This window comes from Elephas maximus, chromosome 10 (genome assembly GCF_024166365.1).
Source record: "Elephas maximus indicus isolate mEleMax1 chromosome 10, mEleMax1 primary haplotype, whole genome shotgun sequence".
In the NCBI taxonomy this organism is placed as follows: Eukaryota; Metazoa; Chordata; class Mammalia; order Proboscidea; family Elephantidae; genus Elephas; species Elephas maximus.
This window is the reverse complement of record NC_064828.1, coordinates 26,584,348-26,656,436: the sequence shown is the minus strand read 5'-3', so window position 1 is coordinate 26,656,436 and position 72,089 is coordinate 26,584,348. Positions and strand designations below refer to the sequence as shown.

The 72,089-nt window shown below is 39.8% G+C and overlaps 3 protein-coding genes and 1 non-coding gene across 4 annotated transcripts; 2 read left to right on the top strand and 2 right to left on the bottom strand.

The window, feature by feature from the left end:
* The first annotated feature begins 503 nt into the window (after window positions 1-503).
* LOC126083921 (olfactory receptor 11H6-like) lies at window positions 504-1,481 on the top strand. Its single transcript, XM_049898016.1, has one exon. It carries the CDS (start codon window positions 504-506, stop codon window positions 1,479-1,481), a length of 978 nt encoding a protein of 325 aa, XP_049753973.1.
* Window positions 1,482-7,291: 5,810 nt separating this feature from the next.
* On the top strand, window positions 7,292-7,417 carry LOC126084871 (U6atac minor spliceosomal RNA). The gene has a single exon (XR_007519105.1). It is a non-coding gene; the product is annotated as a U6atac minor spliceosomal RNA (small nuclear RNA).
* A 6,312-nt stretch (window positions 7,418-13,729) lies between these two features.
* On the bottom strand, window positions 13,730-14,674 carry LOC126083925 (olfactory receptor 11H6-like). The gene has a single exon (XM_049898019.1). The coding sequence runs from the start codon at window positions 14,672-14,674 to the stop codon at window positions 13,730-13,732; it is 945 nt and encodes a 314-aa protein (XP_049753976.1).
* Window positions 14,675-27,702: 13,028 nt separating this feature from the next.
* Window positions 27,703-51,155, bottom strand: LOC126084574 (olfactory receptor 11G2-like). The gene is made up of 3 exons (XM_049899174.1): window positions 51,072-51,155; window positions 43,142-43,590; window positions 27,703-28,612 (listed from the first exon to the last, which is right to left on the bottom strand). The coding sequence occupies exons 1-3, from the start codon at window positions 51,153-51,155 to the stop codon at window positions 27,703-27,705; spliced, it is 1,443 nt and encodes a 480-aa protein (XP_049755131.1).
* Window positions 51,156-72,089: the final 20,934 nt, after the last annotated feature.

Below are 72,089 nucleotides of genomic sequence, written 5' to 3'. Positions count from 1 at the left end.
GGGAGCAGTGAAGGCAAGGGAGCTCAAGGTCACCACCTAGCTCCATTCTCATGTGCTTATATTAGACGTCTACATATGGTACTCTGAGCAAGAAGGCAAATTAACAGCTGTTTTTGTTTCAGATTTATACTCGGTTTTGGTTCAAAGTAAAAGCATGGATCCAAAATTTATACTTGTATGTAGAATATCCAAGAGGCCCTGATTCTATCATTAAAGTTGAAATTGAGACTTAGGGTTACGGGACTATTTGAAATGTAGTGGTGTTTATTTCAAACCAACCTCCAAATGGACCAGTGTATCTAGGAATTATTAACTTTGCACATTCAAGTAAACTCCTTAAATCTCTCTGAGCTTCAGTTTTCTTATTCGTAAAAAAAAAAAAAAAAAAGAAGACAATAAAGCACACTTCCCCATAGCTCAAGGGGCCATGAGGAAGACCAAGTGAGATAAAGTATGTGAAAATGCTTAGTACATTTTCAAGCAATTGTTAGCTTACCCTACTAATGTTCGTTATTACTCACTCCTTGGTCTCTTCTGTTTCTTGTACAGCTTTGAAAGCCCAGAACAGAACGATGCATGTTGTGACTGAGTTTGTCCTCCTGGGTTTCCCCGGTCAAAGGGAGACACAGAACTTCCTGTTTGCATTAATCCTGGTGGTCTATCTCCTGACCCTGCTCGGTAATGGAGTTATTGCCTGTGCAGTGAAATGGGACAGGAGGCTCCACACACCCATGTACATCCTCTTGGGGAACTTTGCCTTCCTAGAGATCTGGTATGTTTCCTCCACTGTCCCAAACATGCTGGTCAACATCCTCTCTGAGACTAAGACCATCTCTTTCTCTGGCTGCTTCCTCCAATTCTACTTCTTTTTTTCACTGGGTACGACTGAGTTTTTCTTCTTATCAGTTATGGCCTATGATCGGTACCTGGCCATCTGCCGCCCACTGTACTACCCCTCTATTATGACTGGAAAGTTCTGTGTGATCCTGGTCTGTGTTTGCTGGGTGAGTGGATTCCTCTGCTATTCAGTCCCCGTTGTCCTTATCTTACAGCTTCCCTTCTGTGGACCCAATATCATTGACCACATCGTGTGTGATCCAGGCCCATTGTTGGCAGTGGCCTGTACCCCTGCACCTTCTACTGAGCTTATCTGTTACACCTTCAACTCAGTGATTATCTTCGGACCTTTCCTCTTCATTTTGGCATCTTACACCCTAGTACTCAGAGCTGTTCTTTGTGTTCCCTCTGGAGCTGGTCGAACTAAAGCTTTCTCCACATGTGGGTCCCACCTGATGGTGGTGTCTCTATTCTATGGAACTATTATGGTAATGCATGTGAGCCCAACATCAGAGAAACCAGCAGGGATGCAGAAGATCGTCACTTTGGTGTACTCAGCAGTGACTCCACTCCTAAATCCCTTTATCTGTAGTCTCCGAAACAAGGACATGAAAGATGCCCTAAAGAAAGTCCTGGGATTATGAATTAGCCAAAAGTGAGACATCTTGAAAGAGAAGCTGAATTTGTCACTTCTGGCCTGTGTTATTTATAATAACAATAGAGAATGGCATCAGTAAATCATGTTCTGGCTCACACTTAGGAAGAGAATTATTTTTCCCTCTTCTTTAACCCTGATAGCACAGTGGTTAAAGCATTTGGCTGCTAACTGAAACGTTGGCAGTTCAGACCCACCATCTGCTCTGTTGGAGAAAGATGTAGCAGTCTGCTTCCCTAAACGTTTACAGCCTTGGGACGCCTGTGGAGCAGTTCTGTTCTGTCCTACAGGGTTTCTATGAGTCGGAATCAACTCTAAGGCAGTGGGTTTCATTCAGTTTTTAACAGTTCAAGTTCAGTTCATTGGTGATAAATTCGATAAAATATTTTATATATGCATAGCTCACTGAGTATTTATATGGGGTTGTTATATATCTGTACTTTTTTCTGTGCTATGTCTTTGCTGGTTTTAATCTTAAACAAAATTTTTTATTTATGTAACTCTTTTTTTCTTGTACTTTAGATGAAGGTTTACAGAGCAAATTAGTTTCTCATTAAACAATTAACACACATATTGTTTTGTGACATTAGTTGCCAATCCCACGACATGTCAATACTCTTCCATTTTTTACCTCGGGTTCCCCATTACCAGCTTTCCTGTCCCCTCCTGCCTTCTCACCCTTGCCCCTAGGCTTTTAGTGTGCCCATCTAGTCTCCATTTTTTATTTTTATGGGCCTGTCTAATCTTTGGCTGAAGGGTAAACCACAGGAGTGACTTTAGTACTGGATGAAAAGGTATCTGTGGACCATACTCTCAGGGTTTCTCTAGTCCTAGTCCTAGTCAGACCAGTAAGTCTGATCCTTTTTTGTGGATTTGAATTTTGTTCTACACATTTTTCTCCAGCTCTGTCTGGGACCCTTTATTGTGATCCCTGTCAGAGCAGTTGGTGGTGGTAACTGGGTATCATCTAGTTGTGTTGTTTTCAGTCTGACGGAGGCACTGGTTTAATCTTGACTGGCAGAAGAAATTAATTGTATGAGTTCCTGAAGCCTTTCAAGAGAGGGAGGAATCTTTTAAAGTTAGAACATAAATATTCTTAAAGACAATGAGTCAAGGAGCCTTAAAAACAAACAATCAAAAACGAAAAACAAAAAATCAAACATGCACATCTTTCTTTGAGGTTATCTTTCACACAAAAACCAGTATGCTTCATATCTCTATCAGTTATGAAGTACAAACTCTCCATTTGTCGTTCAAAGTCCATTCAATAGGCTGCTAGACTGGTCTTTTTTCCTACTGATCCACTGTATAAACCTGCACTTCATGATGATCAGCCTTTTTACTTCTCTTAAACACGCTTATTCCCAAATGAGTCTTGGTGTGTAGTGGTTAAGAGCTCAGCTGCTAACCAAAAGGTCTGCAGTTTGAATCTACCAGCTGCTCCTTGGAAATCCTATGGGATAGTTTTACTCCATCCTATAGGATTTCTATGAGTTGGAAATGGCTTGAGGGCAGTGGATTTATTTTGGGTTTCGGTGTTTTAATCATAGTGCTTCCCCTGACCATGAGCACTTGCCCCTGCCTATCTACTGAAGCAAACCTTAATCAACCCTTTCTTTTCCATGAGATAATAGATAATGCCTGATGTCTCCTTGACCTCCCTTTTCCCTGAAATTTACCTTTATCTGTAATTTGGCCATTTAATGGCATACTATTTTGTAGGGATGCTTAGCTGTACCTTTATGAGCAAGACTAAAACCTAAATATCTTTTGCCTCCCCCTCAATGCCCAAATCAGGGCAATGAACACAATAGACACAAACCAAATTCCTATAGATAAATTAATAAATATCTAGGGTACTGATTCTATCATCAAGACTAGCCAAATGTATATCTAAATTCTTCGATTTGATTTCTAATCCTGCAAGTTATTTTTTTAAGTTATTCATGCAGAGTACAGTCATATAAATAAACCTTAATTTATTCTTCACATATACTTAACTGAGTCCCAACTATATTGGAATAATTTTACATGGCCTTATCACCTCCAGGAGAAAAGTTGATAAGTCATACTATAATGTGTCAGTGGGAAAGAGGACTCTAAAGCAGGATTCGAGGGCAGGCTGTTCAGCAGTGAGAAGAATACCAGAAAATCTAGCAGTCAGCTCTACTAGATTTGATCTTACATTGCCTACTAATTGTTTTATGTCCGTACGGCTTGGATTGTGAACTGCGCAAGGAAATAATCCATACCTTCTATCTCTGTAATAGCCTCCTAGTTGCTCGGCTAATACTAGTTCTTCAAAAGGAGTTTAATTATTAATGTGATACATGTAGCAAAGTTCTGCCTAGACTGTTGGATTAATATGACAATTGGAGCAGCAGTCACTTTGAAACTTCCTTTGATGATAACCTGTGATAATAATTGTAATGTCAATCCATATCATTCATACAGACTGAAGGCACCTGAACTCTTAACAACTGTAGCACCAGGGCTCCATATATATATATATATATATATATATATATATAATGTTGTTAGGTGCCGTTGAGTCCGTTCTGACTCACAGAGACCCTATGCACAACAGAATAAAACACTGCCCAGTCCTGAGCCATCCTTACAATTCTTGTTATGCTTGAGCTCATTGTTGTAGCTGCTGTGTCAATCCACCTCGTTGAAGGTCTTCCTCTTTTCTGCTGACCCTGTACTCTGCCAAGCTTGATGTCTTTCTCCAGGGACTAATCCCTCCTGACAATATGTCCAAGGTATGTAAGACACAGTCTCGCCATATTGCTTCTAAGGAGCATTCTGGTTGTACTTCTTCTAAGACAGATTTGTTCTTTTGGAAGTCCATGGTATATTCAATATTCTTCGCCAACACCACAATTCAAAGGCGTCAATTCTTCTTCAGCCTTCATTATTCATTGTCCAGCTTTCACATGCATATGATGTGATTGAAAATACCACGGCTTGAGTCAGGTGCACCTTAGTCTTCAAGGTGACATCTTTGCTCTTCAACACTTTGAAGAGGTCCTTTGCAGCAGATTTGCCCAAAGCAATGCATCTTTTGATTTCTTGACTGCTGCTTCCATGGCTGTTGATTGTGGATCCAAGTAAAATGAAATCCTTGACAACTTCCATCTTTTCTCCTTTTATCATGATGTTGCTCATTGGTCCGGTTGTGAGGATTTTTGTTTTCTTTATGTTGAGGTGCAATCGAAACTGAAGGCTGTGGTCTTTGATCTTCATTATTAAGTGCTTCAAGTGCTCTTCACTTTCAGCAAGCAAGGTTGTGTCATCTGCATAATGCAGGTTGTTAATGAGTCTTCCTCCAATCCTGATGCCCTGTTCTTCATCATATAGTCCAGCTTCTCATATTATTTGCTCAGCATACAGATTGAATAGGTATGGTGAAAGAGTACAACCCTGATGCACACCTTTCCTGACTTTAAACCAATCAGTATCCCCTTGTTCTGTCCGAACAACTGCCTCTGGATCTATGTAAAGGTTCCTCAATTGCACAATTATGTGTTCTGGAATTCTCATTCTTTGCAATGTTATTCATAGTTTGTTATGATCCACACAGTCCAATGCCTTTGCATAGTCAATAAAACACAGGTAAACATTCTTCTGGTATTCTCTGCTTTCAGCCAGGATCCATCTGACATCAGCAATGATATCCCTGGTTCCACATCCTCTTCTGAAACCAGCCTGAATTTCTGGCAGTTCCCTGTCGATATACTGCTGCAGCCATTTCTGAATGATCTTCAGCAAAATTTCGCTTGTGTGTGATATTAATGATATTGTTCTATAATTTCCACATTTGGTTGGATCACCTTTCTTGGATATAGGCATAAATATGGATCTCTTCCACTCAGTTGGCCAGGAAGCTGTTTTCCATATTTCTTGGCATAGACAAGTGAGCACCTTCAGTGCTGCAACTGTTTGTTGGAACATCTCAATTGATATCCCATCAATTCCGAGAGCCTTGTTTTTCTCCAATGCCTTCAGAGCAGCTTGGACTTCTTCCTTTAGTGCCATCGGTTCCTGATCATATGCTACCTCTTGAAATGTTTGAACAATGACTAATTCTTTTTGGTATAATGACTCTTTGTATTCCTTCCATCTTCTTTTGATACTCCCTGCGTCGTTTAATATTTTCCCCATGGAATCCTTCACTATTGCAACTCGAGGCTTGAATTTTTTCTTCAGTTCTTTAAGCTTGAGAAATGCCGAGCGTGTTCTTCCCTTTTGGTTTTCCATCGCCAGCTCTTTGCACATGTCATTATAATACTTTACTTTGTCTTCTCAAGCTGCCTTTTGAAATCTTCTGTTCGGTTCTTTTACTTCAACAATTCTTCCTTTTGCTTTGGGTGCTCGAAGCTCAAGAGCAAGTTTTAGAGCCTCCTCTGACATCCATCTTGGTCTTTTCTTTCTTTCCTGTCTTTTCAGTGACCTCTTGCTTTCTTCATGGATGATGTCCTTGATGTCATTCCACAACTCCTCTGGTCTTCGGTCACTAGTGTTCAATGTGTCAAATCTATTCTTGAGATGGTCTCTAAATTCAGGTGGGATATACTCAAGGTCATATTTTGGCTCTCGTGGACTTGCTCTGATTTTCTTCAGTTTCAGCTTGAACTTGCATATGAGCAATTGATGGTCTGTTCCACAGTTTGCCCTTGGCCTTGTTCTGACTGATGATATTGAGCTTTTCATCATCTCTTTCCACAGATGTAGTCAATTTGGTTTCTGTGCGTTCCATCTGGTGAGGTCTATGTGTATAGTCACCGTTTACGTTGGTGAAAGAAGGTATTTGCAATGAAGACATCGGTCTTGCAAAATTCTATCATTCGATCTCCGGCATCATTTCTATCACGAAGGCCATATTTCCAACTACCGATCCTTCTTCTTTGTTTCCAGGTTTCGCATTCCAATTGCCAGTAATTATCAATGCATCTTGATTGCATGTTTGATCAATTTCAGACTGCAGCAGCAGATGAAAATCTTCTATTTCGTCGTTATCTTTGGCCCTAGCGGTTGGTGCGTAAATTTGAATAATAGTCGTATTGACTGGTCTTCTTTGTAGGTGTTTGGATATTATCCTATCACTGACAGCATTGTACTCAGGATAGATCTTGAAATGTTCTTTTTGATGATGAATGCAACACTATTCCTCCTTGAGTTGTCATTCTCAGCATAGTAGACTGTATGATTGTCCGATTCAAAATGGCCAATACCAGTCCATTTCAGCTCATTAATGCCTAGGATATCGATGTTTATGCATTCCATTTCATTTTTGATGATTTCCAATTTTCCTAGATTTATACTTCGCACATTCCAGGTTCCGATTATTAATGGATGTTTGCAGCTGTTTCTTCTCATTTTGAGTCATGCCACATCAGCAGATGAAGGTCCCGAAAGCTTTACTCCATCCACAGCATTAAGGTTGACTCTACTTTGAGGAAGCAGCTCTCCCCTAGTCATCTTTTGAGTGTCTTCCAACCTGGGGGGCTCATCTTCCAGCAGTATATCTATCAGTCAATGTTCCACTGCTATTCATAACATTTTCACTGGCTAATGCTTTTCAGAAGTAGACTGCCAGGTCCTTCCTCCTAGTCTGTCTTAGTCTGGAAGCTCAGCTGAAACCTGTCCTCCATGGGTGACCCTGCTGGTATCTGAATTCCAGTGGCATAGCTTCCAGCTTCAAAGCAACACGCAAGCCCTCACAGCATGACAAACTGTCATGACAGACACGTGGGGGATATATATATATACACACACACACATATATATGTGTGTGTTTTGTATGAAACGAGAGAAGGTTGGTACTCCCCTCGACAAGGATAGAAGAGGCCCTCAGGCCTTACAACACACATAGGGTTAAGGCATTGCCACTGACTTTGTGGCTTCTAAGCACAGTTTTTTGTAGCCCTGATGGCACAGTGGTTAAAAGGCTTGTCTGCTAACCAGAAGTTTGGCAGTTCAAACCCACCAGACACTCCTTGGAAACCCTATGGGGTAGTTCTACTCTGTGCTTTCGGGTCCCTATGAGTCAAACTGACTTGAGAGCAATGGCTTATACATACATACACAACACACACACACATATATACATACAGGGATACACACACACATATGTATGCACATATGTATGGAACCCTAGTGGCACAGTGGTTAAGAGTTCAGCTAGTAACCAGAAGGTTGTCAGTTTGAATCCACCAGCTGCTCCTTGGAAACCTTATGGAGCATTTCTACTCTGGGGTCTCTATGATTTGGAATTGACCCTATGGCAATGGGTTTGGTTTGGTTTCTCCTCCCCACTTTGTTCCCAGTCTCCAGGAAACCATTAATCTCACCTTCACTGTATTTTCTACGGTTTTATGCAGATGAAATCATACAGTGTGCACTTTTTTTTATCTGGCTTTTTTCATTTAGCATAATTATTTAGAAGTTCATGCATGTTGTTGCATGTATGAATAACTTATTCTTTTTATGAATATTTTTGTTAATTGAATTTTGATATTCAATTGTATGGATATATCAAAGTGTGTTTATGCATTCAGTTGTTAAGGGATATTTGGGTTGTTTCCAGTCTTTGATTATTATATATAAACCTGCCGTTAATATTTGTGTATAAGTTTTTGTATGGTGTATATTTTTTTTTACCCCTGGGTTAACACCTAGGAGCCAAATGGCTGTATCATATGGTAGGTGTATTATTAACTTTTTAAGAAACTGCCAAATTGTTTTGCAGAGTGCTTGTATCATTTCAGAGCCCTGGTGGCACAGTGGTTAAGAGCTCAGATGTTAACCAGAAGGTGGGCAGTTCAAATCTACCAGTTGCTTCTTGGAACCTCTATGGGGCATTTCTACTCTGTCCTATAGGGTTGCTATGAGTCGGAGTTGACTGGACAGCAACGAGTTTTTGTACCATTTCACATTCCCATTAGCAGTGTATGAGAGCATCAGTTCCTTTATATCTTCTTCAACACTTGGTATGGTCAATCTTTCAAATTTTAGTCATTCTAGTATGTGTCTATCTTGTGTTTTAAATTTATACTTCCCTGATGGCTAATGAGGTTGAACTTTTTTTCTTTTTTATTGTGCTTTAGGTGAAAGTTTACAGCTCAAGTTAGTTTCTCATTCAAAAATTTATAAATAGCATTTTGTGACATTGGTTGCAATCTTCCCCTGTCCACCCAGGGTTCTCCATGTCCATTTGTCCAGTTTTCCTGACTTCTTGTCTTGCTTTTGGGCAGGAGTTGCCCATTTGGTCTCTTATATTCGATTGAACTAAGAAGCATATTCCTCACATGTTTTATTGTTTGTTTTATGTTGTTGTCATTGTTGTTAGGTACTGTTGAGTCAGTTCCAACTCATAGTGATCCATTGCACAACAGAACAAAATACTGCCCAGTCCTGTGCCATCCTCACAGTTGTTGCCATGCTTGAGCCCATTGTTGTAGCCACTGTGTCAATCCATATCGTTGAGGGTCTTCCTCTTTTTTGCTGACTCTCTACTTTATCAAGCATCATGTCCCTGTCCAGTGACTGATCCCTCGTGATAGCATGTCCACACTATGTGAGACAAAGTCTCACCATGCTTGCTTCTAAGCAGCATTCTGGTTGTAATTCTTCCAAAACAGATTTGTTTGTTCTTTTAGCAGTCCATGATATAGGCAATATGCTTTGTGAACACCACAATTCAAGTGTCAATTCTTCTCCAGTCTTCCTTACTCATTGTTCTGCTTTGGCATGCATATGAGGCAATTGAAAACACCATGGCTTGAGTCAGGCGCACTTTAGTCCTCAAGGTGATGTGTTTGCTTTTTAACACTTTAAGAAGATCTCTTGCAGCCGATTTGCTCAACGCAATGTATATTTTGATTTCTTGACTGCTGCTTCCATGGGTGTTGATTGTGGATCCAAGTAAAAAGAGATCCTTGACGACCTCAATCTTTTCTCCGTTTATCACGATGTTGCTTATTGGTCTAGTTGTGAGGATTTTTGTTTTCTTTATGTTGAGGCGTAACTCACACTGAATGCTGTGGTCTTTAATCTTCATCAGTAAGTGCTTCCAGTCCTCTTCACTTTCAGAAAGCAAGTTATTAATGAGTTTTCCTCCAATTCTGATGCCATGTTCTTCTTCATATAGTCCAGCTTCTCAGATTATTTACTCAGCATACAGATTGAATAGGTATGGTGAAGGGATACAATCCTGATGCACACGTTTCCTGACCTAAAACCATGCAATATTCTCTTGTTTTGTTGGAATGTTGGAATGGCTGCCTCTCGATCCATGTACAGATTCCTCATGAGCACAATTAAGTGTTCTGAATTCCCATTCTTTGTAATGTTATCCATAAGTTATTATGATCCACACAATCGAATGCCTTAGCATAGTCAATAAAACACAGGTAAACATCCTTGTATTCTCTGCTTTCAGCCAGCATCCATCTGACATCAGCAATGATATACCTAGTTCCACGTTCTCTTTTAAATCGGCCTTGAATTTCTGGCAGTTCCCTATCGATATACTGCTGCAACCACTTTTGAATGATCTTCAGCAAAATTTTGCCTGCATGTGGTATTAATGACATTGTTCAATAATTTCTGCATTCGGTTGCATCATCTTTCTTGGGAACAGGCATAAATATGGATCTCTTCCAGTCAGTTTGCCAGGTAGTTGTCTTCAAATATCTTGGCATAGATAAGTAGCACTTCCAGTACTGCATTCATTTGTTGAAACATCTAAATTGGTATTTCGTCAGTTCTGGGAGCCTTGTTTTTCTCCAATGCCTTTAGTGCAGCTTTAACTTCTTCCTTCAGTACCGTTGGTTCCTGATCAGATGTTGCCTCCTGAAATGATTGAATGTCGACCAATTCTTTTTGGTATAGTGACTCTGTGTAATCATTTCATCTTTTTTTATGCTTCCTGCCTCATTTAAGAGATTTGTTTTATGTAGAATCCTTCAGTATTGCAACTTGAGGCTTCAAATTTTTCCTCAGTTCTTTTAGGTTGAGAAATGCTGAGTGTGTTCTTCCCTTTTTGTTTTCTTTCTCCAGGTATTTGCACATGTCATCATAATACTTTACTTTGTCTTCTTGAGCCACCCTTTGAAATCTTCTGTTCAGCTCTTTTACTTCAACATTTTTTCCTTTTGCTTTAGCTACTTGGTGTTCAAGAGCAAGTTTCAGAGTCTCTTCTGATATCCATTTAGGTCTTTTCTTTCTATCTTGTCTTTTTAATGACCACTTACTTTCTTTGTTTTATAGGCCTGTCTAACCTTTGTCCGAAAAGTGTGCTTTGGGAATGGTTTCGGTTCTGAGTTAGCAGAGTGTCCAGGGGCCATGGTCTCAGGGGTTCCTTCGGTCTGTGTTGGATCAGTAAGTTTAGTCTTTTATTGTGAATTTGAATTGTGTTCCACATTTTCTCTCCCTGTCTGTCAGGAACTCTCTGTTGTGATCCCTGTTAGAGTGCTTGGTAGCTGGGCATGCTCTAATTCTTTGGACTCAGGCTAGTGGAGGTTCTGGTTCTTGTGCTCCGTTAGTCCTTAGAGTTAATATTTAACTTGTGTCTTTGGTTTTCTTCATTTTCCTTTGCTCCAGACAGGATGGGACCAATAGATGTACCTTAGATGGCTGCTCGCAAGCTTTTAAGACCCCAGATGCTACTCACCAAGTAGGATGTAGAACATTTTCTTTATGAACTATTATGCAAATTGACCTAAATGTCCCCCGAGAGTATGTTCCCCAGCCCTCAGCCCCAGTAACTTGGTCCCTCAAGTTGTTCGGTAGTGTCTAGGAAACTTTCATGGCTTTGCCTTGGCCAGGTTGTGCTGACTACCCCTATATTGTGTGTTCTGCTTCCCTTCAAGGAAGTTGACATTTGTCTACTATCTAGCTAATGATTTCCACTTGCCATCTCTCCCCACCCTCATAACCATCAAAGAGTTTTTTTTTTTTTTTTTCTGCATAAACCTTTTCTTGAATTCTTATAATACTGGTCTCATACAATATTTGTCTTTCTGTGACTGACTTTTTTCACTAAGCATAATGCCCTTTAGATTCATCCCTATCATGAGATGTTTTACAGATTCATCATTGCTCTCTATTGTTGTGTAGTAAACATGTTTTCATTTACTTATTTTCCATCTGTGTATCTTCAGATGAAATGTCTGTTTATATACATTCTTAAGGATAGTTTATGAAGTTGGTCAAATTTTCATTAAGACTTTCCTTTTATAAATAGTATTGAACAAACCAAAAAAAAAAAAAAAAACCAAGATTCCAACTCATAGTGACCCTATAGGACAGAATAGAACTGTCCCATGGGTTTTCCAAGGAGCACCTGGTGGATCTGAACCACCGACCTTTTGTTAGCAGCCTTAGCTCTTAACCACTATGCCACCAGGTTCTCCGTAGTATTGAACATTCTCCCACAAAAGTTCAGATCAAATCCTGACTCTTTACTGTTGCCCGGAGGTTCTAGATGATCTGATCCTGCCTACTTCTCCAGCCTCATATACCGTTTTCCTCCTGTGTAGCCCAAAGTAACATTTTCCGTTCTTTGAAAGGAGAGCCAGTGGAACAGTGGTTAAGAGCTTGGCTATTAACCAAATGGTTGGCAGTTTCAATCCACCAGCCGTTCCTTGGAAACCCTGCGGGGCAGTTGTACTTTGTCTATTAGGGTCCCTATAAGTCAGAATCAACTTCACGGCAGTTTTTTTTTTTTTTTTTTGATTTATTCTTTGAAAACCCCAAACGTATTCCTACACTTACTTGGAACTTGCTTCCTCTAGATCTTTGCATTGTTTACTCCCTCCCTTTGAAATAGCACCTCCTCAGAAAGCAATTCTGTGACCATGCTATCTAAATTATCCCTCATCGAACCCAATATTTTTAATATTCCTACTCCCTTTTATTCTTTTTACAGCACTCATGACTACTGGAATTATAGATCTTTATGTTTAACTGCTTATTATGTGTTTTTCTTACTAGAATGTGACTTCATGAAGGCAAGGACTTGGTCTTGTCAATAAATGTTTATTGAATTAAGGAATGTAATACATCGATCCCAGATGCCAACAGACCAATTTGCTTTTGACTAAATAGACCAAATCACCTTGAGTGCCATCAAATGCTTCTGAATCTGCTTTTTCTCCCCTTCAATATCTTAGAATCACTCTATCTTTTCCCTTTCTGCTTTCACCTATTCTGGGCTGTGTGTTCAACTTAAGCTTCCTTCTTTTGAAACTAACCCCAAGGTTTAATGCCACTGCAAGATAATCTTTAAAAAGGTAACCCTATTCCAGGTATTTTAACTATCTTTCACAGTCAGGGAAATGTAAGAAGATTGCAATCTAATGCTTATTTTGTAAATGGAGTTCTTGAAATTTGAATCGGGGCGGAGGGGGGGAAGAGCTCCTGGTGTCATAAGTGTTTTAGTCACAGTATTCACTGTAGCTTCTTTCCTTTTCCCTGCTAAGAGCAAAACTAATGTAAGATTTTTATAACTCTGTCTTTATCACATGCTTATTTAAAATAGTGTCCCTAAAAGACCAGCCCGACTACTGGTGCTGGTCCAGGTGCACCAGAATCACCTGACTGCATTAAAATGAAGATTTTTCAGTGTGCACCTAAAGATTCTGTTTTAGGAGATTTGAAGAAAGGCCTGGGAATCTGACCTTTTAAAATGTTTTCCAAGTAATTATGAAATTGACATGCTTGGGAGGCAGTGATTTACATCACTATTAGTAACTTTGATGCCAATTAAATAAAAATTTTGGCTCAGTTATGATTTATTGAGTGGCACTAATTTCCTTTTACCTGAACCTCAACGATGTGAATGCTCTATTCCTTTGCTAGGAGTACAGTAGACACACTAGGCTGGAGAAAAAACAGGCATAAGAATGGAATATGCACTGATCAGAGGTAAATACAAAACAAAAACATGAGGTCAGGGACTAGGTAAAAAGTCACACATAAAAGGGGAAGAAATTATTGGAGAAGGTCTAAAGTCCAGATATCCAGGTCATTTAATTCATTTTACCAGCTACCAAGTCCTGATTTGCAGGCAAGATCTGGTTTAAATGCAATGCTGCCATTCATTCCTTAACTAGGTAGAAATTGATGAATTGGGGTCTATGTCTGTAGGTGCACATGAACAGAAGCTTACCTCTTACCTGGCAATAGAAATGGGGAAAAAATAGTCTGATCCTGTCCACTCAACTGCTCTCATTCTCTTTGATGGATTTTCTTGCACATCTGAATTTTTCTCAAGCCAGCCTTCATGTCCTTGTTCCGGAGACTGTAGATCAGAGGGTTTACCGGTGGGATCACTGATAAGTAGAACAAGGTTGCAATCTTCTGTATTCCAGATGGATTTCCAGAGGTTGGGCTGATGTACATCACCATAAGGGTCCCGTAGAACAAAGACACCACAACTAGGTGGGAACCACAGGTGGAGAAAGTCTTATGCCTGCCAGCTGCTGAAGGGACCCGTAACACTGCTCTGAGAACCAGGGTATATGACCCAATGATGAAGAAGAAGGTGATGAAGATAATAAAAGAACTCAATATAGAACAAGAGAGCTCGATTCCTGGGGCAGGGACACAGGACAGGGCCAGAAGGGGACCTGGGTCACAGACAAAGTGGTCAAAGGTATTGGGGCCACAAAAAGGGAGTTGTGTGATAAAATAGATAGGGACTGGGAAGCAGAGGAAGGCTGTCACCCAGCAGATGGCCACCAAGTTCATGCAGAGATGATTGGTCATGATAGTCGGATAGTGGAGAGGCCTGAAGATGGTCAGGTACCGATCAAAAGCCATGAGAGGCAGTAAGAAGGTCTCAGTAGTGCCCATGGAGAAAAAGAAGTAGAAGTGGAGGAAGCAGGTATTGAAAGAGAGGGTTTTAGTTTCAGATAGGAAGTTACTTAACCTATTGGGAACAGTAGTGTTGATGTAACAGATCTCCAGGAAGGAGAAGTTGGCCAGCAGAATGTACATGGGGGTGTGGAGCCTACGATCCAGCTTCACAGCACAGACGATGGCCCCATTGCCCATCAGTGTCAGGATGTAGGTCACGGAGAACAGCATGAAGAGGAGGACCTGAACCTGTCTGGAGCAAGGGAAACTCAGAAGTATGAATTCAGTTACTGTGTTGACTCCTGACATATTCATGATTTCCTAAGGGGTAGAGAGGAAAAGAGTGACAATGACTGAAATGGCCTTATTACTTAATTCCCAGGGGATATTTCTTTCTTTCTTTTTAAAAGAAATTTCTAAGTTCCTCAGGTTATATTATTTTATTAAACAAATAATAATCTTATCTGCTGAACACCATTGAATGTTGAAAGTGCTTGATATGATGTGACACTGCGAATCGTTGAACTCTTTCTCATTCCTCTTTCAGAGTTTTCTCAGAGTAAAGGACAGGATGCTATGCAATAAGCATGTTGGGGAAGGTTAATAACAGTACTTACAAACATGTATAAGAAAGTATGAAAATCATCCATAGATTAAGATAGGAAAGACTTTTAATATGAGACACATATAGTGACCCTATATGACAGAGTGAAACTGCCCCACAGAGTTTCCAAGGAGTGCCTGGTGGATTCAAAGTGCCAACCTTTTCATTAGCAGATATAGCTCTTAACCGCTGCACCACCAGGGTTTCCTTCAAGTACTTAGATCTTTGGAATCAGAGCCACAAATGCTATGCATCAGAGGCGAAAATGGAGAAAGGTAATGAACAAAGTCTTTATGCAATTCACTTTCATTCTAGATCAGTGTTGGAGTTATACTGTTATTAATCTAAAGTTGATCTGATATCCCAGACCAAAAAAAGGCCAAAAATGCTATCCTTTCTTTAGCATTCATCAAGTCTGTTAATGCAGGAAATCTTTGAACATCCAAAAACTGGTTGCCATTGAGTTGATTCTGAGTCATAGGGATCCTATGTGTTGCCGAGCAGAAGTGTTCCATAGGATTTTCAAGGCTGTGACCTTTGGAAGCAGATCCATGGGCCTTTCTTCCAAGGTGCCAACCTTTCAGTTAGTAGGTAGAGCTTAACCATTTGCACCAACCACGGACGCTTTTGAACACCTAGGCATCAACAAAATGGCTTTATACCTGGTTCCATCTTTTACCAGCTAAATTTAAATACCACTGTTAAACCTCGGTCTAAGTTACAGCTCTCCTCACAGGAAGAAAAAGTGAACAATAGATTTGGTATCTTATTTTAAGAATTTTGCTTGAAGTGACAGGATTTATGGAAAGGTTCCTGCTTGTCCGATTTATGGATGGACACAAAAGACTACAAATGCCAGGCACTCCCAAGTAGAGACCTCTTAGACAAATGTCAGAGCCGTAAACTGTCTCTCCAGATAAGGATTTCCTTTCCTACTTCCCAGCTCTCTCTGTTGCTCTCATCCCACTAAAGGTGTGGGAGGTTGGAGTTGTTTTGGGAAGTGGAAGGAGAGCTGGGGAGTCATCATAATTAGACTTCATCTGGAACATTGACTTCCATTGTGAGAGGGGCAAAACGAGGACAAAGAAATGTCCTAAGATTTGGTAGCCAATAGTTTGGTCTTTTTGGTCCCCCTCAGTTAGTGAAGGATAATCTTTAATTGAGCCTAAATAACTCCAAGTGGTGATATTTATTTAGGAAAACAAGTCCAGAATGCAGCCCCACTTTGATTTTTTTTTTAATATTTTAGCTAAAAATATATATTAAGGTATTAGTTATAAATGTGTTACTTTCCACATCACAAAATGCCATACCTGTAAGGATGATCTTGATTATTGCAATTGGAGACAAAATGGGATGGGAGAGATTCAGAATTTTTCACATCACATTTTGCTGTAATGCTCCTCTTCACTCTATGAGTAGATTGTGGTGTGGCAAAGCTGTGAGTATGTTTTATTTAACAGGAATTCAGAGTACCCAAGAAGCCAAAGAAACCACAAGGAAAGAGTAAGAAAATCAAGAAGAAATATTTGGTGGGTAATGTGTATGAGAATTCCAATGGCTTGCAAACCAAATGGAAATGAATTCATCGATGTGGCATGCTCAATCATCTGGTTGGTCTCTCATCTTTCAGTGGCTGTCATCTGATCTGAGGCAGAGCCAAACACAACTGTAAGAGAGACCTGATGTTTCTTTCAGCCCTGCTTTTCATCATCCCTCTCCAGTCTTTTCCAGAAAACACTTTGCCAATGTCTTTGTTCCCTAAAAAGCTGGTTCTGGTTGGTTAATAAGGACAGCATTTACATACTACTGAGGTTTCTTCCTTGCCCTCATCTCTTAATTTCCTGAGTTTCCCCAGCCCTCCTTAGTTGTAAGGATGAGTCTCCTTACATTCATTCATATAAGTTGAGATGCTGTTGTTTTTACAGCCACACACTAGAAGACATAACTGAACAGCGAGCTTAAGAGCTGTCCTATACTTGTATCTCTTCTGAAATCATCTCCACATAGAACTGTCAGGTCTGCCTTGTAATCTTCTGTTTTTACTGCAACAAATGGCAGGCAGGATGGGAAGTATAGCATCCTTGGCAACCAGCAGCCAGAGAGGGGACTTACAGTGATGGACACACAGTATTGGTTTGTGGGGAAAGTGGCATATTTGCTCTACCACAGGGACTTATCTATGTTACTCTGAAATCTATGTCTTATGTATCCTAAGGGATATAGGATATAGTCTCCTATGAATTCTAAAAGTAGAACTTTATGCAGGAAGGTTGTCAGCCATATCCCCAAGTTCTCTTCCCTCAGGAGCCCTTGGGCTCTTGGGACTCAGTGTTTCGATGATGATCATATCATCTCATATTATTTTAGAGCAGATGTTTATTTTGGTCCTATTGAAAGGTTGCTTTTATGATGGTACAAACACCAGCACCACCAGCTGTAATGGACTGAATTGTGTCCCCCCAAAATATGTGTGTCCATTTGGCTAGGTCATGATTTCCAGTATTGCATGACTGTCGACCATTTTGTCATCTGATGTGATTTCTGTATATGTTGTAAATCCTATCACTATGATGTAATGAGATGGATCGGTGGCAATTGTATTCATGAGATCTACAAGATTAGATAGTGTCTTATGGCAATCTGTTTTGAGATACCAAAGACAGAAGTGAGCAGAGAGACACGGGAACCTCATACCACCAAGAAAGCAGTGCCAGGAAGAGAGTGTGTCCTTTGGAACTGAGGTTCCTGCTCTGAGATGCTCCCAGACCAAAGGAATACTGATATCTCACAAGGACCTTCCTCCAGAGCTGACAGGAACAGAATACCTTCCACTGGAGGTGGCGCCTTGAATTCGGACTTATAGTCTACTGGACTGGAATAAACTTCTCTTTGTTAAAGCCGCATGCTTGTGGTATTTCTGTTATAGCAGCACTAGATGACCAGACACCAGCTTAGTTGGAACACTACATTTATGTTGTTCTTTCTATTCTCTCACCTTCAATTTTATTCATTTTTTTGCACCTGTTTGTAAGTTTTGGACTTTCTTATTTGTTAATATCAGAATTGACACTAGAATTATAATTTTCTTTCCTATTGACTCAACAGTTTGGGAAGGGCTACTTCCTTTTTTTGGCCAAAGGCTTTCTCTTCAAGGTCAGCTCTGTACTTCTAGTATGACACTGATAGTAAGTGCTAAGCAAGAAAACTGAGGCAAGAGTGAAAAGAAAGCATAACTCTGTTCTCAGCAATTTCATGATATAAACTGTAAAGGAAATGGGGGAAGGAAGGAGACAATTATAATCTTGTTGCAAATTATAAGGGTCCATATAAGGAATTTGTAAATTCATAATCCTCTTGTCACTGCTGCTTAGTAGATATTCTGCTTTGGCAGTGATATTATGACACTGAAGCTTACAACATGTTTCCTGTGAGTTCTATCGGTGGAGCAGATAGGTTAGGTTAATTCTGAGCTACCAGAAATGAAAATACAAAAGACCTAATTTCTCTTTAAATAGAGTGTGATTTTTTAGTAGTAAAAGTATTTTTCCTTCTATGACTGAATTAAGAGTCTCTTGGAAAGTCTGAATCCCCCAAATACCTGCCTTATACCCAATAGTCATGATGTTCAAAATGCCACTGTTGAATTTTTTGAGTTAAGATTAATGATGATGAAACACCTATGATTTATTGAATTCTTACTATGTGCTCTGTGTGTATTATCTCATTAAATCCACAAAATACTATTGTATAAACCAAAACCAAACCCATTGCCTACAAGTTGATTCCGACTCATAGTGACCCTATAGGACAGAGTAGAACTACCCCTTAGGGTTTTCAAGGAGCCACTGATGGATTCAAACTGCCCGCCTTTTGGTTAGGAGCCAAATTTAACCACTGGGCCACCAGAGCTCCATATTACGAGATACCTGGAATATAATATGCCTTTTTGGTATATGATATTTAATTTTGGTTAATTTCTACCAAGGTGGCTTTTGAAAAGAAATGTGATGGTGTCTCATTCTGTGTTATTGCAGTAGAGACTGAAAATTCCTAAATGTGAATGCAGCAATTCCCAATTCTCTTTGCTTATCAGAATCTCCTGGGCAGCTTTTTAAAAATAAGTGTGCCTAGGCGCACCCCCAGTTGTGAGATAATTGGTTGAGAAACACTGCTCAGGTGGAGGGAGCTGTTAATAGAAAGTTGCACACGTGGTTGTGATCACTATAACTGTCCCAGCATGGACTTGTAAAGTCAAACTTGCTTCCAAAAATGGAGGAAGCTGAGGGATCAAGGAATGAGGAAGGCAACTCCAGGGTGTCAGCAAAGGAGTTTATTAGGGAGACTTATGAGCTAGATCTTGGGCGTCAGCAGGACCAAGCTGATCTCTGCTTCTCACAGTGACAGGGCAGAGGCTTTATAGTGCTGCTGAACAACAGTGGCTACAAACCAGGGATGGTCCTAGGCTTACATAAGGCTTCCTCAGCAAGAATTTCATAAAAATAACTTAGCAAATGGCAGTGAATTAGTGGAAAGCATGAGGGCGGTGATGCATGGCCTTGAAAAGCCATTTTCTCCTTCGGTCCACCTCTCAAGGCTGGCTCTTACAATCTGGCACGTTTCCCCTCTTCCACAAAGTCCCTGAGGGCTCCAAGAGGAGGTGTTATACCTTTACAGGTAGGAAAAGAGAGTGTTGCTGTAGTTGGAGGCACAGAGCACACCAGCATAGAGACAAACACAGCAGAGAAACCCTATAACTAGGAAGAGACCAAGGCCCAACCAAAAACCTCACCACCTGAGGGGAAAGAGGAAAACTAGCTGGCCACAGCAAACCACCCATCAGGTATGTCCAAGGCATCTATCGGTTATACCCCAATGAGTTAAAGAGGCTTTAATGTCCCTCCCTTGTCTCCTACAGCTGCCCAATCAGTTGCAGCCAGGGTTTCTACACTCTAAGACATGTCTTTGGTGCTTGAGAAGGACAGTTGTCCACAGACCCAGCAGCTGTTTTTGCTGTGGACTACTGCAAAGCTGTGAGCCCACTCTAGAAAGACATTGGCAAGCCTGAAGGGATGAAAGCAGAGTAGACCATTACTACAATCAGAAAGACAGGTGTTTAGTAAGTACCAAGTAGGATAAATCTTCCCCTTCAATCATGATCACACTAATGGTTTCCCTTCGAGTGGTGAGAACAGTGACTGATTTAGGCATTTTCCCTGGCTAAGTGTATCATATGTGCTGCCCTAGGGAGGTCACTTGAGGGGTTGTGAGTAAAGTCATCCATTTTGCCGTTTGCCAGAAAGGTGACCTACTTCTGTCCCCCCTGAAATAGTCATGGCTCATTTCCATGTAAATTGTGACTGTTGAGGCCCTCGATTCAGTAGAATGGTGGACTTCTATAGTAGTCCAATCTGTTACTCCAATTCCAGAGTTGAAGTAACCAATCCACCCTGGTAGGGTTACTCTGACAGGTGCCAATAGGCGATTCCACTTACCAGTGCTAGATCCGGAGGTGTCCAGAGGGCCAGGCTGTTTTGTTCTGGTAACGATCTTGGTGGGTACACTACCACAGCCTGTGATGCCACTTACATTGTTGTAGGGTCACTCAGGTCTCCTAGTCTGGTATATGGGGCTAAAGCCCTAGTGGGAGCTGAATTTATCAAACTCAAAGCCCTGGGAACCCCCTTAGTCCCCCTTGTCAGGGAAGCCTTGCACATAAGCATTCGTATTGGTTGTTTTAGGACACTGTTCTTCCTTTCCTCCAGGGCCATGGCCTGGGGTTTATAGGGCAGGTGGTAATGCCATTGTACCCTGCTCTTGGTTTCACATTTGTGCACATCATGACCTGTAAAATGTGTTTCCTGGTCAGTATCAATCCTTCAAGGAACTGCGTACAAAATGTTCAGTTTTTGTAATCTTTTTTATTGTAGCAGCCTGGTTCACTTGTTTACATGGGAACACGTGCCAAGCTGTGTAACAGTGTCAACACAAACTAGAGTGTATTTTGCCCCTTCACTGGGGATTAGGGGCTCTATATAATCTACCTGCCAGTCTGTCACTGGTTGTGTTCCCTTATGCATCTTCCCAGGATCATCGGGCAGATGCCTTGGACGTTGGTGTGAGGGCTCGGGGCAATTTTGCGCAGCAACCACTAAATTGTTATACTTCACTATTACACTTGTCTCTTTTGCTATTTTCCCATCAACACAGGCACTACAGTTGGGCAGTGTTCCCTTTGGGAAGCACCATTCTAACTTGTGCTGTAGTGTTTTCTTTTTGGTTTCCCGGCAGGGAAAGAGGTGAATGGGTTGCTGGACCAGATGACCCTTAAGAATTTTACTGATGTTGCAGGACCCTGCACCTTTTGGGTATTCACGGCCCATCCTGTCCCCTGTAGGTGGATGATTAAGGTGTCTAGACACTCCTGTATCAGAGAAACATTTTCAGCAGTTAACATGATATCATCAATGTAATGAAATCAACAGATAGTAGCGGGGAAGGGGAAAGAGTCCAATCCCTAGCAACCGTACCACAGCAAATGGTGGCACTATGTAGAATCCCCAGCGTAGCTCCTGGAACTTCCATTGCTTTCCCTCCCAGGTGAAGGCAAACTGGTCTTGAGTGGACTGGGCTACAGGGATGCTAAAGAATGCATTGGCCAGGCCTAACACAGCATGATATGTACCTGGGTCTCTACTAAGGGTGTTACTTTTGGAACTGAAGCATTGTATAGGAGAGATAATCTTGTTAAGTTCTTTATAGCCCACAGTCATGCTCCAGGACCCATCTGGTTTCTTCACAGACCACACGTGGTTGTTAAAAGCACTGTGGGCTCCCTGGAAGATGCCTGCTGTTTTTGATTCTAGAATGGTTTCGCTGATTTCCTTATGTCCTCTGGGCAACTTCTATTGCCTGATATTTACCATTCTTCATAGTGGGAACAGGGTCACTGATTCCCATGCCACGTTACATCTCAAGACTGCTTTTACCACCCACAATCACAGTTGTAATTCTCCAACAGACATGGTCAAAGTCAGTCCCATGAGGACATTCACCCCTAGAATATATTCTGGCATTGAGGAAATGTATATATTGACATCCTTTAGGGGGAGTATGTCCTAGTTTATGGCCAGGATTACCTGACGTACCTGGATGGACTTTTTGTTGTACCATTCATTTGCCCAGTGGGATCCTCAAAACAACTCAGGGTTTCCAAAGATAAGGGTGTACTCTGTCCCTGTAACATCAAGAATTGGCAATCACTGCTTGTTTGTTCTTTAACAATGTATTGCAATCTGTACATAGGGGCCTTTGGTTCCCCTGCAGGGTCCCAATCTGTAGGTGACTTTGGCCCCAGCCCTATTCCCTAGCTATTGGTGGTGTCCACCCAGTGGCAAGGGTTACTTTCTCATGGGGGATGGTGGGACCCAGGGGGTGGTATTGTTGCTCTGGCTTCAGATTCTTCCAAAGATTGACCAGAAATTGCATTAGGTTGTTTAACTTTTCCACTGCTGTCTTGGCAGCTATTAAGTCTACCCATATCTGCTTTTGGACTACTTTCAAGGGACACTTAGACAGTTGCTTTACAGGATTTTCAGCCTTTCTTTTCTCTATTCCTATGGCTCACACCCCCTTCTCTCTAGCCCTCTCAGTTTCACCCAAGTTGGCTATGGCTTGTCCCACATGGTAGACTGTCTGGTCTACTAAGAGGCACCAGCATGCCACACCAGGAGCATGGGCTGCCTGTAGGATCTTTGGTTTCATTCCTGCAGTAAAGAGTTCATTGTCTGGTCCCTGGGAGTACTTGGCATAAATGGCGTGGAGCATACCCAGGTCCTGTATTAGCTATAAGTTCTCTACTGAAGACCACTTCTCAATCGTACTGGGAAGATCCCCATCATTGGACAATGCCTTTTTATAACTCAAGCTGATCAAATTCATGAGAGTGTGTATGTCCTCTGTGTTCTGAGCTGCATATAAACACTGCTGAAGGGTGGAATGGGTGGTTTTACTCCTTATTTTTTCTGCCTTGGCTCCATTTAAAGAGATATTGTCTCCCCTGATACCCTGCAGAAGTAACCACCAAGCTGCAATAGTTTCCTTTCCTTTCTGCTGACATTTCCCACACAATTCAGTCAACTCAATGGGGGTGTATTCGTGCATCGTCATAGAGCTGGTGGGTGGAATTTCTCGTCTAGTGTCATCTGGCTAGTGGGTAGCTTTCATTTTGTGGGTAGCAATGGCCGTGCCTGGAGGGGCCACTCTGCAAAGCTGAGCTCCTCATCTACTATTGCCTCCACATCTGAGTCCCTAGAATCACTCTTCCAAGAATTGTACACTTTTGAGTCGTAGTCACCTTTCATCAACACTGCCCTTCACCTTTGGCACTTTCTTTCCCCCATCGTTACAAATCTGTAGGTCATCGTTTCCACTTGTTTACCCTGTTCACAGATATAGCTGCTAAATACATCAGTCATGGCCACACATGACTGCTGCGCTTCTCTTTCTAGCTGTAATTCTTCCTGCAAAGCTCTTATGCGTGCTTCAGCAGCTAGCTGGGCATCAGTGGCCAGCCAAATGACCCAGAGCAGTGACCACCCTGTGGCTGCTACTGCTTTCCTAGATCATTTTTCCACACTTATGAAGACATGCATCTTCCAAAACATGCTATGCAGCTTGACATTTTCAGGATGTCCCCACACTTTCATGGTGGTCCACACGTGGCAAGCATATAGGCCAAACTTTGCCATACTTAGGTTGCCGACCAATCCAGGATTTCCACCAAGTGGCCTCACTTGCCATTTCCTTGGTCTCCTGGCTGGCTCGCCAATTGTCCTGGCATGGATTTGTAACATGAAACTTCCCTCCAAAAATGGAGACACTGAAGAAGGATGTGGGTGACTCCACAGCAGCAGCAAAGAAGTTTATTAGGGTGACTTACATACAAAGTGGGTCCCGGGTGGCAGCAGGACCAAGCAGATCTCCCACCCCACAGTGGCAGAGCGAAGGCTCTATAGTGGTGGCAAACAAGAGTGACTACATGCCAGGGATGCCTCTAGGCTGCCTCAGCAAGAATTCTGTAAGAATGACTTTGTAAACTGCAATGAAATAGTGGAAGGCATGAGGGCAGTCATGTTCAGCTTTGCAAAACCTGTTTCCCTTTCAGTAACCCTTTTAGATAATCTGTTGTAGATCAGTGCTTCTGAAAGTGCATATAAATCCCTGGAAGATTTTGTTAAAATACATATTTTGATTCAATAGAACTGGGATGGGGCTCTGAGATTCTGTTTTCTAACCTCCTCCAACCCCCTAGTGATGCCCAGCTGATGATCCAAAGACCACACTTTCAGTAGTACAGGTTGTGTAATATATATTTTAAATGTGCAGAAGAGGAAACATATGGTGTTGAGAATGTAAATTAGTTTACAGAGGATTGAGGAGGAGGTAATATAAAAGTGGAAGCAATAAGTGTACTGCATTATTTGAAAAGTTTGGTAACAAAAAGAAGAAGATAAATGGTAAAGTATCTCCAAAAACAAAAATAGCCAAGGGAAGAAACTTTTTTTTTTTTTTTTGTAATTTTTATTATGCTTTAAGGGAACGTTTACAAATCAAGTCAGTTTCTCACACAAAAACCCAAATACACCTTGCTACACGCTCCCAATTACTCTCCCCCTAATGAGACAGCAAGGTCTCTCCCTCCACTGTCTCTTTTCGTGTCCATTTCACCAGCTTCTAACCCCCTCCACTCCCAAATCTCCCCTCCAGGCAGGAGATGCCAATATAGTCTCAAGTGTCCACCTGATCCAAGAAGCTCAATCCTCACCATCATCCCTCTCCAACCCAATCCAGTCCAGTCCAATCCACATCTGAAGAGTTGGCTTCGGAAATGGTTCCTATCCTGGGCCAACAGAAGGTCTGGGAGCCATGACCACCGGGGTCCTTCTAGTCTCAGTCAGACCATTAAGTTTGGTCTTATGAGAACATGGGGTCTGCATCCCACTGGTCTCCTGCTCCATCAGGGCTTCTCTGTTGTGTTCCCTGTAAGGGCAGTCATCGGTTGTAGCCTGGCACCATCTAGTTCTTCTGGTCTCAGGATGATGTAGTCGCTGGTTCATGTGGCCCTTTCTGTCTCTTGGGCTCATAGTTATCGTGTGTCCTTGGTGTTCTTCATTCTCCTTTGATCCAGGTGGGTTGAGACCAATTGATGCATCTTAGATGGCTGCTTGCTAGCATTTCAGACCCCAGACACCACTCTTCAAAGTGGGATGTGGAATGTTTCACTAATAGATTTTATTATGCCAATTGCCTTAGATGTTCCCTGAAACCGTGGTCCCCAGACCCCTGCCCCTGCTACGCTGGCCTTTGAAACATTCAGTTTATTCAGGAAACTTCTTTGCTTTTGGTTTAGTGCAGTTGTGCTGACCTCCCCTGTATTGTGTGCTGTCTTTCCCTTCACCTAAAGTAGTTCTTATCTACTGTCTAATTAGGGAATGTCCCTCTACCACCCTTCCTCCCTACCCCGCCTCGTAACCACAAAAGAATGTTTTCTTCTCAGTTTAAACTATTTCTCAAGTTCTTATAGTAGTGGTCTTATACAATATTTGTCCTTTTTTTTTTTTAATTAATTTTTATTAAGCTTCAAGTGAACATTTACCATTCCAATCAGTCTGTCACATGTAGGTTTACATACATCTTACTCCCTTCTCCCACTTGCTCTCCCCCTATTGAGTCAGCCCCCTCAGTCTCTCGTTTTGTGCCAATTTTGCCATCTTCCCTCTCTCTCTATCTTCCCATCCCCCCTCCAGTCAAGAGCTGCCAACACACTCTCCAGTGTCCACCTAATTTAATTGGCTCACTCTTCGTCAGCATCTCTCTCCCCCCACGCTGACCAGTCCTTTTCATGCCTGATGAGTTGTCCTCGGGGATGGTTGCTGTCCTGTGCCATCAGAAGTTCTGGGGAGCATTGTCTCTGGGATTCCTCTAGTCGCATTCATATCATTAGGTATGGTCTTTTTATGAGAATTTGGGGCCTGTATCCCATTGGCCTCCTGCTCCCTCAGGAGTTGTCTGTTATGCTCCCTAGCAGGGCAGACATCAGTTGTGGCCGGGCACCAACTAGTTCTTCTGGTCTCAGGATAATGTAGGTCTCTGGTTCATGTGGCCCTTTCTGTCTCTTGGGTTCTTAGTTGTCTTGTGACCTTGGTGTTCTTCCTTTGCCTTTGCTCCAGGTGGGTTGAGACCAATTGATGTATCTTAGATGGCCGCTTGTTGGCATTTAGGACCCCAGGCGCCACAATTCAAAGTGGGATGCAGAATGTTTTCATAATAGAATTATTTTGCCCATTGACTTAGAAGTCTCCTCAAACCATGTTCCCCAGACCCCAGCCCCTACTCCGCTGACCTTTGAAGCTTTCATTTTATCCTGGAAACCTCTTTGCTTTTAGTCCAGTCCAGTTAGGCTGACCTTCCTTGTATTGTGTGTTGTCTTTTCCTTCACCCAAAGCAGTTCTTATCTACTGATTGATCAATAAAAAACCCTCTCCCTCCCTCCCTCCCTCCCCCCTTTGTTACCACAAAAGTATGTGTTCTTCTCCGTTTTTTCTATTTCTCAAGATCTTATAATAGTGGTCTTATACAATATTTGTCCTTTTGCCTCTGACTCATTTCGCTCAGCATAATGTCTTCCAGATTCCTCCATGTTATGAAATATTTCAGAGATTTGTCACTGTTCTTTATCGATGCGTAGTATTCCATTGTGTGAATATACCACAATTTATTTACCCATTCATCCGTTGACGGACATCTTGGTTGCTTCCAGCTTTTTGCTATTGTAAACAGAGCTGCAATAAACATGGGTGTGCATATGTCTGTTTGTGTGAATGCTCTTGTATCTCTAGGGGGAAGAAACTTTTTAAGACAGAGAAAAGTGATGCATATTTTGTTACTAAAGGAAAGAACTAATAAAAGGTTGCTGATGTAAGAGTGATACAATGGATAATCAATTAGTATAATTACTAGACCAGATAGAAGGGATGAGGGGTTTAGGTGGAGCTGCTAGACCTAAAAAGAAGGAGATGAAATATGAACACATAAGAAAAGAAACAGGAGGAAAGGGAATTTGTGTTCCATCTTGAGTCGGATGGCTTTAAATTTTTTCATTTGTAAGAATGGTGGGCTTTTAAGAGAGAAGATTGATGGAGGATATGCCAGGTGTTACAGAAGAATGTGCAATACTACTCAATTGCAGGGGAGATAAGGGTCACTAGAGTTAAGAGTTCAAGGAATTATGAGGCCTAGAATTGGTGGGTTTATATATTAGAACCTCGATAGCTTCCGTATATTGTTTATTGATTATGAGTAGGTCAAATTGTAGAATGTATGATTAAACGGTCATATTTTCCAGCTGAGTCCCTGGGTGGTGCAAATGACCAAGTGCTCAGCTACACATCAGAAGGTTGGCAACTCAAATCTCCCAGAGTCACCTTGGAAGAAAGACTTGTTTATCTACTTCCAAAAGATCATAACCATTTAAAATCCTATGTACAACAATTCTACTCTGACACAAATGGGATAGACATGAGTTGGAAACAACTCAAAAGCAACTGGTTTGTTTATTTTATAGTCTGCCTGCTTCCACACATTCACCTCTACTTGCCAGTTTCTTAACTCTTTGCTGACAGGAGGTTCATAGTTGTAACTCATGTAGAAAAGACTCACTAATATCACAATTTTTTTTTTAGGAACCTCCTAGTACTTTCTTCAAGGCATCCTTCATCTCTTTATTCTCGAGGCTGTAAATCATGGGGTTGAAAAATGGAGTCAAAACTGAGTAGAATGAAGCAGTGAACTTCTGTATCACCTGTGCTTGACTGGATACTGGGCTCACATAGGTTATCATGACAGATCCATAGAACGGAAACACCACAGCCAGAGGTGAGGAGCAGGTGGAAAAGGCTGAGGGCACATGCATCACAGCACTGAACACCATGGTGTATGAGCCAATAATGTAGAAAAAAGTGATAAAGATGAGGTGGCAGCTCATGGTGCTGAATGTGAGAACAGTCCCTGGGATTGGGGCACAGGCTGAAGCCAGGTCCTGCAGAGGGTTCAGGTCACGTAGAAAGCCATCAGTCACTTTTGGGCCACAAAATGGCAGCTGAGTAACAAGTGTCACTGGGATCAGGAACCAGAGGAAACCATACACCCAGCAAGAGATGACCAGGCTGCTACAGAATTTAGTAGTCATGACAGTGAGGTAGTGCAGAGGCTGGAAGATTGCCAGGAACTGCTCATAGGCCATAATAGAGAGAAATAAGCATTCAGTTGTGCCCAGTGAGAAGAATAAGTACAACTGCAGGAGGCACTGACTGAAGGAGATGGTTTTGGTCTTGGAGAGGAAGCTGACCAGCATGTTGGGCACATCAGAGCTGACACAGCAGATCTCCGGGAGGGAGAAGTAGGCCGGCAGGATGTACATGGGAGTGTGGAGTCGGTATTCCCAGTGCACTGCACACACAATGGATATGTTTCCAAGGAGAGTCAGGATGTACATCACAAAGAATATGAAAAAGAGGAACAGCTGTATTTCCCAGCTGTATGCACTGTGCGGGAGAGATTTCTGGCTTCTGAGATCATTTCTTTTTGTCCTGTGGAGATTGTAGCAGAAATTTTATACTATAGAGTGAATAATGTCTACTAATTCCTCCCTAAGAGAGTGAGCATACTTTCCTGATGATACGGAGATTTCCATCTTTTTTTTTTTTTAAACTGGGCACCTAAAAATACAGTAGTTGTGCATAAAAAAACCCGGTGCCGTAGAGTCAGTTCTGACTCGCAGTGATCATATAGGGCAGAGCATAATCGCCTCAAAGGGTTTCCAAGGAGTGGTTGGTGGATTCATGCTGCCGACCTTTTGGTTAGTAGCCATAGCATCTCATAGTTCTTAACCACTTCGATATGATCATTTACTCAAAAAAAAAAAATTTTTTTTTTTAATTTACTTACATACTAGGAATAAAACACTGTCAATCAACATTGTCAATACTGGTAAAGCTTTTTGAAAAAAGTTTCTTAGAATTAAAATAAAAATAGAAATTCAAATATTTCCTTTCTGCTGTAAGGGTAAACACAAGTGGAAAAGGAAAAAAAAAAAAAGATGCCTGCAAAAAGGAAGGGGATTCCACTCTTTTCTTAGAATATTTGCTTTAAAAAACTTGTAAGTGTGATTCTTTCTCTGCATCTTTTAAATGTACATAAATCCTTTAAAAAGCTAAGTAAGTGTCTTGTAGGTTTTATAACTCAGGGTCATTTCCCCAAGGATGTGGGTATGATCTCTTTTAAAGGTATTCATCAAGGAAGATGGCTCTCCTTTCTCTTAGTTTCTGTGGCAGGATAAGGAGGCTAACTTCTCCAATTGCAAGTCTTACTTGCTCCAAGTTGCAAAACTAGCTCCTGTAATAAAGAGATGGAAAGTTTATTTTTCCTTTGGATGAAAGCAATTAACAAGCACAGGTGGGTTCTTAAATACCAAGTGAATTTAGGATGAAGTATATGTGACAAAAATCTTGAGAACATGTGGGAAATGAGTTGTATCTGCTTGGGTATATAAAGGGTCAGATTTCTTTCTGTCTTTGCAACCTCTTTAGAGGATTGCCTGTGTAAAAATGGCATGGTGGCCGTGTCAGACCTCCTCTAACTTCACAAGGGGAAGGAGAGAGAATCATTGTCAGCATCAACAGCCCAACGTTGATTTCTGTGAGGTGGGGGTCCTCTCTCCAACCTTTTTACCAATTCTGACAGCAGCTGTCCCTCCTACAACACTCTCTACTTTTCTGTTGGGTCCGATAATATGTTGTAATGGCCACACAGAACACACAGACAAAACTCAGGATTATGGGGTATATTAGGCAATTTACAGACTACAGTTCAGGATCAGGAACAATTCAGTATACAGTTCTTTGGTCAGGATATCTTCTCAGCCATCCCCACAAGCAGACCTCTCCCTGGCCCTTGGTTTCTTAACCCTTGGCCCCACACCTCAAGCTTCTTGGGGTGGCCTGGCTTCTGCCCTGCTTGGGCAAGTGTTACAGAGCTCTTTAGCTCCACTGATAAGTACCCAGAGGCACCCCACTCCTCCAGTAAGCCTCGTTCTGAAGGTGCTCAGCTCTCTCCCTCCTTGGGTCTGTATACCCACTGTAGTAACTACCTTGCTCTGTGGGCCAGGAAACCCACTGTGTCATTTTGTATGAGTCTCCGGGTTCTGTTGCTGCTGTTTCTCTGCCACCACTTCTCACCATCTTTCACCATCTCTGGTGTTACAGCTCTCAGTCTCTCTGTTCCCTGAGTCTAGGAGGTTCTCAGTACAGGGACCATGGGTCCAAAGGACGTGGCTCTGCTACCATCTCTTCTTCTTGGTGTTAGCATGACCCCCCCCGCTCTGGGATTTACTCTCTTTTTAAACCCACTGGATGGCAAAACGAACCAATTCCCTCATTAGGGTTCCAAACACATATTTGCATGATCCCACCCCCACAAGAGTGCCATGCACCTTACTCGTATTATTAACAAGCTATCTAATCCCCTTGGTGGGCCACAACACCATGGCTAGAAAGACCATATGGGTGATCCATCGCTCCACAGCCTGTGATGTCTATCATATTCTCACTTAATGGTAATTCAATAATAAAACTATTTTCTTTCTCTCCTACCTTTGTGGAGAACTTTTCTGGGTTGGCAGGGGATTTTGGGTTTAATTACATTTCCCCAACACTGCATTCCTCAGTGGGCTGCCTGGTATACCCCACTTTGGAGGATATTGGCTCTCTTCAGTTTAGTTCTCTGGAAAAAAATCCCCATAAACTTATGCATGAACTTAACTCACAAAATCTGTGAAGAGTTTAGTAGTATTTGAAACAGTTTTCCATGTTATCATGTGCACAATGCCACATGGCGAGATGGCATGCACACCAGATCTATTGGAGCAGTGTTTACTGGGGAAAACTCACGTACCTAGGATTAGTCACAGTCATGCAGGTTGCCTATGCTCGTTATAACCGCAGCAGCACAAAGCAATCTAGGTATCAGATACCAAGAGGGGCACTTCAACTTTGGGCTGTGGGCTTTTTAGCTGCATCATTAGGGAAGGACTAACCTTTCCCCTGATATGATTAAGGGACAGGCTTTGATATCAAAATGATGATGAAAACTATGATCCAGTCCTATGTCAGGAACCAAAGTTTGTGACTGGAGGAGAGCAACACCAGCCCTTCTTCTAATGTAACTGGGGTCTGGGTTTCAAGATTTATAGTTGTATCTGAACGATGGAAACCCTGGTGGCATAGTGGTTAAGAGCTGTGGCTGCTAACTAAAAGGTCAGCAGTTCGAATCTACCAGGCACTCCTTGGAAACCCTATGGGAACAGCAGTGGGTTTGGTGTTTTGGTTTTATCTGAATGACATGATGAGCTAATAGCAAGATTCTCTGCATCAGCCAATGTGATGGAGAAGGTGATTGCCTGAAGCACTGTAAAATAGCTGATTTCATTTCGACTGAGCTTTGCAGGAGGGCAACTTCCTCTTTGGGAAGGCAGCTTGAAGGAGATCAGTTTGTTGTTGTTGTTAGGTGCAGTTGAGTCAGTTCCATCTTACAGTGACCCTATGTACAACAGAATGAAACAATGCCTGGTCTTGTGCCATCCTCACAATCGCTGCTATGTTTGAGCCCATTGTTGCAACCATCGTGTCAATCCATCTGGTGGAAGGTCTTCTCTTTTGCTGACCCTCTACCTTACCAGGCATGATGTCTTTCTCCAGGGACCAGTCGCTCCTGATAACATGTTCAAAGTATGTGAGATGAAGTCTCGCCATCCTTGCTTCCCAGGGTCATTCTACCTGTACTTCTTCCATGGCAGACTTGTTGGTTCTTCTGGCAGTCCATGGTATATTCAATATCCTTAACCACACCATAAACCAAGTGAATCAATTTTTTGGTCTTCCTTATTCATTGTCCAGATTTTACATGCATGTGAGGTAATTGAAAATATCATGGCTTCAGTCAGGCACACCTTAGTCCTCAGAGTAATGTCTTTGATTTTCAACACTTTGAAGAGATCTTTTGCAGCAGATTTGCCCAAAGCAACATGTTTTTTTAATTTCTTGGCTGCTGTTTCCTTGGGCATCGATTGTGGATTCGAATAAAATGAAATCCTTGACAAATTTCTCCATTTATCTTGATGTTGCTTACTAGTCCAGTTGTAAGGATTTTTGTTTTTCTTATGTTGAGTTGTAATCCATACCGAAGGTTGTAGTGTTTGATCTTCATCAGTAAGTGTTTCATGTCCTCTTCACTTTCAGCAAGTAAGGTTGTGTCATCTGCATAACACAGGTTGTTAATGAGTCTTGCCCCAAGTCTGATGCCCGTTGTTCTTCATATAGCCCAGTTTCTCGGATTATTTGCTCAGCATACAGATTGAATGAGTATGGTGAAAGGATATAACTTTGATGCACACCTTTCCTGATTTTAAACCAGTATCTTTATGTTTTGTTTCAACAACCGCCTGCTGGTCTATGTACAGTTTCCACATGAGCACAATGAGGTGTTCTGGAATTCCCATTCTTCTCAATGTTATCCATAATTTGTTATGATCCACACAGTTGAATGCCTTTGCATAGTTAGTAAAACACAGTTAAACATCTTTCTGGTATTCTCTGCTTTCAGGCGAGATCCATCTGACATCAGCAATGACATCCCTCTTTTCATGTCCTCTTCTGAATCAGTTTGAATTTCTGGCAGTTCTCTGTTGATGTCCTGCTGCAACTGCCTTTGAATGATCTTCAGTAAAATTTTACTTCCATGTGATAGTAATGGTATTGTTTGATAATATCCGCATTTTGTTGGGTCACTTTGCTTTGGAAAGGGTACAAATATGGATCTCTTTGTACCCATTCTCTTGATGCTTCCTGCTTGTACTGGACTAATAAGCAACATCATGATAAATGGAGAAAAGATTGGAGTTGTCAAGGATTTCATTTTACTTGAATCCACAATCGATGCCCACAGAAGCAGCAGCCAAGAAATGAAACAACATATTGCTTTGGGCAAATCTGCTGCAAAAGATCCCTTTAAAGTGTTGAAAAGCAGAGGTGTTACTCTGAGGACTAAGGTGTGCCTGACTGAAGCCATGATATTTTCAATCACCTCACATACATGTAAAATCTGGACAATGAATAAGGAAGACCAAAAAATTAATTCATTTGAATTATGGCCTTGGTTATGGATATTGAATATACCACAGACTGCCAGAAGAACCAACAAGTCTGTCTTGGAAGAAGTACAGTTAGAGTGCCCCTGGGAAGCAGTTGGTTGACCAGGTAGCTGTCTTCCAAATTTCTTGGCATAGCTAACTGAACACCTCCAAGCTGTATCTGTTTGATGAAAAATCTCAATCGGTGTTTCATCAATTCCGGGAGCCTTGTTTTTCACCAATGCCTATAGTGCAGCTTGGAATTATTCCTTCATTAACATCAGTTCTTGATCATATGCTATCTCCTGAAATGGTTGAAAGTTGGCCAATTCTTTTGGTACAGTTACCCTGTGCATTCCTTCCATCTTCCCATGAAGCTTCCTGGGTCATTCAAAATTTTGCCCTTAGAATCCTTCAAAGTTGCAACTAGAGGCTTGAATTTTTCTTCTTCTAGTTCTTTCAGCTTGAGAAATGCCGAGCATGTTCTTCCCTTTTGGTTTTCTACCTTCTGCTCTTTGCACATTTCGTTATGATACTTTATCTTCTTGAATCACCCTTTGGAATCTTCTGTTCTGCTCCTATACTTCATCATCTCTTCCATTCCCATTACCTTCGTTCAAGAGCAAGTTTCAGAGTCTCTTCTGACATATATTTTGGTCTTTTCTTTCTTTCTTTCTTTTCTTTTTAAAGACCCTTTGCTTTCTTCACGTATGATGTCCTTGATGTCATCCCACAACTCTTCTGATCTTTGGACATTAGTGCTCAGCGCATCAAATCTATTCTTGAAACGGTCTCCAAATTCAGGTGGAATACACTCAAGGTTGTATTTTGGCTCTCATGGGGTTGTTTTAATTTTCTTCATCTTCAACTTGCACTTGCATTTGATCAGTTGGTGGTCTGTTCTGCAGTTGGTCTCTGGCCTTGTTCTGACTGATGATGTTGAGCTTTTCCAATGTCTCTGCACAAATGTAATTGATTTGATTCCATATTTTCCATCTGGTGAAGTCCACGTGTATAGTCACTGTTTATTTTGTTGAAACAAGTTATTTGCAATGAAGAAGTCATTGGTCTTGCAAAAGTCTGTTATGTGATCTCTGGCATCATTTCTATCACCAAGGCCATATTTTCCAACCACTGTTCCTTCTTTTTTGTTCCCAATTTCTGCATTTCTATCATCAGTAATTACCAATGCATCTTGATTGCATGTTTGATCCATTTCAGACTGCAGAAGTTGGTAAAAATCTTCAGTTTCTTCATCTTTGGCCTTAGTGGTTGGTGTGTAAATTTGAATAATTGTCGTATTAATTGGTCTTCCTTGTAGGCGTATGGATGCTATTCTATCACTGACAGCATTGTACTTCAGGATAGATCTTGAAACGGTATTTTTGATGATGGATGCTTCACCACTTTTTTTCAATTTGTCATTCCAGACATAGTAGACCATATGGTTGTTTGATTCAAAATGGCCAGTACCAGTCCATTTCAGCTCACTAATGCCTAGGATAGAATGTTTATTCATTCCAGTTCATTTTTGATGATATCCATTTTTCCAAGATTCATACTTCATACATTCCATATTCCTATTATTAATAGATGCTTGCAGGTGTTTCTTTTCATTTTGAGTCATGTCACATCAGCAAATTGAGGTCCCAAAACTTGACTCCGTCCACATCGTTAAGGTCAACTTTACTTTGAGGAGGTAGCTCTTCCCCAGTTATATCTGGAGTGCCTTCCAACCTGAGGGGCTCATCTTCTGTCACTATCTCAGACAATGTTCGGCTGCTATTCATAAGATTTTTACTGGCCAGGTTTTTTTTGTTTTTTTTTTTAAGAAGTAGACCACTAGGTCCTTTTTCCAAGTCTTAGTCTCAAGGCTCTGCTGAAATCTGCCCACCATGCGTGACCCTGGTATTTGAAATACTGGTGGCATAGCTTCCAGCATCACAGCAGCACACAAGCCACCACAGTATGACAAACTGACAGACAGGTGGTGGGGGATCAGTTTAGGACAAGTAAATTCTTATGTTTGAGGCACATTATCTTTTTTTTTTACTTTCTTAATTACTTGTTAGGGGAGCCATAGCAAAGATTAGTACTTTAATTTCAAATATAGGAAGATGAAGGCTCAAAGCTGTTAAATGCCTGAGGCCCCAAACCAAAAAGTAAAGTTAGGACAAGAGTTCATGCTTTACGGCTCCTAGTTTGCTGTTTTCTCACTGTAGAGGAGCTTTTGTGTAATTGTGTCTAATATGTCACCCCTCCCAGGGAAAAAGTGCATCAAACTGATCAAATACATCACTGTTGGTGCTGAAGACATCGCCACAACATCTGAAGCAGACCAGCTGGGGTCTTCAAGTATCTCTGAAATTGCTCCACTTAGGTGGAATTATAGTTTTTTCTCCTTTATTTCTCATTCTCACATGGCTATCATATTTTGGTAATTAGATTAGTTCAACAGCATGAAAATATTCCACAATTTAGTTCAGATTCAAGAGCTATACTTAATCCATCCTCAAATGCAGTCATAGGATGGCATCAACTGGCCATTGAAAATGAGATCTGCTGCAGGTGTTCTTTCACAACAATAGTTCAAAAAGAGGTGACCCCTCTCAAATTAACTGACTTGAGAAGGGCACAGCAGGCAGTTATTTGTAGGACTATTTTATTCTAGTGGACTTGTGTGACAGGCAATATTCAATTCCTCCATAGTCATCCATAACCTAAGACAAATCACCCTTTAAAATCTCATACACAATCAAGGTAAAGTGATCAACAAAGACCATTCTTGAAAAAAAGGAAAAAAGGAGATATGGAAAACCAACATATATACTGAGGAAGCATGTAAGGAGGATACAGACAATTGTTTTGTTTTTTTTTTTCAGTGCTACAATTATTTGTGTAATTACATAATCTGTATCTCTATAATTCCATTTGTTAGAGTCTTTTATCACTACTTTTTATTATTTATATTTTTCCACTTATTAGCTGTATCATCTTTTCTCCCACTGCCTTCCTTAGTTTGTAGTCTTCACTTATTTTTATAACACAAAGGGCACTTGTTTCAATATGCTATGTCCTAGGAACCCACTTAAGAGAATAATTGAATCTGTCCCTTGCTCACTTGTTCACTCTTCTACTCTGGAGGAAATATAAAAACTGTCAATTCCAGACTTCTATTTTTTGGAATAACATATTGCTCACATACACTGGCTAAAGAGAAACCATGGATTAAAATGGGGTCTTGAAAGTCACATTTTCTCTTTCATCTGAACTTAATGACTTTTGGAACTAGAAGGTACTTTATTGGTTCTCTAACCTATCCTTCCACAGTGGTAAGGACCAGAAGTGAATCAACCCGTAAGCAAGGTCTGCACAGGCTTACCATAAGCAAAGTATGCACGGGCTTAATTGTGTTTACTTACTAATCTGTAGTGCAAAATCTTCCTTGTAGTGAAAAACAGATGAAATTAGTAAGTAAACACAAGTAAACCCGTGTGTACTTCACTTATTGGGTAATCTGTCCCTAGTAAGGACCCTTCCTTCTAAGTTTTGCTAGGAGGTTATCTAGCTTCTGCTGCAATCATCAAAGGGCTCATTACAAAGGAAGGCAGAGCACCACCTTCAGAACAACTTTCCTTTTTAGAAGTTGTAGTAAACTTCTTTGTTGTCTCTTAACTTCCTGAGTCACTTTCCCATCTTGATTTTTCATCTTCATGTTGCTTACTTCTGCCTTAGAGAAGTTAACATTTACTGTGCGCCTATCATACGTACACATTCTGCTGGCAATCTGGGCAGGCATTATCTTCTCAAATGCTTCAACAATGACAGAAAGCTTTAATCAGAACAGACTCACAAAGGTACTAAAGTGGCATCACTGGGTGAGATTTGTGTTCTTTCTACTACACTATAGTTATGCTCAGGATAAGTCTACACAACAGCCCTTGGATGTATTTTAGGAAAGCCCTAGTGTCCTACTTGAGCCTTTTCTACTTAGACTAAGGACTCTTGGTTTCTTCAACTGAAGACTACGTAATTTCCAGGGTGTTCATCATCCCAATTGACTTCCTTTTATTGGTCATGTCCTTCTGAAAGTATGAAGTTACTAACTGAACACAATGCCCCTGATACTGTGTGATCGATAAGGAGCAGAGTGGTGCTATAAACTTTCTTGCTTTAGAAACTCATGCAGACTAAAGTTAACATTAGCTTTTTTGAGCAGCAATTTTGTACTTTTGACTTTTAGTGAGTTTGTGTTTTACCAAAGTCCTTAGAGTTTGTTCATAAGAGCGTCTTTAAAACCAAATTTCCCCTCTGTGATGCTTGTGCAGTTTAGTTTTTGAAGTGTGGGAAGTTAAATATTAAATTTCTCCAAGTGTTTCAATTGATTAAAGTCTTTTAGGCTTTGGATTGACTTTGAAGATGTTAGCTGTTGAGAGTATTGACATGTTGTGGGGTTGGCAACCAATGCCACAAAACAATGTATGTACTAATTGTTTAATGAGAAGTTAGTTTGTTCTGCAAACTTTCATCTAAAGTACAATTAAAAAAAAAAAGGAAACGAAAAAAGAAGCAAAGGGAGGTGCCAGACATATCTTTTATGATCCTAAACAATCGGTAACCCTCAAGTCAATTCTGAATTAATAAAAAAAAAATTATGTATATATGTATGTATGTATATTATCTATCTTTTCTATTTTTATTGCTCAAAAGTTTGATAGATATTCCTTGGGTGTGTGTGCATCATTTGTCTTGTACTAAAATATTAGGTAGAACATAATAAAGTGATTTGTCAGGCCACTTAAACCTCCTTCTAGGTTAACATATTATTACCAACAATTGTGCATAGATAGTTAAACCAAAGACAGATAAATTGTGGGAAAAGTTGGTGAAAATGTCATTGTAGATCTGGAAAACATTCCAGCATATGTTATAAACAGATTGTTGATAGAATTATTTTCAAAGCAACTTCTGGACTTTTACCTTTGTGCCATTAAAAAGCTAATACCCTTGCTTAATTTCAGGTTTAAAAAAATTTCTTTTTTATGCTCCAGAATTCAACAAAAGTTTACTAGGTTACTGTTGTATTCTCATATACTTTTCAATGCAATGGGTGTTTTGGAACATTTATATACCTGCTGGGTGAAATGTTTTAAAAATTTGAAACATTATTGTTTCTAATAACTTTAAAGGGCATTTTTAGGAGTGATATAAAATTTCAGAATGCATTCTGGAAATTACATCTATAATCTCCACATTTTTATATTGTTTTTTTCTTTAAAATATGAAAGATGTAATTTTTCTGTTGCTTTTCAAACTAGCAAAGATGGAAAATCATGGTGAAGGTGCAATGAAATGGCTCTCAGAAAAAGTGTTGGAGAGAATATAAACACGTAAAGTTTTTTTTTTTTTTTTTGAGGCAATTTAGAAGTTCTCAGAGCCTTTAAAACATTTACACCCATTAAATACAATTCCCCAGAGGGCTGAAAAAAAAAGATATTCACTATAACAGTGCATAAGGATCTCTTGAGAATCATATTAAAATGCAGATTCTCATTCAGAAGGAATGGGATGGGGCATATAATTCTAAATTTCTAATAAGGAATGAGATAATGCTGATTCATCAAATAACAAAGGTTTATATATTTTTTTATATTTCACAGCGTTCTTAACCTGGCAAGGGTTGCATTTCTGAAGAAAAATAAATACATACAATGGAATAGAAAAAAAACAAAACAAAACTCTAAAGAAAAAAAACCTGAAAATTAATAGTGGTTAGTATTGCACGGTTGGTTTATGGGTTACACCATTTTCTTCTTTATAAATGTCTACATTTCTCAAAATTTCTACGAATAATATATATTACTTTTATAATCTGAAAAAAATTATTATAAAATATTGTTTTTGAGTGTACTTACTCTTGTAGGCCTTTGCCTTTCCCAAGCATTTTTTTTCTTGTGTATGTGTGATTTTTGCTGCTTCTGGAGTGTTTCAAGGCTCTAGTCAGCACAGGAGTGGTTGAGACTATAGGCTCTGACTCTATCTGGGGAAAATGGCTTCAACTCTCTGTCCCTCTATTTCTTCATCTGCATGATGAGAATAATAATTCCTCCCTCACAGGATAGTTGTGAGGACTTAATAAATCCATACATGTAAAGTTACATTGGTAGCTAGCTCATCCCAAAGACTCACTATTAGTTGTTGTGATGATGATGATCACTATTAGTTTCACAAACAGAACCAGAGCTTCCTAGTAGTCTGGCCATGTTTTAATGATTCTCTTAAGCATAAAGCAAGAGAGGTTTGGGAGTCCTCTCTGGTTTCCATCAGTAACCTTCTCCACTCAGGTCTATTTAGGGATTCCTCTAGATTTTGTTGTTGGCTTGTAGTCAGGGGTAAGCTAGCATGAGTTGAGTTTCTGTGATTTATCCGATAGAGTCCTGGCTAATGTACTCATGAAGGAGTAAGCAAATTTAGTAAAACAAGTAGGGAGAGGGTAGAACAAGACCTGAGATTACAGAAGAATAGAGAGTATATTGGAGGTATCATAGATCATAAGGAAATTAGGGAGAAGCATAAGATTTGGCAAAGAGAAATGTTTTCCATTATGCAAATGTATGAGATTGAGTGGATTGCTTGAGAGGAGACTAGATTGAGGCTTGAGGAATATGAGGAGATTTGCAGAGATGGGCTTCCTTAGAAAGCAGTCTTTCTTTTCTGTGAGACAATGTTGGTTTCTTTTTTAATTTCCCCTGGGGAGCAACCTCATTTGGTATTTGTTTCCCCAATTCAGTGGTAACCACTGAGAGTAATGAGGTGTATGTTTTCTATTTAGAAGAATGATGGAAACTTCAGGAAGGCACATTTTCCTACTATTCTCAAGGAACTCATTATCAACCCTAAGGTATATTTTAATTCAACTGGTTGAGAAAACATACCTTCTCAATGGGATAAAAAGTACCAACACACAAAATATGTGAATGTATGGGAGCAAGAGGACATATCATGCCCATCTGGGTTACCTTTGGAATACCTACAAATGTTGAAGACTTAGTATAAAAGAATGTAAATATCTCATTAATAATTTTATATTAAGTATATATTGAAACAATATTTTGAATATATTGCATTAAAAAATACTAAATTAATTTCACCTCTTTCTTTACCTTTATTTTTTATTGATTGATAATTATATTTTAAGTTAATTGTATTTTATTTTCTTATTGTACTTTAGAAGTAGGTTTATGCAACTAACTAGTTTCTTATTAAACAGTACACATATTGTTTTATGACGTTGGTTAACAACCCCACGAGATGTCAATGCTCTCCCTTCTCAACCTTGGGTTCCCTATTACCAGCTTTCCTGTTCCCTCCTGCCTTCTAGTCCTTGCTTCTGGGCTGGTGTGCCACTTTAGTCTTGTATTATGGGCCTGTCTTTGGCTGAAGGATGAACCTTGGGAGTGACTCATTACTGAGATAAAAGGGTTAATTTTTTTTTTTTTTTTACCTTTACTAACATGACTACTAAAAAGTTTAAAATAATATATGTGGCCCATATTATATTTCTATTGGACAGCACTGATTAAACTGATCTCAAAGAGCCCAGTAGCTTTAAATACCATTGATATGTTGATAATTCTTAGGTTTTTGTCTCCACTCCTAGCCTCATCTCTTACCTCCAAACTTGCATACCCAATCACTTATTAAATCTCCATTTGGATAATTATTAGTCAATTGAAATGTTAAGTATGAATTCCTATCACAGAGAGCATGAGTGGTGCCTAAAAATGGGCAAGGTATGAATACAACGGTTTTAAGCTCAGGTTGTAAAATGAAGCTTATAATGCATTAACTGGAGACAGTGAGTCAACTAAAGTATTGGAACACATATTTAGTAAGGTAGAAATAAAGTTTGAGCACAGGTTGAGAAAAATCTTGAATTACAAACTAAGGAAATTAGTATTTATCCCACTTTTTTTTTTTTATAGGTATGGACACTGGTAGAAATGGTGTTTAAGAAGATGATTCTGGAATTTAATATAGGAGATGTCAGAGACAGAGAGACCATTTAACTTGTTATTACACCATCACACTTATGCAGCACTAGGACCTGGACAAAGCTGATAAGAGTAGAAAAGGATTGCAGGGCAGTATTTAATGACAAGCTCAAAGCGGAGAAAGAAGATGAGGAGTTATAAATATTGAGATTTCAAACCTGGGTCATACAAATCAGTGGAGCCATTGGAGAATAAGAATGGCAAGAGCTAACTTAAAAAGAGATTAACAAATTTAGGCTTAGGCATTTGGATTTGAAGTAGATATTCATGTAAAAGTACATAACGGGAGTCTGCGGATGTTTGACTAGAGTTTGGAAGTAAAGCTACTGCTGGGGTTATCCTAGAACCAAACTTTAGCTCAAGACTTCCCCAGGAAAGTCAATACTGTAAATTAAATCAATGTGCTAAAAACAAGAACTAGAGAAGAGAAACTCCCTCTGAGGGAAAATTATCCAGAGCTACATGAATATAAGTACGCCTAAAGCCTGATAAACAGTGATCTCATACATTCTATAGCTCCTTGGATTAGAATATACACTGAGTATCAACCTTCATGCATCTGCATATGGAAGATTTGGACCTACTTAATAAAGTGATAAAAAGTCCCTGAGTGGTGCAGACACCTTGTGCTGAACTATTAATGTAAACATTGGCAATTCAAACCCACCCAGTGGCACCATGGAAGAAAGGCCTGACATCCACTACCATAAAGATTAAGTCAAGAAAACTCTACGGTTCAGTTCTTCTCTGTTACACATGGGGTCACCATGAGTTGGAATTGCCTTGACAGCAACAAGTTTGCTTTTTTAGTGAAGTGATGGTATTGGAAAAATGTAGAAATTTAATCAAGTCAACAGAATATTACTGAGGAAACTTGTTTGTGTCCAAAACTACTGTTGGGAGATATAGTAGTAGTGCTAAAATTTGTTCCTGATGTAGAGGTTTTTTTTCAGTCTGAAAGATTGTTAGTAAGCTGTTTGCATATTTGCAATACATTCACTAGTTGCTATGCTCTGAAAAAGAACAATTTGCTTTGATAAAGACAGAATTTTAGGATGTTGAAATACACCAAGCAGTATCTAATGAAAACCAAAGGAATAGCCAGAAGCTCAGTTATAGAGAAATATATCAAAATCTTTTTAAACTAGATTTCAATAGAGAATTCTATCTAATTCCAGACACACCTGGGACATAATGGTAGTAATTTCCTAAAACTAAATCATGAGCCTAATGAATTCTTCAAAACCACTTTCCTAATGAATGAAAATAGATTAAAATGAAGGAAAAAAGCATGGTCTCATTTGTCTCATGATCGTTCATCTTCCTAAATATCAATGATGCATTATTGAGGTCAACTCTTGAATCCTTTAGAAATTTCCCACAAAAACACATACAGGATGTTCTTTAATGCCTCCTTCATATCTTTGTTCTAGAAGTTATAGATCAGGGGATTAAAGAATGGTGTTGCCAAAGCATAGAACAAGGTCACAAATTTCTACATCCCAGGATGGTCCCCAGAACCTGGGCTAACATACATCACCATGACTGAGCCATAGAACAAGGACACCACAGCAAGGTGGGAGGCACATGTAGAGAAAGCCTTATGCCTCCCTGAGCCTGAGGACACCTGCAACACCACTCTGAGGACACAGAAGTAAGTGCCAAGGATGTACAGGAAGGTGAGGAAGATAATGAGAGAGCTAGTAATACCACAGGTCAGAGTAGTTCCAGGTACTGGAGCACAAGACAATGCCAGTAAGGGTGCCAGATCACAGAGAAAATGGTCAATGGTGTTTGGACCACAGAAGGGGGCCTGAGATATTAGGTTCAAAGTAGTCAGTAACCACAGAAAGCCACCTGCCTAGCAGAAACCCACTAACTGGGCACATAAGTCATGGGTCATTATGGTGGGAGAGTGCAAAAGTCTACAAATAGCAAGAAATCGATCAAAAGACATCGCCGACAGAAATAAACATTCAGCAGTGCACATGGAGAAAAAGAAGTAGAACTGGAGCAGGCAGCCAGCATAGGAGATGCTCTTGGTCTGGGAGCTGATGGTGGCCAACAATTTGGGCACATCCGAGCTGACATAGCAGATCTCCAGGAAGGAGAAGTTGGCCAGGAGGATGTACATGGGCTTGCAGAGTTTCCTGCTTGAGCACACTGCACAGATGATGGACAAGTTCCCCATGAGGGTCAGGAGGTAGATGAGGGAGAAGAGCACAAAGAGGAGGATCTGGATCTCTCTGTGGCAGGGGAAGCCCAGGAGGATGAACTCACTCACAGACCCAGAGATATTACTGGTCTTCAGGATCCTCATTGGTCTCCCCTGTGAAGACAACAGGATAGTAAGAACCACAGAAATATTTACACTGTTTTTCTTCTTCCTGGTAAAGAGACGTGTTTCTTTTCCTCAGTTTGAGTTTGTGAGGTTAGAAGGGTTGGCTGCTTTTTCCTCTCTATCTTCCTTCCTCCTCATTTATTCAATAAATATTTATTGAACATATAATATTTCCAGGCACTGTACTGGGAGATGTAGAAAGAACAATAAATAAAACAAGCTAAGTCCTTGCTCTTATGGAGCTCATATCAAATACCCTTTGTTCAAAGCTACTTTAAACAGTTACAAGGTTGCTGTAGGATTTCTATATGGAGGGATTTTAAGAGTTTAAATCTGATTGGAAGAAATGCCGGAACTTTTTCCTCGAAACCTCATTTGCATAGCAAGGAAAACATTTCATATGTTTGTGTCAACTTCATGGGGACTGCTAGAGATTATGGGGCGCATGTTAATATCCCTCCACCTGCATTATGTGCTTCTGCTGACATAGTAACAGCAGGATGTGACAATTCAGAACAAAATTTTCAGTTGTCGTTCAGAGACACGGACATTAAATTCAGTTGGACAAAATTGGGAAGGCTTTTGAGTGGGAGATGGACCTTGGCAGCAAAGGATAGAATTTTCCAAGGTAAAATATGGAGACAAGAAAAGATTTGGATACAAGAAATGATGTTCAGGGAAGAGTCGAAAAGAATGAAAGTTAAAATACTTGTAAGAGAATGGTGAATTATAAATGACAAAGATGAGGCCACATGGCAGAAAACTCCCTGCCAGTCTGACTAGTTCAGCTTTAGCTTGTCAGTCAATGGAAAACAGATGATCTAGAAGACAAAGATAATCAGAGCTTTATCTAAGTGGCATTTTGCAAGACTATTTGGTACAGGCTAATAAATTAAGCAAGGATTCTCTATGTGGTTCAAACGGTTAACAGGTCCAATTGCTACCAAAAAGTTTGGCGGTTTGAGTCCATCCGAGGTGCCTTGCAAGAAAGGCTTGATAATCTACTTCCCAAAAATCATGGAAAACCTTCTGTAGCACAATTTTATTCCTACTCACAGGGAGTGGCATTGGTTAGAATAGTTGATTCCCCAACCCTGTATTTTTTTTGAATCATTTTAATTGAAATATTAAATATTTCATGAAAGTAAGTAGGTACAACTTACAAAGTTTTCCTTTCCTGTAAGCCACACACAATCACAGATTTGTGTGAAAGAGAACAGTAGACAATCCAGTTAGTCTTTTCAATTATTGCCAAGTCTTAAAAAGAAAAAAAATCCCTATGTTCCCATTTTCTTGGAATACAATTCTTTTGAAGGTGATCTGCACAGACAAGATGAAAATTTGACAAAAGATATTTCTTTATCCCATGCCTAATAAGCCTAGTGTAATAGAATAATTGTGAAGTTTTATATTCCTTTATTTATATCAATATATGAAACAAAATGGACCCTGAGAGATAGAAGTTACTGATCTATGTGCCCACGTATCCTAAACGCAGCCAAAGGGTCTGACATGTTAGCTCTTTGGTAAAGCACTATTTGGTTCCTTTCTTCACAGACGTCCCTTTGTGAGTTTACTTAGGGAATACAACATGCCAAGCAACTCTCCATTCCCCATCATTTAGCCCTTCCAGATTATGAGGTCTTATCTCTAGAGGCCAAAATCCCAGGAGCAATGGGGCAATTAACATGCATCACACAGACCTGAGTACATTTCCTCTTCAGTGATTATCATGTTGAAGATGGAAATATATGAATGTGCATACATACATGTGTGGACTCACACACACACACACATTGTAGGCTGCTAACACCGTAGTGCTTCCTCCAGAGTTACTTCTCCTGACAGTAATAAACTACCCCTTGGCTAACAAAGCTTTTCCACATGAGATGCATCAATGTTTTCAAGCTTTGTTAAGCTTGGCATCCTATATCCAGAGTCTTGCATTACTATTGTCCAAATGACAGTTTAAAGACCTTGTCCACTACATCCAGAATGATCCTATTCCCAGACATCCACAGTGCTACCTAGCTCCATTCCTTACAAACTCCTATTTCCACATACAGATCAAACAGTAGGGTAGATGTTCGTCAACCAAGAAGTTAAGAAGTCAATTGAGTGACACAGACATGTCCAATTCCTCTTCCTCAAGTCTAGGCTACATTTCTAAGCCTCCCTTGCAGTTAGGTGTGGTCATGGTACTGAGTTCTAGTCAGTAGAATGCAATGAAAATGGATGTGCAATGCTTCTGATCTTATCCATATACAGTCCTTGATAATCTCTGATGCAACTGAGCATGGTGACAGTGAAAGTCACAATTAAACGTGGTAAAGCCAAAGATGGAGAGAACCTGAGTTCCAGAATCACAATCTGAAGCATGATTACCTGCTGATCAGGAGTATCCATTTGGATTTTCAACGAGCATTAAATTCACTTATTTTATGTGTGATCTACTAAAAACCATTTTACCCGGAGAAGAATAACATGACCAATTCAAACAAACATTTACATTTTGAAAAATGTATAAAGAAAACAATCTGTGGGTGACTAAAAATTTATATATTTGGGGGTTTTTTCTCTTGAAACATCTAATTTTAAAACAGCAAGAAGAAATTAAAGAAATCATTTTTATGAAGACCAAGTATCTACTAGCAGGGAATAGAAAGTGAATGCCAGCGAACAAATTTACCGATAATTCACCATCAGGCTTTATTCAGAGATGATTTACTTAAAAATTGTGATCTTTGCCAATCTGCATTCACAGCAAGCATAATCATTCTTTCTTCAGCTTGAGCCAAAACCTGTGGAGCAGAAATAAGAAAAACCTTAAACATCATGAAGGACTCCTGAGGTTTGTTTTTTGTTTTATGATTTGTTTTGTTTTTTGCACAAAGGTGTACAAACACCCCAGGACATTGAATTAAATGGACATAACTACAGAGGAAAAAATCTTTAGCAAGAGCAATCTATATTAGTAACATTCAATTAACAGTCATTGGAAAAGAAAGCTGTAAAACCAATTGCTTGTAAGTTCAGTCCAGGCCAAATTCAGAGGTTCTTAAATCCTGAGAGCTTCAGTAGTGTAAAATTTTTCCTTAAAGCCAGCCAGGGAAAATAAAGTCATAATTAAAAGTTTACTTCTAAATGCATTGAATTTTTCCACAAGTGTTTAAGACTTTTTTTGAGTGGAATATCACTTTCTCAGATGTTACAGAATTAAATTAGACATGTTAATAGAAAACTCATTTTTGAAAACCTAAGAAATTGAATTATTTCTTTTAATGCTCTGTTTTAGTTATCTTTGTATCTAAAAGATCAATTCCTATATCTGTGCCTCTGCTTCTGCTTGTTTTTCTGCCCATAATGCCCTGCTTCCTGTCTTTGCTAAGGCAATTTCACCATTTCTTAGGCAAATAACATACTGACTCTTAAAACTTCCATTTGGAAATTACACACATCACATCCACCCACATGTAATTTGGTAGAGTAAGTCTTTTGATCCTACCAACCTTCAAGGTGTCCAAAAAGCAAAACAAAACAAAAAACCCCATAGCCATTGAGTTGATTCCGACTCATAGCAACCCTATAGGACAGAGTAGTGCTGCCCCAAAGGATTCGAAGAAGCAGCTGGTAGATTCGAACTGCTCACCTTTCAGTTAGCAGCCAAGCTTTTAAACACTGTGCCACCAGGGCTCAAGAACATGCAATTCCACCATTAGCTGAGGAGAATATTGGTGAACATATTAATGACTACCACAATCTTCAGCCTTCCTTGAAACCCCCTTGTTCTTTGTTTAAGCATTTAAATCTTTCTTAAAAGAATGTGGAACAATTCTATGTGTATAGAGACTATAATACTTTAAGTTCTTGTATGCAATGGTCTTTTTGTTTTATCTTTTTACTTTAGAAAGACTTCAGAACCATGGGTTCTCGCTTTGCATCTAATGAATGAAAAATGAATACATTTCCCGTCATCAGAAATGCATTGAAGGAAGATGAGTACCATATACAACCTCCTCCAGAATTCTTCCTGGAGATAGGTCATGTATCATAAAGGCCATTGCCAAAGTTTTGACAACTTGCTCTCAGAAAAATTTATTAGCTAATTTGTCAAATTTTGATTCTACCCCCCTTTTTTTTTTTATTAATGCCTCTACCTTAGACTCAGTATTTCACAGATGCGCTGCTGTACCGAACAGGGCTCAGTAAAGGAAACAGAAACTGCTCCAGATAATTTAAGTAGAAAGAGATTTAATAAAGGAATTAAGTGCTTGATTAACCCTTTTCCCTTGTGAGCTCATGGTGTTGTTGTTAGCTGCCGTTGAGTAAGCTCCGACTCATGGCCACCGCATGTGTTACAGAGTAGAACTGCTTCCTGGGGTTTCCTTGGTTGTAATCCTGACAGAAGCAGTTCTCCAGGCCTATCTTTTGTGGATTCTCTGAATGGTTTCAAACTGTTACAGGTTATCAGCCAATCTGAAACACTCACCATTGAAGAGTTAGCCTAATGTTACTATACTAGATCATCTACACTTTCTTTCAAGGTCCCATTGTATATTCTTCAAAATACCCTGTATTAGTCACTTGATAATATTCATCACAGATGGAGTCATTAATTCATTCAGGCAATAAATATTTACTAACTAGTTTTCATCAGACATTTTTCTGTTCACTGGTGATATTATAGTGAGTAACACAAAAAACTCCCTCCCAAAGTAATTTATTTACTGAGATAGGAAACCACAGAGATGAGAAAATTTGAGGTAACCAAATGAGTTCACTTGCAGATATACCGAATTATCTGTCTCTGAGTCATCCAAGTAGAAGTGACCAGTTAGCAGCTGTATATGAGTCTCAAGCTCAGCAGAGGGTTCTAGATGTATTTAGAAGTTGTTAACATAGAAAGAGTATTTGAACATAAAGTCTATTTGACTGCCTAATGAACACATATGAGAGAAAAGAGAAACAAGTCTAATGTGAAGGCATCAGAAACGCCATAATACACATAGATAGACATATAGGCCATAGGAAGAGAAGCAGAAACCAAGAGAGAAAGCTGAAGAAGGAGTAAGTACAGAGTTAGGAGAAAAAAAAATAGAATGAAGGCCACAAAAGCAAAGAAAATGGAGTTTTCTTTGAGCATGGTCAGCCTGGTTAAATACTGGTAAAATGTAAAAGAACATAAGTTCTCAGAAGGGGCTCTTTGATTTAGCTACATGGAATTCACTCATAACATTGGGAAAATGTCAATGAAGTTGTGGAGAAGGAAGCCAGATTCCATAGATTGACGAGTCAAGGGGAGACTGAGAAATAGAAAACAAGTGTAGACAAGGGGTTTGACTGTGAAGGAGAGCGAAGAGAGAGTGAAAGCTGAAGGGATATGTTAAGTCAAAGAAGAGTTTTGCTTATGTTTGTCTTTTGTAAGATAAAAAAGGAATGAGCAATCATCAGAGAAAGAGAGTTTAAAAATGAAGGAAATGCAGTGTGCAAAACTACATTAACTGTGTTAGAGAGAAGGGTCCAAAAATGAAAGTTTGAATTTCGATAAAAGAATGAAAACCTCTTTTTGTGTTACAAGAGGAAATGAAAAGAACATTGACTACAGATCCTTTTACCTTCTTAGTGTGTTCCACTCATTAATAACCACCTTACCTGTGGTTCTCTACCAGTGAAGTCCTCCAGTCAAACACACCATACACTAACTCTGCCTCCAAAGCCTTCTGCTATTTAAGTAATCTATCTGCAAAGGAAAAAACCAATAAATAAAATATTAAACAGTATTTACGACTGTACAATAAAAATAACTCTATCTTCCATCCAAGTCCATCAATTTTTCTGAGAAAGAATGACTAAGAAGATCATGTATAGATATGCATTTACAAATATATGTATATACACACACTTTTAAATGAATAGCATACTAATCACACTTCTCAGTACCTTATTTACTAAAGTACTTAGAGATGGTTCTATATGAGAATGTAAATATCTATCTTAATTCTTCTTAATGGCTATATAGATTTCCATTCTGTGGTTATAAAATGATTTAGTGAATCAGTCATCTACTAATAGACATTTATTTGTTTCCAGGATGTAGCTATGACAAACAATGCTTGAGGATTATTAACGTACATGAAACAAGCAAAATATTAAAAAAAATACGTGAAGGGTATATTCTGAGAAGTGAAAATCCTGAATTATAGGGTATGTGTATTTTAAATTTATGGTTAATGTAGCCACCTTTCTCTCCAAAGAGATTTCTGTGTTTTCTTTTTTCTTCTTTGCTGCTATTTTTTCTCTATCCTTACCTAGACCTAGGTTTCCACACTGTACTGCTGGTCTAGTTCTTGAAACTGGGCTTCAAAAATTATTGAAGCATTGTTTTATTGCTTCACTATGGTGATATATGTCTGTGTCAATTGAGAGAAACTGGTACATATCTTTAAGACTCTTTTTTCACTTGAGGTGCCCAATGTCTACCCTTTGAACCTGTATACCCTCAAAAAAACTAGAAAAATAAAGACCTGGGAGCTAACTACCCACAAGCTAGCCATTATACAAGCAACCTAGCTCTTTCTGTGTTTCCTTCTGAGGATAGATGATGGATATACGATTCTTCAGACTCTCTAGATATGTTATGAAACCAGTCTACCATTCTAGGAACTCTCCTCACACCTCAGAAATCACACATTTCATACAGAATTTTTGTATTCGAGTTGCTCAAGATGGGCTCTATACTCTAGCACATGTTTTTTTGACCTCTTAACTACACACTCTGTAATTTTCTCTGGCTCATAAGAGCTCTTTGACACTTAAGACAGATTTTGTCATACATTCTACGTGCAAAGACAAAAAAGCATCCACAGGAACATGCTGCCAACATAGACTTTCAAATTGTGCTCAAAAGCCAAATAGTCATGGAGGCCCCAGGATCTTCCACTGCTTGAGTTCTCAGGACAGTAGAAGGCACAGAGTTTCATTCTGGGCACATACAACTAGAAATAAAATATGGTTTTAATTTAATGCCCACCCAATGGAAATACCAGGCCATTAGTCAACCTTCAATTCTGACACTGTTAATGTAGGGTATAGATTTTGTGTCTTGATTTTGTGAGACTCTGAGATGTCAGCAGTATTTTCAAGGGAGATTGTGAAACTCTCAGAGGATTCTGACAGTACAATTAATTTGAAATCGTCATCTTAAAGCTAATTGTATTGCTTACAATACATTTGAGAAAAGGAGAAGAAGCTAAATTGCGACATTAAACAACACAGAATCTCAACTCAAAGATGTTGAGTTTTCAAAAATTCTAACCTGATCATGTCACTTCTTTGCATTCAGTCCCTAAATATTTCCTTCTCACCTATAGGACCAAGTTCAACCTCTTTAGCCTATCTGGATCATTTCTGCATTTCTAAGCTCATCTCCTTTCAGGAACCCCAAACTCACCCTACATTCAGTCACCTACATCCAGAACAGTTCTGGATGCTACTCCTTCTGTTACTTCATCCTCCACCACCTTCCAGCCTTCTATGTAGAAAACTTCGCTCATCATTCAAGACTCCGCTGAAATATCAGCTAATCTGTGAATCCTTCTCTGACATTTCCCACCCACACATGCCCAACCTATACTCTTAGTCCAACACTCCTCTGTGCTCCTATGGCGCCTTAGGCATTCCTCTTCCTTAACACTCTTTTAAATTGCAATTGTTGGCACTAGTGTCCCTTCATAAGCCAAGAGACCATTGGAAACAGGGATCATATCTTATTCCCATCTATGAATCATCAATACCGAGAATGCTGCTTGGCACTTGATAGGAGTTTAAGAAGCCAAATACCTTCTTTACATTGATAGAGAAGTCCTTTGACTTGGAAAGAGACATCTTTGGCTTTCTTGGGTACTCTGGTCTCTTTACCCTTTTCCTAATACCTATCAATAGCCTCATACATGAAAAATAGATAATTCACTAATTATCAGATTTTTCTGTAAAGCTCTGTTTCATAGTATTTCCTATGTACAAAATTTCTGAAGTAAAATTATTATGTCAAAGGGTAAAAAATATGACTTTTTTTGATACATAATACCATTGCATTCAAAATGATAGTTGAAACTTATTCTCTCACCAGCACTATATGTGGGGTGTGTGGGTGCGCATGCAAGTGTGTGGAGGAGGGTATTTTTTAATTATTTGATAAAACAAAAAGTGTTTTATTCTGGTTTTAAATTCCAGTGTTTTGATTACTTGAGAGGATATATTTAATGCTTAGCAAGTAATAGTTCTTCTCTTGTCAGCTGACCCCACAAGTCTTCTCCTAATTTATATGTAGAAAAATTACATTTTTTAAGTTGATTAAAGTAAGTTCTTAACAGTGTGGCTGCTATTTTAAGTTGGATTCTTCAATGCCCACTCTAATTCCCTTCTCACTTCTCTATGAAAGAAACTGGAAAACTAAAATTCACCTTCCCAGGCTCTCTCATAGTTGGGGATGAACAGGTGATGCAGTTCAAGTCGGTGAGGTGTAAGCTGAAGTCTCTTGTTGATGTACCTTCTACTTCTTTCTTCCTGCATGTTTGATGCTTGGAGGTGCAACAGCTATTAATGAAGATGGCAGAGCAGGAAAGTAGACAAAGCATGGTCTCTCAATGGCATCACTGAATCACAGTACCAGAGTTAGACCACCTGACACTTGGTGTCTTGTTGCATAAAACAAGCCCTATTTGCTCAGCGGGATTTTCTTTATCCTCAGATGAAAGAAACCCCTAACAAATAGAATAGACATTCACTCTTTGTAAGTCATATTGATGACATATATTTTCACATTTGCAAAATGTACTTTTTTATTACAAAGAATTTTTTTTTTTCATTACAACCGTGATGTATATCATTGATCTTTCCCTTTGGTGATTATTAACATCATCCTTAAATTTAGAAAGTTCTTCCCTTCAAATTTCTACTTTGTCTGTGCTGTCCACATTCAATTCCTTAACATGCCTAGAATTTTTTGATAAATGATTTGCAACTCTTTATGGGCCCATGACTTGAAGGAGTTTGTGAATTCTCAAAAATAGTAAGTAAAATATTGTGTACACAGAAGCACGTGTATGGGTAGATGTTATAGCTCTCATCAGATTCTCAAAGATGTCTATTGACAAGATGCATTAAGGATACTATATGATCGAAATTTTAATTGCTCCTTTTTATTAAAAATATTGGCATGCTCAAACCAACAAAACACAAATGTGTACTTCAATAAATTCTCAGCAGGCAACATTCTGATTTGAGAAAGGAATCAAATCCATGCTAGCATCATATTTTAAGGAACCCCCCCTCTGAAAATACTTATTTCAGATCTAGTATGTTTCCTTACATTTCTTTTTTTTTTTTATCGTGCTTTAGTTGAAAGTCTACAACTCAAGTTAATTTCTCATACAAAAATTTATACACATATTGTTATGTGACAGTAGTTGTAATCCCTATAATGTGACAGAACACTCCCCCTTCCCACCCTGGGTTTCTCGTGCCCATCCAATCAACTCCTGTCCCTCCCTGCCTTCTTATCCAGCCTCTGGACAAGCTACTCATGTGGTCTCGTCTATCTCCTCGAACTAAGAAGCACACTCTTCATGAGTATTATTTGATGTTTTGTAATCCAGTCTAATCTTTGTACGAAGCGTGGGATTTGGGAAGGGTTTTAATTCTGGGTTAACAGAGTCTGGGGACATGGCTTTGGGGGTTCCTCCAGTCTCAGTCAGACCATTAGGTCTGGTCTTTTTATGTGAATTTGAGTTCTGCTCCACACTTTTCTCCCACTGTATCAGGGACTCTGTTGTGTTCTTTGTCAGGGCTGTCATTGGTGGTAGCTAGGCATCATGTAGTTTTTCTGGTCTCAGGCTGATGGAGTCTCTGGTTTATGTGGTACTTATGCCTCTTGGGCTAATGTTTTCCTTGTGTCTTTGGTGTTCTTCATTCTCCTTTGCTCCAAGTGGGTTGGGACCAATGGATGCATCTTAGATGGCTGCTCACAAGCTCTTATTTTTAATTGTAATTCTCCAGATTTCTTTACAACAAGACCCCAAGAGATTTTTATTTCACCAAGGTCTCTCTCATTCAGCAATAATTTTAAAACTCTACACAGAACTTTCCTCAGGGCAAGTTTCATCTCTTTATTCTGGAGGCTGTAGATCAGAGGGTTTAAAAGTGGAGTAACAATTGAGTAGAACATGGTCATGAACTTTTGCATCCCAGGCTGCTTGGCTGCCCCTGGGGTTACATACATCACAATGACTGAGCCATAAAATAGGGACACCACAACCAGGTGGGACATATAAGTGGAAAAGACCTTCTTCCTATGTGAACCACTGGGAAACTGAAACACAGCTTGAAGGACCAGAGTGTAGGACACAAGGATGAAGAATAAAGTGATGACAGGATCACAGCACTGAAAATGGTACAATTCAAAGTTGTTTTGGGATAAGGAACGTGGAGTTGGCCAACACTGCCCCAGATCACACAGGTAGTGTTCAATCACATTCAAACCACAGAATGGAACTTGGGAGATAAGACTGGCAGGTGTCAGTAACCAGAGGAAGCCACCCACCCAGCAGACAGACACAGGCTTCTGTAGACTTTCCTGGTCGTTATGATGGGATAGTGTAGTGGACAGCAGATGGCAACATACCTATCAAATGCCATGAGGCTCAGGAAGAATAACTCTGTGGCACAAAGAGAGAGGAAGATGTAGAACTGGAGGATACAGCCATTATAAGAGATGGTCTTTGTCTTGGAGAGGAAGTTGAACAATATGTTGGGCACATTCAAACTGATGTAGCAGATCTCCATGAAAAAGAAGTTGGCCAATAAGATATACATGGGAGTATGGATTTTCTGCTCCCACCACACAGCACAGGTAATAGTCCCGTTGGTCAAGATGCAGATGATGGAGAACAAAAATAAAAAGGAGAATTTCTATTTCTTGGCTCCACAGGAAACTCAGGGGGATGAATTCATGAATGGTAACCCTGACATTATTGGCATAAGAATTAGGCATTTCCCTGTAACCTGTAATGAGCACAGACATAATCAGTACTACATACTGAGTCACTTATTTTATTCAGTTCTCCACATCACCTCAATTTCTCATTGGAAGTAGGTGGTCCAAGTAGAAGATGAAATGAAATATTAATATTTAGTCAATGTAGAGAACTTTTATTAAAAAGCACAGTTGAAAGATGAATAGTAAAACACCATTGGACATTTCAGTTTAAATATTACCCACAAAGTTTTCTTGTTGTTGTTGTTCCTGTTTTAGTCTATAAGAAAAAAAGAGAGAGAAAGATGAATCATTATACACCTTCTCCAACGACCTTTATTTAATTAAAATGCAGTTAATGAGCTTCAGGAAGGTATTTATGCCCTTCAGCTAGGCTTGAATTATTTCATTATCTACACTTTTATTTCAGTCAGCAGTACAAGGTCCATTAAGTTTTAAAACCTCCCTATTTAATTTTATTGTTATAGACAATTACCTGTATCCATTGCCGTCAAGTTGATTCCAACTCATAGAGACCCTATAGGACAGAATAGAACTGCCCCATAGGGTTTCCAAGAAGCACCTGGTGGATTTGAACTGTCGACCCTTTGGTCAGCACCCAGAGAAGCTTGTACTCTAAGAAAATTGTTTCAGAAGGTATGGATTACCAGCAATTAAATAAGTACATTACACTAATGGATTAGAAGCACAAATCTATAAAATGAAACAGAGCTCATAAATAAATGGACACCAATTCATTAAATGTTGTTGTTAGGTGCTGTTGAGTCAGTTCTGACTCATAGTGACCCCATGTACAACAGAGCGAAAACTGCTCCATCCTGCACCATTCTCACAATAGTTGCTATGCTTGAGCCCGTCATTGAAGCCACTGTGTCAATTCATCTCGTTTGAGGGTCTTCTTTTCTTTTGTTGATCCTCTGCTTCACCAGGCATGATGTCCTTCTCCGGGGACTAGTTTCTCCTGATGAGATACCCAAAGTAGGTGAGATGAAGTCTCATCATCATGGCTTCTAAGGAGCATTCTGGCTGTACCTCTTCCAAGACAGATTTGTTCGTCCTTCTTGTAGTCCATGGTATATTTAATATTCTTTGCCAACACCATAATTCAAAGGCATCAATTCTTCAGTCTTCGATTTTCATTGCCCACTTTTCACATGCATATGAGACCATTGAAAATACCATGGCTTGGGTCAGGTAGACCTTAGTCCTCAAAGTGACGTCTTTGCTTTTAATACTTTAAAGAGGGCTTTTGCAGTAAATTTGCCCAATGAAGTACATTGTTTGATTTCCTGACTGCTACTTCCATGGGCGTTGATTGTGGATCCAAGTAAAATGAAATCCTTTACAACTTCAATATTTTCCCCGTTTAAGATGATGTTGCTTATTTGTCCAGTTGTGAGGATTTTTGTTTTCTGTATGTTGGGGTGTAATCCATACTGAAGGTGGTGGTCTTTGATTTTCATCAGTAAGTGCTTCAAGTCCTCTTCTCTTTCTGCAAGCAAGGGTGTGTCATCTGCATATCGAAGGTTGTTAATGAGTTTTCCTCCAATCCTGAAGCCATGTTCTTCTTCTTATAGTCCAGTTTCTCTGATTATTTGCTCAGCATACAGATTGAATACGTATGGTGAAAGGATACAACCCTGAGGCACAGCTTTCTGATTTTAAAGCACAAAGTATCCCCTTGTTCTGTTTCAACAAAGGTCTCTTGCTCTACATACAGATCCCACACGAGCAAAATGGAGTGTTCTGGAATTCCTATTCTTCACAGTGTTACCCATAATTTGTTATGATCCATGCAGTAGAGTGCCTTTACATAGCCAATAAAACATAGGTAGGCCAAGATCCATCTGACATCAGCAATGAAATCCCTTGTTCTATGTCCTCTTCTGAATTCAGCTTGAATTTACAGCAGTTACTGTGCTTTTTTTTTTTTTTTTTTTACTTGTTGGTGTATTGCTGCAACCATTTTTGAGTTATCTTCAGGAAAATTTTACTTACATGTGATATTATCTGATAATTGCTGCATTCTTTTGAACAAACTTTCTTTGGAATGGTGACAAATATGGATCTCTTCCAATCAGTTGGCCAGGTAGCTCTCTTCCAAATTTCTTGGCATAGACGAGTGAGCACCTCCAGCACTGCATCCATTTGTAGAAACATCTCAACTGGTATTCTGTCAATTCCTGGAGCCTTGTTTTGGAATTCTTCGTTCAACACCAATGGTTCTTGATCATATGCTGTCTCTTGAAATGGTTGAACATCAACCAGTTGTTTTTTTTTATATTGTACTTTAAGTGAAGGTTTACAGAACAAACTAGCTTCTCATCAAACAATTAGCACACATATTGTTTTGTGACATGGTTGGCAACCCCACAACAAGTCAACACTTTGCCTTCTCGACCTTGGGTTCTTTGTTACCAGCTTTCCTGTTCCCTTCTGCCTTCTAGTCCTTGCCCCTGGCTGGTGTGCCCTTTTAGTCCTGTTTTATTTTATGGGCCTGTCTAATCTTTGGCTGAAGGGTGAACCTCAGGAGTGACTTCATTACTGAGCTAAAAAGGTATCTGGGGGCCATTCTCTTGGGGCTTCTCCAGTCTCTGTCAGGCCAGTAAGTCTGGTCTTTTTTTTCTCTTCATGAGTTAGAATTTTGTTCTACATTTTTCTCCAGCTCTGTCCAGGACCCTCTATTGTGATCCCTGTCAGAGCAGTCAATGGTGATAGCCAGGCACCATCTAGTTGTGCTAGGCTCAGTCTGGTGGAGGCTGTGGTAGTTGTGGTTCATTAGTCTTTGGACTAATCTTTCTCTTGTGTCTTTGGCTGTCTTCGTTCTTCCTTGTTTCCGATGAGGTGAGACCAGTGGAGTGTCTTAGATGTTGCTCACAAGCTTTCAAGACCCCAGACACTACTCACCAAAGTAGAATATAGAACATTTTCTTTATAAACTGTGCTGTGCCAATTGAGCTAGATATTCCCCAAGACCATGGTCCCCATAGACCTCAGCCCAGTAATTTGGTCCCTCAGGGAGTTTGGATGTGTCTATGGAGCTTCCATGACATTGCCTTGGACAAGTTGTGCTGAATTCCCCATTATTTCAGCCAATTCTTTTTGGAGAGTTACTCTGTGTATTTTTTCCATTTTCTTCTGATACTTCCTGCATAAAAGCATAACTCAATATTTTGCCCATAGAAACCTTCAATAGTATAACTCGAGGCTTGAATTTTTTCTTCAGCTCTTTCAGCTTGAGAATGACGAGCATGTTCTTCCCTTTTGGTTTTCTAACTTCTTGTCTTTGAACATTTCATTATAACACTTTACCACAAGCTGCCCTTTGAAATCTTCAGTTCAGTTCTTTTACTTCATCAATTTTTCCATTTACTTTAGCTGCTCTACATTAAAGGGCAAGTTTCAGAGTCTCTGCTGACATCTATTTTGGTCTTTTCTTTCTTTCCTGTATTTCTAATGGCCTTATTTTTCTTAATGTAGGCTGTCGGTGATGTCATCTCACAACTCATCTGGTCTTCAGTCCTCGAGGTCTCTAAATTCACGTGTGATATACTCAGAGTCGTATTTTGGCTCTCATGGACTTTTTTTTATTGTGATTTAGATGAAGGTTTACAGAACAAACTAGTTTCTCATTGAAGAGTTAGTACACATATCATTCCATGACATTGGTTAACAACCCAATGACATGTCGTCACTCTTGCTTCTCAACCTTGGGTTCTCTGTTACCAGCTTTCCTTTCCCCTCTTGCCTTTTAGTCCTTGCCCCAGGGCTGGTGTGTCCCTTTGGTCTCATTTTGTTTTATGGGCCCATGTAATCTTTGTGTGTGTGTGTGTGTGTGTTTTTTAATTATACTTTAGGCAAAGCTTTACAGAAGAAACTAGTATCTCATTGAACAGATAGTACACACGTTGTGGTATGACCTTGGCTAACAACCCCACAACACATCAACACTCTTCCTTCTTAACCCTAGATTCCCTACTACCAGCTTTTCTGTTCTCTCCTGCGTTCTAGTCCCTGCTCCAGGGCTGACACGTCCCTTTAACTCTTGTTTTGTTCCATGGGCCTGTTCAATCTTTGGCTGAAGAGTGAACATCAGGAGTGCCCTCATTATTGAGCTGAAAGGGTGTCTGGGGGTCATACTCTTGGGGTTTCTCCTGTCTCTGTCAGACCAGAAAGTCTGATCTTTCTTTTTGAGTTAGAATTTTGTTCTACATCTTTCTTCAGCTCTGTCCAGGACTTTCTATTGTGCTGCCTGTCAGAGCAGTCAGTGGCAGTAGCCAGGCACCATCTCTTTGTACTGGATTCAGTCTGGTGGGGGCTGTGGCAGATGTGGTCCTTTACTACTTTGGACTAATCTTCCCCTTGTGTCTTTAGTTTTTGTCATTCTTCTTTGCTCCTGAAGGGATTAGACCAGTGGAGTATCCTGGATGGCTGATCACAGGCTTTTAAGGCCCCAGGTGCTACTCACTAAAGTAGAACATAAAATATTTTCTTTACAAACTATGGTATGCCAGTTGAGCTAGATGTTTCCCGAGACCATGGTTCCCACAGCCCTCAGCCCAGCAAATCAGTCCCTCAGGGAGTTCGGATGTGTCTATGGGGCTACCATGACCTTGCCTTGTACACGCTGTGCTGGCTGCCCCAGATCGTGTACTGTCTTACCCTTCACCAAAGTTACCGCTTATCTATAGTCTATTAAGTGTTTTTCCTTCACTACCCCTCCCCTCCTTTGTAACCATCAAAGATTGTTTCTTTTTGTATGTAAACCTTTTCATGAGTTTTTACAGTAGTGGTCTCATACAATATTTGTCCTCTTGGGATTGACTTATTTCACTCAGCAAAATGCCCTCCAGACTCATCCACATTATGAAATGCTTCACAGGTTCATCGTTGTTCTTTATCATTGCGTAATACTCCATTGTGTGTATGTACCAGTTTGTTTATCCATTCATCTGTTGATGGGCATCTAGGTTGTTTCCATCTCTTTGCTATTGTGAACAATGCTGCAATGAACATGGGTGTGCATATACCTATTCATGTGAGAATCTTATTTCTCTAGGATATATTCCTAGGAGTGGGATTGCTGGATCATATGGCATTTCTATTTCTAGGTTTCTAAGGAAGCATCATATCATTTTCCAAAATGGTTGTATCATTTTGCATTCCCACCAACAGTACTTAAGAGTTCTGATCTCCCCACAGCCTCTCCAACATTTATTATTTTGTTTTATTGATTCATGCCATTAATGCTGGGGTGAGAAGGAATCTCATTGTGGTTTTGATTTGCATTTCTCTGATGGCTAGAGCTCATGAGCATTTCCTCATGTGTCTGTTGGCTGCTTGAGTATTTTCGTTGATGAAGTTTCTGTTCATTTCCTTTGCCCATTTTTAATTGGATTATTTGTCTTTTTGTTGTAGAGGTGTTGGATTTTCTTGCAGATTTTAGAGATTAGACCTTTGATTTGGAATAGCCAAAATTTTTTCCCAGTCTGTAGGTTCTCTTTTTACTTCTTTTGGTGAAGTCTTTTGAAGAACATAAGTGTTTAATTTTTAGAAGATCTCAGTTATCTAGCTTATCCCCTGGATCTTGTGTGTTGTTGGTTGTGGTTTCTAGCCTGCTAATGCTGTGTATTAGGGCATCTAGTGTTGATCCGATTTTTTCTTCTACAAACTTCATAGTTTTTGGCTTTATATTTAGGTCTTTAACACATTTACAAGTTAGTTTTTGTATATGGTGTGAGATATGTGTCTTGTTTCATGTTTTTTGCAGATGGACATCCAGTTTTGCCAGCACGGTTAAAGAGGCTGTCTTTTCCCCATTTGATGGACTTTGGACCCTTGTTGGAGATCAGGTGACCATAGGTGGATGGTTTTCCATCTGGGTTCTCAATTCTGTTTCATTGGCCAAGGTATCTGTCGTTGTACGAGTACCAGGCTGTTTTGACTACTGTAGCTGTATAGAAGGTTCTGAGGTCAAGTAGTGTAAGTCCTCTTACTTTATTCTTCTCCTTCAATAGAGAATCACAAATTTCCCAGTAACTTCCTTTTTATTGTTTTCAGAACAGATAAGTTATAAAGACATGGACAATGGAAGGGGTGGTCACATGTTTCATAATTGGTATTCCTTCTTCCCCTTCCTTTTCCTGGTTTTTTGGTGGCTGTCATCTGGTTGTTGATTTTGGGGGTGAGATATACATAATGGCACTGTGGCTGTTTCCCTTGTTTCAGTCCTTAGCATTAGGATTGATGACTATGACTGAGCCTAGAGATTGGGCATGCCCTTCTTGAAGGCAAAGAAAGCAAGTCAATTCAGAAAGTTTTTCTTCAGTCTTTCACCTTTTCTATCCCTCAAGTGGGATGTGTCACTCTTTGAGGGATCACAGGGCCTCTCCATATTGCCACAAATGTTATGCACTGAAGAACTCCAAGAAGTACCAGTCACATAAAACTTTAGGAGTGGCATTTCCTCCAGGATAGCCTGGAGTACAATCTGCCAAACTCTGTGCCAATGCCTTAATTCAGACTTTTATTATATAACACTTTGAATTGTTCAAAACCTGATTGTTTTCCCTATTTCTAATAAATTTTGTATATTCTTATTAGAATTTGCTTTCTAAACATAAATTGGATCTCATTGATGTATAAAAGTCTGCCCTAGAACAATTCTCCACGGTCTACAGAATTACCTTCAAACACTGAAGCCTTCACAATCTGACACCATTCCTGTATTTCTAGCTAAATTTCACATCTCATGACAGTTATGGAAGAGGATTTTTTAATAATAAAATTATTGTAAAGTTTCTCAAAAGGAGGAAGGGACTAATAATGTTCACCTCATATAGGTTTTAAGTAAATTAAATGAGCTAAAATATGTGAATTTTAGCTGTGAAGAAGCTGGAAGGAATACACAGAGTCACTATACCAAAAAGACTTGGTTGACACTCAACCATTTCAGGAGGTAACATATGATCGGGAACCAAGGGTACTGAAGGGAGAGGTCCAAGCTGCACTGAAGGCATTGGTGAAAAACAAGGCTCTGGGAATTCATGGAATAGCCATTGAGATGTGTCAACAAAGGGATGCAGCACTGCAAGTGCTCACTTGTCTATGCTGAGAAACTTGGAAGAGAGCTACCTGGCCAACTGATTGGAAGAGATCAATATTTATGCCTATTCCCAAGAAAGGCAATCCAACCAATAACGAAATCGTCGAACAATATCATTAATATCACATGCAGGCAAAATTTTGCTGAAGATCATGCAGTAGCGCCTGCAGCAATAAATTGACAGGGAACTGCCAGAAATTCAAGCTGGATTTAGAAGAGGACATGAAATGAGGGATATCATTGCTGATGTCAGATGGATCCTGGCTGAAAGCAGAGAATACAAGAAAGATGTTTACTTGTGTTTTATTGACTATGCAAAGGCATTTGACTGTGTGTATCATAACAAATTATGGATAACATCGTGGAGACTGAGAATTCCAGAACACTTAATTGTGGTCGTGAGAAATCTGTACATGGATCAAGAGGCAGTCATTCAAACAGAACAAGGGGATATGGCATGGTTTAAAGTCAGGAAAGGTGTGCGTCAGGGTTGTATCTTCTCACCATACCTATTCAATTTGTATGCTGAGCAAACAATCCAAGAAGCTGGACCACATGAAGAAGAATAAGGCATCAGGATTGGAGGAAGATTCATTAACAACCTGTGTTATGCAGGTGACACAACCTTGCTTACTGGAAGTGAAAGGGACTTGAAGCACTTACTGGTGAAGATCAAAGACCATAGCCTTCAGTATGGATTACATCTCAACATAAAGAAAACAAAAATTCTCACAACTTCACCAGTAAGCAACATCATGATAAATGGAGAAAAGATTGAAGTTGTCAAGGATTTCATTTTACTTGGATTCACAATCAACACCCATGGAAGCAGCAGTCAAGAAATCAAAAGACGCATTGCCTTGGGCAAATCTTCTGCAAAATACCTCTTCAAAGTGTTCAAAAGCAAAGATGTCACCTTGAGCACTAAGGTGGTCCTGACCCAAGCCATGGTGTTTTCAATCACCTCATATGCATGTGAAAGCTGGACAATGAATAAGGAAAACTAAACAAGAATTGATGTCTTTGAATTGTGGTGCTGGTGAATAATATTGAATATACCATGGACTGCGAAAAGAATGAACAAATCTGTCTTGGAAGAAGTACAACCAGAATGCTCCTTAGAAGCAAGGATGGAGAGATGGCATCTCACTTATTTTGGACATGTTGTCGGGAAGCATCTGTCCCTGGAAAAGGACATCGTGCTTGGTAAAGTAGAAGGTCAGCAAAAAAGAGGAAGACCCTCTACAAGATGGATTGACAAAGTGGCTGCAATAATGGACTCAAATAGCAAAAATCGTGAGGATGATACAGGACTGGGCAGTGTTTTGTTCTATTGCACTTAGGGTTGGTTTAAGGTTTAAAGATTATCTCAGGGCAATAGTTTCAGGGGTTTATCCAGCCTCCATGGTCCAGAAAGTCTGGAATCCATGAGAATTTGAAATTCTGCTCTGCATTTTCCTCCTTTTGATCAGAAAATGGCCTAAAGATATTAGGAGAATGTTATAAAAATGAGATTAACCAGATGCAGCCTTAAAAATAGTTATGAAGTACTTTATCTGAAAAAAATGCCTATGGAAGGAGAATACTAAATTTAAAATGTTATATTATCTCAAATATGTAACAAAAATGATTAGAATAAAAAAATCAAGTTTTTAACTGAATTTATTTTAATTGAATTATGTCAGCTTGGTAGAGTTTTTTGATCTTCCTTAACTTTTCTGAATCATCCAAATTTTTGCAATGAACACATATTACTTTGATAATCAGGGAAAAAGCAGTTTTTTTTTAATTTCAGAAGTAATATCTGGCACACAGGATGTTGCAAGGAATAAATAAAATTGTTTAAGAATTTGTCAACAATTCTATTATGAAAACACTCTGCATCCCACTTTGAATTGTGGCGCCTGGGGTCCTAAATGCCAACAAGCGGCCATCTAAAATACATTAATTGGTCTCAACCCACCGGGAGCAAAGGCAAAGGAAGAACACCAAGGTCACACGACAACTAAGAACCCAAGAGACAGAAAGGGCCACATGAACCAGAGACCTACATTATCCTGAGACCAGAAGAACTAGTTGGTGCCCGGCCACAATCAATGTCTGCCCTGTCAGGGAACACAACAGACAACTCCTGAGGGAGCAGGAGACCAATGGGATACAGACCCCAAATTCTCATTAAAAGACCACACCTAATGGTATGATTGCGACTAGAGGAATCCCAGAGACAATGCTCCCCAGAACTTCTGATGGCACAGGACAGCAACCATCCCCGAAGACAACTCATCAGGCATGAAAAGGACTGGTCAGTGGGGGGGAGAGAGATACTGATGAAGAGTGAGCTAATTAAATCAGGTGGACACGGGAGAGTGTGTTGGCAACTCTTGACTGGAGGGGGATGGGAAGATAGAGAGAGAGGGAAGATGGTAAAATTGGCACGAAACGAGAGACTGTAAGGGCTGACTCAATAGGGGGAGAGCAAGTGGGAGAAGGGAGTAAGATGTATGTAAACCTACATGTGACAGACTGATTGGAATGGTAAATGTTCACTTGAAGCTTAATAAAAAAGAAAAAAAAAAAAGAATTTGTCAGTGTGCCTGGCATGAGATGAGTTATCAATGAATATTAGCTTCTTTCCCTGTTAAATCAAGGGACAGGATAGTTTAGTCTTGAAGAAATCAGGCTCTGCTCTGAGAGAAACCTAAGTTCACATATTGGTATTAGTTGAGAGAACATGAACTAATTAATTAATTTCTTTAAGTTTCAATGACCTCACCGATAAAACAAAAATAATAAAAAGTCTAATTCATTGATTATGTGAATTAAATGAGATCTTTCATAAAAAGTACTCAGTTCAGTGCCTAAACATAATAAACTTTGAATATTAACTTCTAATATTTTGTATGTCAAAGATCAGCTGCAAGCCCTTTTATACCCATGTAATGAATTCAAAAATAAGTAAACAAAATAGATATCCCTTTAATAAGAGAAAGAGTACCAGAAGACAGAGTAAAATTTCCAGTTTGGGTGAGAAAAGGAGTATCAGATGCTTAAAATGAACAAACTCCTCAAAAGATATGTCCTTGGGGTAATGCCCATCCACTTGAGGGAGACTCAGTTACTTTACTCAGGAGACTTTTCGGGAAGCTGGCTCTGGCTCAGCAATTGTTTCACTGGGACAAATGAAGAATCCAAGCTTTCATTCTTATCACTGCTGGGTCAAAAATAAATAAAGCTACATTTTCTCTTGTCCTTCAAAAAAAAAAAAAAAAAACTGTTTTTTCCTCCAAATGCAATCAAAGTGAAAGCACCAGGGTCAGAACTCTGAGATTATCCGCCATCACGGTTCCCTTCTCCCGATCAGTGCTAGTCTCAGCTCCTTCCTCAAAGAGCAGATGTCCCTATTTCATGAACATGGGACCTGGAAAAGTATATGTTATATTTTGAGTTTGAAAACGTGAGTTTAAGAAATTACCCTTCCATCTTACAGTTTCTAGCTGGAAAAGACGCTATCAATTACAAATTTTGTCAGTTTGAAAGGCAGAAGAAAAATTAGAAGATAAAGAATCATATTGCTTCCATATAATCCTTTTCACCATTGCCACAATGTTTGTGACTGCCATTCTAAGTTGCAGCGTCTTCTTAAAATAAAATGTACTGAAGAAAAGCAAAACTCAAAATTCAAACTAATGCCATCTTCCCTTATGTTTCTTTTAGGGAAGAAAACTACACTGAGGATATGCTATGACTCCTTCCAAACAAGAGAAGGCTTGACAAAGCAAATCCCCTCCAGAAGCTGATGGTTATCACTCCTCATAACTTTGTGTTCAAATTTTTAAACTTCACTTCTAATCCCAGCCCTGGGTTTATGAAATGGTACTGGTCATCCAAAAGTAAAATACAGCCTTCAGAATTCCCTCAGTAATTTTCCTCAACTACAGAACAGAGGCTGACTTCATTGGTTTTAAGTTCAAGTAGCAAATGAAGGGGGATGATATCCTCCATGGGAAGTCGAACATGGGACACATAGGAGGCCTCCTAGAGCCTTGAAACTTTCCAGGGGCAGCAGATATCACAAAAAATTCTTGGGGGAGGTAGAAGACCTACCAGCATAAGTACCTTCAAAAACAATATTTTATAATGATTATTTTTTTCAGATTATACAAGTAATAACATGTTATTCATAGATATTTGGAGAAAGATAGACATGTATAAAGAAGAAAATTATATAACCCATAATCTAACCATGCAATATTAACTACTATTAATTTTCAGTTTTGTTTCTTTCCAGGATTTTTTTTTCTATTCCATTATACGCATTTAATTTTTTTTTTCAGAAATGTATATAAAGAACTCTATAAAACATTGCTAGGTAAAGAACTGTACAAGATATAAAAACATGTAAACTTTTGTTATTCAATGAATCAGCATTATCTCATTGCTTATTAGAAATTTGGAATTATATGCCCCATCCCATTCATCCTCAATGAGAATGTGCATTTTAACATGATTCCCAAGAGATTCTTATGCACTGTTATAACGAATAACTTATTATTTTTTTCCACTCCTCTAGTTTATTTGGAAACCCTGGTGGCGTTGTGGTTAAGCGCTATGGCTGCTGACCAAAAAGTCTGCAGTTCGAATCCACCAGGCGCTACTTGGAAGCTCTACAGGGCAGTTCTACTGTGTTCTTTACGGTCGCTATGAGTCGGAATCGACTCGCCGGCAGTGGGTTTGGTTTTGGGTTTGCTAGTTTATACTTAATGGGTATAAATGTTTTAAAGGCGCTGGGTATTTCTAAATTGCCTGTCCAAAAACAAAAAACAAAAAGCTTTACATGTTTATATTCCTTCTAACACTTTTTCTGAGTATCATTTCATTGCACCTTCACCATGATTTTTCATCTTTGCTAATTTGAAAAGAAAAAGAAAGAACATATCTTTCATATTTAAATTAAAAAAAAGTGGAGATTATAGATGTAACTTCCAGAATATGTACTGAAATTTTATATTCAGTACTAAAAATGCCCCTTAACTTTGTTGAAAACAGTAATGTTTCTGACTTTTAAAACATTTCACCCTACAGGTACATAAATATGTTTTAAAACCCTTATTACGTTGAAAAGGATGTGAGAATACAATAGGTACTGAGTAAAATTTGTTGAATTCTGGATAATAAAAAAAAAGTTTTTTAAAACCTGAAATTGAGCAAGGGTAACAGCTTTTTAATGGCACAAATGCAAAAGTCCAGAAGTTGCTTTGAAAGTACTTTTATAAACCAACTGTTTAATAATATATGCTGGAATGTATTCCAGAGCTATAATGTCATTTCACTAAGGTTTTTCACAATTTATGTCTTAAGTTTAGCTCTCTATCTACAATTGTTGATAATATATTGTCTTAGCTATCTAGTGCTGCTATAACAGAAATACCACAAGTGAATGGCTTTAACAAACAGAAATTTATTTTTTTCAGTAAAGTAGGCTCAAACCAATTTCAGGGTCTCAGCTCCAGGGGAAGTCTTTCTTTTTCTGTTGGCCTTATCAGTCTTCTGCTGGTTGAGGGGCTTCTCAGGTGCCAGGACCCCGGGTCCAAAAGAATAAGCTCTGCTCTGGACACTGATTTCTTGGTCATATGAGGTCCACCTGTCTCTTTGCTCTCTTCTTTCTTTTATATCTCAAGAGATTGCCTCAAGACACAGTATAATCTTGTAGGTTAGTCCTGCCTCACTAACACAACTGCCGCCCATCCTCCCTCATTAACACCTTAAAGGTAGGATTTACTACATATAGGAAAATCGCACAATAACGGGAATCATGGCCCCGCCAAATTGATACACATACTTTGGGGGAACATAATTCAATCCATGACATACGTTAACCTGGAAGGAGGTTTAAGTGGCATGACAAAGCACTTTATTATGTTCTGCCTAATATTTCAATAAAAGAAATGATGCTATGTGGGCAATAAAAATAGAAAAGATAACTAATATTTTGAAAGTTAATCCAAAGCCAGAAAGATCTTAATGTATTGAAACACTTGGTGAAATTTAATATTTAACTCCCCACACTTCCAAAACACAATTGCTCAAGCATTCCCAAACCCCACTGCCTTTGAATTGATTCTGACTCCTAGCGGCTCTATAGGACAAAGTAGAACTGCCCCATAGAGTTTCCAAGGAGCGCCTGGTGGATTTGAATTACTGACCTCTTGGTTAGCGGCTGTAGCAAATATCCACTACATCACCGAGCTCAAGCATCAGAGAGGAGAAATCTGGTTTTACAGAAGCTCTTGTGAACAAACTCTAAAGACTTTGGTAAAACACAGGCTCAATAAAAGTCAAAAGTGCAAAATTGCTGCCCCCACAAGCTAATGTTAACTTTAGTCTGCGTGAGTTTCTAAGCAAGAGGGTTTTTAGCACCACTCTGCTTCTTCTCAGTCACACAGTATCAGGGACACTTTCGAAGGACATGACCAACAAAAGGAAATCAACCACACCCTGGAAATTATGTCATATTCAGTTGAAGAAACCAAGAGTGTTTAGTCTAAGTAGAAAAGGTTCAAGTAGAACATGAGCGCTTTCCTAAAATATACTCAAGGGCTGCTGTGTAGACTTATTCTGAGTATAAGTATAAAAACCAAAACCCCTGCCGTCATGTCGATTTTGACCCTTATTAAGGCAGTGGGTTAAGGCTATGGGACAGAATAGAACTGCCCGTACAGTTTCCAAGAAGTGCCTGGTGGATTCTAACTGCCAACCTTTTGGTTAACAGGCATAGCTCTTAACCACTATGCCACCTGGGTTTCCAGCATAAGTATAGCCTAGTAGAAGAACACAAATCTTGCCCAGTGATGCCACTTAGTACCTTTGTGAGTCTGTGCTGATTAAAGCCTTCTGTCATTGTTGAAGCATTGAGGAGGATAATGCTTGTTCAGAATCCTATCAAAATGTGTATATGTGATACGTGCAGAGTAAGTGTAACTTCTCTAAGGCGGAAGTAAGTAACACCAAGATGAAAAATCAAGATGGAAAAGTGACTCAAGAAGGTAAGAAAAGAAGTTTACTACAACTTCTCAAAAGGAAAGCTGTCCTGAAGCTGGTGTCTTGGCTTCCTTTGTAACGAGCCCTTTGTCATTGATGATTCCAGCAGAAGCTAGATAGCCTCCTAGCAAGATCTTAGAAGTGAAGGTGCTTACTAGGTATGGATTACCCAATAAGCAAAGTACACACAGGCTTAATTGTACTTACTTATTAATCTGTAGCACACAATTTCACCTATTTTTCTCTGCATCAAAGGTTGTGCACTACAGATTAGTAAGTAAACACAGTTAAGCCCGTGTGTACCTTGCTTACTCATTAATCATCCCTGGTCCTTATTGTGGCACCCTGGCGGTGCACTGGTTAAGAGTTTGGCTGCTAAACAAAAGGTTGGCAGTTCAAATCTACTAGCTGCTTCTTGGAAACACTATGAGGCAGTTCTACTCTGTTCCTTAGGGTTGCTATGAATTGGGTTGGTTGGTTGGTCCTACTGCTGTGGAAGGATAGGTTCAAGAACCAATAATGTATCTTCTAGTTCCAAAAATCATTAAGTTCAGATGAAGAGGTATATGTGACTTTGAAAGTTGCATTCTAATTAATGGCTTCTCTGAGACCAGTGTTTATGACCAATACATTGTTGCAAAGTCCCAAAAAGTGGAGTGCACCATGCCACCCACCCAGGGATGCAGTGTTGGAGAAATGTAATTAAACACAAAATCTCATGCCAACTCAGAAAACTCTCCACAGAGGTAGAAAAGAGAATACAGTTGTACCATTGAGTTAGAATTAAGTCAGAATGAGATGTGCATCACAGGTTGCTTGCAGTGCAAAGGATTGCTTTTATATGGCCTTTGTATTCATGGTCCCACCAAACGAATGGGTAGGGCTATGGAAATAAGGTGATTATGACCCACCAAGTGGATTGGATGGTTTGTTAATAATACAAATAAAGTGCATGCACCCTTGTGGGAATGGTTGATGGGACCATGCAAATAAGGTACATAGAACCCTAATGAGGGGGTTGGTTAGTTTTGCCACCTGCTAAGCTTAAAAGAGAGCCAATCCTAGAGCAGAGGGGGGACCATGCTATCACCAGGAAGAAGAGATGGGAGTGGAACATGTCCTTTGGACTCAGGGTCTCTGTGCTGAGAACTTCCTAGACCAAAGAGACAGAGAGAGCTATAACACCAGAGATGGCACAAGATGTCAAGAAGCAGTAGTAGAAAAACAGCAGTGGCGAAACTAGGAGACAGGCATGAGATGGTGCGGTGGGTTTCCTGTTCAAAGTGCAAGGTGCTTACAGAGGGTGTGCCAACCCATGCAACAACACAGCTGAGCACCTTCCAGTAAGAAGCTTCCTGTCAGAGTGGTGTGCCTCAGGGCACTTTTTGGTGGAGTTAGGCTTGCCAACCCAGAGAGCAAGAGAGCTGACTGCCTTTGGACTGAGGCTTCCTGGCAGAGTAGGGTGCCTCTGGCACTTATTGGTTGAGTTAAAGAGCTCTGTAACATTTGCCTGAGCAGGGCAAAGGCCAGGCTGTCCCAAGAGGCCCTAGGGGTTGGGGGGCCAAGAGCCAAGGGGAAAGATCCAGGGAGAAGCTTGCCTGTGGGCACAGCAGAACCTGTCCTGAATCATTCCTGGTCCTGAATTGTAACCTGTTACTTCCTTAATAAACCCCATAATCATGAGTATTGTCTGAGTTCTGTGTGGCCATTGCAGTGAATTTTTGAACCCAGCAGAGAAATAGAGAGTGGTGTGGGAGAGACCGCTCGTGTCAGCATTGGTAAAAAGGTTGGAGAGAGGAGATATGTCTGACCTGCGCCTCATAGGAATCAGCTTTGGGGTGTTGGTGCTGATAATGATTCTCTTTCCTTCCCCTTGTGAGGTTAAACAAGGAGGCCTGACCTGGCTGCCACACCATTTTAACAGTTGGTGTCAGGGTGGAACTTGTTGCAATAGCTCCAGACTCATGGAAGTATGGGACTTTGGAAGCAAAAGAATGAAGAGGTGTGGGAAATGAAACTTAACATTCTTAGGTGGTTTGGTTGTCATTATCTGTAAAGGCTGAAAGGAAAGTAAGAGAAGTAATGCTGCAGCTGAGGGGAGAAAAGCCTCATCTGGAGTGGCTTGGGTCAAAAGCCAGGTTAGTTAAACAAGATGATTGATAGGGGCCAGGGTCTTCTGGTTCCACATAGTCAGAGGCCAAAGGCCATATGAATATGAATGGGAAAATAGTCAAGGTGTGGAGAAAGGAAGATGAAAGTGAATGTTTTATAAAAGGTTATGTATTTACTTTAATGTACTGTGGATATTGAATGTTTCTCCTACTGAGTGTTGTAAAACAGACCTAAATGTTTGATGGAAATGAATACTGGATGTTAAAGATTGCAGAGAACATTTAACTTTACCTTCAGCCAATACATGATTGGATATGCTAAAAGGGGAATTAGGGTTTGCTGTGGGGGTGGGGAGTGGGGTAGGGAATACAGGCTGTCCATTTCAATGCAGAAGCCCTGTGTATAAAGTATCAGAGGCCTAGTTTGAAAACCTGAGCCCAATGCATATTATTTCCAGTCAAGAAATTTGCATTTGCTAAGACATGCAGACCTACCCAGAACTGCTGAGAGAGCAGTAAATTTGCATTTAAAGGACAGACCTCCAGGAAAATAAAGACTGTTTTGCCTTTTGAATTTCAGGCTAGTGGTTTGCCCTTCAATGCATCAAGGCAGGAAAAGTCAGAGTCCATCAGAAGGACCCCCTTCCACAATGGAAGTTAAAGGAAGCTGGATAGTAGACAGCCTAGGGTAAGTACTTGATTTGACCACCTGGGGCCATGAGATTAGTGGGAGTAGGGGAGATGCAGCAGTGAAGAGAGGGGTTGAGTTTGGACATGTTCCATTGGAACCTGTTGACCTAGCCCACGGAAGCTAGGGATAAGAGAGAGAAAGGGCTGGCTGGTCAAAAGTACAAGGAGGTGCATGGACACCCAAGTCTATGGGTGATGTCTGTTGACGCCATAGGTTGGTGTAAACTGCTGCAATTCGATGGTTTGCTCTGGATTGGACTTGTCTTATGGGTGCAGATGCTCAATGTTCCAACCAGAAAAGAAGATTTTTCAGAGCAAGGAATATGCTTGTCTCCTCAGAGTATGGTTTGAGAGGGATGGGCAATTTAAACATTTGCTATTGAAAATGGGGGGAGATAAAGGCATGAATTGGCTGGCTTACATGCTTTTGTGGGTATGCTTATGCTCAAAAGAGAGGACCCACGCTGAACAGATTCTTCCTTTCCTGATG

Bases quoted from the DNA above. Each gene is read 5' to 3' on its own strand.
- LOC126083921 (XM_049898016.1), top strand. From the start codon at position 504: ATGTTCGTTATTACTCACTCCTTGGTCTCTTCTGTTTCTTGTACAGCT.
- LOC126083925 (XM_049898019.1), bottom strand. From the start codon at position 14,674: ATGAATATGTCAGGAGTCAACACAGTAACTGAATTCATACTTCTGAGT.
- LOC126084574 (XM_049899174.1), bottom strand. From the start codon at position 51,155: ATGAGCGAAGTTTTCTACATAGAAGGCTGGAAGGTGGTGGAGGATGAA. The intron at 43,591-51,071 runs GTAGGTGACTGA...TTGTCTTCACAG, and splicing joins CATCCAGAACTGTTCTGGAT to GGGAGACCAATGAGGATCCT. The intron at 28,613-43,141 runs GTTAGTGGGTTT...CAATCTCCACAG, and splicing joins ACCCATGACTTATGTGCCCA to GACAAAAAGAAATGATCTCA.